This window comes from Plecotus auritus (genome assembly GCF_963455305.1).
Source record: "Plecotus auritus genome assembly, chromosome: 2".
NCBI classification, from domain to species: domain Eukaryota; kingdom Metazoa; phylum Chordata; class Mammalia; order Chiroptera; family Vespertilionidae; genus Plecotus; species Plecotus auritus.
In genome coordinates, this window is record NC_137771.1 from 24,246,919 (window position 1) to 24,318,511 (window position 71,593).

Below are 71,593 nucleotides of genomic sequence, written 5' to 3' on the forward strand. Positions count from 1 at the left end.
TAACAAAGAGCGAGGAGCAGCAGGGAAGCCGACTTCCGGGGCCTGACTGACACCCCTTGCAAATAAATGTGACAATGAAATATAGTCCTGGAATTGCTTTGGATGCTCCGTCAAGCAGGCGATGCAGAATAGGTGAAGTTGTAAATGTTCCCTGGGGAGCTGCAGCGGCTGAGTGACAGCTGCTCCCCTCCCACCTCTGCCAGGCTCTCCCTGCCAAGCACTGGGGCTGATGCCGCGCCTACTGACCCACAGATGGGGAGACTCGGGGTCCCCCTTGCCACGGCCTGCTTGAGGGGTGAAGGCAGGGTTGATCGGTCAGGGCTTCTTTGCTTCATGTTTGTCTTGTCACCCTTCTCAGAATGGAGAACCCCAAATAGGGCTATGTTCCCCCATGACATGCTCTTGGCTTGGGCTCCCTGAGGACAAGGTCGGCTCCCTTGAGGGTAGGGATGTTTTCTCTGAGATTGGGAGACCCTTCAGGTGAGTGGCAGTGGCCCTGGGCACGCCTCAGGCACCCTGCAGCTGCCGCAGTGTGCATGCATATGTGGTGGTAAGTGCATGGGTATCCATGCAGGACCTCGGCTTTCGAGTCCTGGGTTCAAATCCCACCCTTGGTAACTGACTAGCTATGCCCTCAATGAGGCCCCTTCCACTTCCTCCCTCAGGGAAAGAGTGGCGAGAGGAACAGCTTCCACAAAGTCGGGGTGCTGCTGCGGCTCTGGCCGAAGGGCTGAATGAGATGCCCTTTTAGTATCACCAACACGCCTCTGCCCACTAAGCTGTGTGCCCTCCCAGGCAGCACCGTTCTAATCCACCAGCCCAAGGGGGCGCCTTGTTAAAACTCACCCCAAACAGCAGCACCCCAAACAGCAGCACAGGCTGCAGTGAGTGTGCACCGAGGGCGCGGCGAGGACTATGAGACCCCCCTGGCTGCGGGAAGCGCTGCTCAGTGCCTGGCCCTTGGTGGGCACTGCGGGGGCCAAACACCACAATGAGGGTGGGGGCGTCTGTGGGTCTGAAAGCTGCGTGGGGGACCCTTTGGTTTCTTGGTCTCATCTATTTAATTTGGGGGATGCCATCTGTCCTTAGAGGCAGAGATGGTGTGTGTGTGTGTGTGTGTGTGTGTGTGTGTGTGTGAGAGAGAGATAGATAGATAGATAGATAGATAGATAGAGAGAGAGAGAGAGAGACAGAGAGAGACAGAGACAGAGAGACAGGGAGAGTCAGGGACAGGGTAGGGTGTGTGTGTAGGGGGGCATGACAGACTGACTCTTTCTTTTCCCTCAAGCTGGGTCCTCTCCTCTGTCGGAGACATATTTGGGGTGTCCATGGCCCTTTCTGGGACTGTTCCTGCGTCTCTCTGTGCACACGGGATTCCAGGCTGTGTGCTGAGGCCACAGCCCTGCCTCCCCAAAGCAAGACCTAAAGGGCCCGAGGCCTGGGACAGAGCCCATCTCTGCTCCTAAGCAGGCCATGGCTTGTCCTGGGGCAGGGGGTGTGCACTGTTTAGAGCCCGTGAGACTATGGATCCTGTGAGGACCTGGGCCACGGTCTCTTCACACTGACACCCTCAGCTCCTGGCACAGTTCAGGTGCGGCTCAGCAAATACTTGTTTCAGGTGTTTGTTGATACTGGGATCCACCCTCCCATAGTGGCGGCTTCCAGGATGGCGAATGGCATGGGAAAATCCAGACCGAGATTGCTTGGCTGCCAGCATGTTCTGGAATGTTCACCAGCGGCGGCACATTCCACAGGATGAACCAAAGCCTTGGGTCCAGCCTGGCTCAGAGAGAGAGGCTTTCACAGCCTTCATAAGCCTTAAAGGGACAAAACCCTCCATAGCTCCTACCAATGTCCTTTCCATCCAATCCCACATCCTGGCCTCCACAGAGAGACTGGTTGAGGCTGTGACTCTCTTTCTTCATCCGGGAGGTCTAAGCCCAACCTTCAGTCTTTTCAATAGGCCGTGAGGTGACCTTCTCCGTGCCCTCAGCCAAACCTGAATATCTCCAATTCGGGGCTGCATGCCAGACAGAGGGAGACAGGCCTTCCCACCTTTCCCCAGCCGCGTGCACAGGCAGCCGCAGCTGGACCCCATCTGAGCCTCTGGGATAAACGGTGTATCCTGGCCAGTGGAGTCGGTAGAAAAAGAACAAAAGAAAGCCATTATGTAGATGTATGGTTGTTTAAAACCACTCAGGCTCTCCGGAAGAGAATGGGGGAGGGAGCCAAGTTGGAAAGTGTCTGGGCACAGTTGCTGCTAATTTCATTTTAATATTAGGCCATTGTATGATGAATAATTCTATCCTTCCATCGAGCCAATGAAAGTGGAAGGTGTGCGCAGGAGGCATAGTGCAGAGGGTCAAAAGTGGGGGCGGGGGTTGGGGGAGAGAGGACGTTGGATTTTCTGCTTAACACCCGGGTGACCTCGGGTAAGTCACTTAGCCCTCCGTGCCGTGGTTTCCTTGTCTATGAGATAAGAATGGCCCTTACTTTTCAGGGTTTTTGGGAGCAGGAAAGCAGATTATGCATACAGAGTACTAAGTCTATTGTCCAGCAAAATGTTAGCTAGTATTATGTTGTATGTTCAGGTATCTGCATGTCTGTGTGTGTGACAGATACCCACACATGTGTATGTGTGTGTATGTTGTGATGGACACCTGTGTAGGTGTGCATATGTGACAGATACTTGTGTATATGTGATGGCACCTGTGTATGAGTGTGTTGTGATGGCATCTGTGTGTGTGTGTGTATGTGATGACACCTATGCGTGCTGAGATCTGGGCATGAAAGAGCAGAGTGCAAGGAGAAAACCCTTGGGTTGAAATTGGGTTCTCTGAATTCGGTTTCTATTTCCACTCTATACTTACTATGGACTAGAGGCCTGGTGCATGACATTCGTGCACTGGGGTGGGGGGTGTCCCTCAGCCTGGCCTGTGCCCTCTCGCAGTCCGGAACCCCTCGGGAGATGTCCGACTGCTGGGCTCCCCATCACTGCCGCTTCGCTTGCCAGCTGTGAGCCTGGCTTCTGGCTGAGCGGCGCTCCCTCTGTGGGAACGCACTGACCACCAAGGGGCAGCTCCTGCATTGAGCATCTGCCCCCTGGTGGTCAATGCGCATCATAGCGACTGGTTGTTCTGCCATTTGGTCAATTTGCATATTAGGGTTTTATTATATAGAATGACACCGAGCAGGCCATTCCCCCTGTTTCCTCACCTGTAAAATTGTGATACACATGATAATGAAGACCATAGCAGTGCTTCATGAGTGTTTACTATGTGCCAGGATAATAAGTGTGGTCCTGACTGCCCCACGGGGTTGGCGCCAACCAAAATGTCCTGGCACTCAGGAGGGGAGGGCACTGGGGGTGTACACACGTGCCTGCATGTGCACAGCGCAGTGGTTTTCTCGGAATCTGTTTCCAGGCTGGGCTGAATGAACACACACCTGTGTTCACACAGTCCTACCCAGCTGGCGTACACACACACACCCACACCCACACACACACCCATGTGGCCACACCTGTGGTTTCACACATGCACTCACACCTGCACACTTGAGTCAGTGCATGCTCACCGAGGTACCCCACAAAAGTGTAGGCACACACTCGCACACACGTTCCGGCACTGGCCTGTTCCATCCACACCTTCACTCACAACCGCTCCTTAGCCCGGGCTCACCCGCTGCAGCTGACGGAGGCTCAGCAACAGGCTATGCCCCGATGCCCATTTATAACTAACGGGTGTATTCTGCTAGGGCTGCTGTGATAACAGAGCACCACAGACTGGGGCTTCAACACAGAAATCCATTGTCTCAGTTCTAGAGGCTGGAAGTCCGAGGTCCAGGTGTCGGCAGGGCTGGTTCTTCTGAGATGGCCGGCTTGTCCCCGTGTCCTCACAGAGTCTTCCCTCTGTATGTGTCGGTGTCCTAATCTCCTCTTCTCATAAGGACACCAGTCAGATATATTGGGGGCCACCCATAGGACCTCATTTTACTCCCTGTACCTCTTTAAAGACCCCCTCTCCAAATGTAGTCACATTCTGAAGTACTGGGGGTTAGGACTTCAACATAGAAAATTTTGAGACATAATTCAGCCCATAACACTGGGTTCTCTGTAGACAACACCTTGCCCCAGCCCTGCTTTGTTTCCTCATCTGTGAAATGGGGTAATAACTGCACCTACCTCATAGAGTTGTAACCCATGGAAGTGCTTAGGGTGGTAACCAGCACGCAGTAGCTGTTCAATACACATTCGCCGTGTTGGTGATCATTGATTATTATATGTTATTGAGTTTTACATTTGCTACATTATAGGTGATGCTGCACCTGTAATGAATGGTGAGCAAGACCCAAACCTCTGAGGTGGGCTTTCTGCTTAGTACTGATTGGCTTAGAAGACTGTATCTACACCTGTCCCCAAGGAGATGACCTTGAACTCAGAGCTCCTAGCCAGGGGTCCTCAAACTTTTTAAACAGGGCGCCAGTTCACTGTCCCTCAGACCGTTGGAGGGCCGGACTATAGTTAAAAACAAACAAACAAACAAAAACTATGAACAAACTCCTATGCGCACTGCAGGCCCGGGACGAGTCGGCTGCTAAGCAGGACAGGCAGCGGCACCCGGCGGGCCGGATAAATGTCCTTGGCGGGCCGCATGTGGCCCGCGGGCCGTAGTTTGAGGACGCCTGTATATACAACTCCTTTGCTGAGCAGGAAGTTTCTCTGGAACCCCCTGACAAACATTCAGGGTTGTTTGCATACCTCCCGTGATGGGGAGCTCATTTCCTCTCAGAGCAACCCTGATAGAAAGTTCTCTCTGGCTGCTGCCCTGAGTGGCAGTATGTCATTCTGCCCGCGCTTCCTGCCTCTGTGGCCACGCAGCAAGCCCGCTCCCATTTCTGAAGAGTTTCCCTTGAACTGAAAGCCTCCTTTTTGTCACGTGAGTTGTGGCCCAGCGAGATCCTTAGCCTATCCAAGTGAGGCAGACTTTTAAAGCAAATGTTAATAGCTCTATTATTTTTCTTGATTTAAAAATGTAATACATGGCCATTAAAAACTCAGACAATACAGGAAAATATGAAGGAGAAAGGAAAACCACCCATCACCCCAGCAACCAGAGATAACCAGTGTTAACATATTTTAATTTAATTTTTGAATAGGCAATACATTCACAGGGTTCAACATTACAAATTATAAAAGGGTATTATTCAGGGAAAAACTTCCCTCCCACCCCACTGTCCTCTAGCTTAGTTTTCCTCCCCACAGACTAGGAAAAAAAGTTATTAATTTCTTATGTATATTTCCAGAGATGTTTTAAGATTTTAAGATTTTTTTTATTGTTTGAAGTATTACAAATAGTAGTACATATGTCTCCTTTTTTTCCCCATTGACCTCCCCAAGATTTTTAAAGACATTTAAGGCTATTTTAAAGGGTTTTAAAGGACACACACACACACACACACACACACTTTTTTCTCCCCACTCACCAGTTTACTTAGAGCTTTTTTGCTAAACAGTGCACAGTGGAATTCTTTTCCTATCAGCTTTCTTGTTGTGCTCTGTCTTCTTGGCCCGAATGCACGGTTTTGGTCTTTAGGGGTCACCTGAAATTCCTCTGGTGGCCCTTCCAGCTTCCTGACACCGTGTCAGCTACACATGTATTTGCAATGACCACCTCCAATGGCATGGCCTCCAGGGCATTTAATGGACCCTCAGCACGGCTCCGGTCACCACACGACAGCACCTTGGCCCACACTGCACACGAGTCCATGCGGCCCTCTCTGGTTCAGCTCATCGTCTCAGAAATGCCATTCCAGGTGGAGCCTAGAGGGACATCACTTTTTAAAGTGAACCGTTGTTAGCTCCTGGTGACTTCTCTATTCTTTCCCTTAATGTTAACAAATGACCATGTCCCCAAAGCAGCTAACATACTGAGAGCGCTGTCCACCTGCCAGCCATTCATACGTTTTATGGTTTACTCTGAACCCCAGGTAACCTTATAAGAAAGGTCCTATTGCCCTAGCTCCATGGTCGGCAAACTGCGGCTCGCGAGCCACATGCGGCTCTTTGGCCCCTTGAGTTTTTAGCAAAGGCCAGCTTAGGAGTACCCTAATTAAGTTAATAACAATGTACCTACCTATATAGTTTAAGTTTAAAAAATTTGGCTCTCAAAAGAAATTTCAATCGTTGTACTGTTGATATTTGGCTCCGTTGACTGATGAGTTTGCTGACCATTGCCCTAGCTGGTTTGGCTCAGTGGATAGAGTGTTGGCCTGTGGACTAAAAGGTCCTGAGTTCGATTCCGGTCAAGGGCACAAGCCCGGGTTGCGGGCTCAATCCCCAGTAGGGAGCACGCAGGAGGCACCCGATCCATGATTCTCTCTCATCATTGATGTTTCTATCTCTCTCTCTCCCTCTCCCTTCCTCTCTGAAATCAATAAAAATACATAAAAAAAGAGAAAAGTACTATTACCACCCCCAGTTTCCAGGTAAGGAAACAGAGAGGTGAAGTACCTTGCTTGAGGCCACACAGCTTGTAGAAAGCAGAGTAGTGCCTGGAGTCCTGGTCTGGAGGCTGCAGAGCCCGCCCTCTCCGCTTCCCCACTCTGCGTTCGGTGTTATCAGCTGGATAATGTGCCGTGGAGTTTTGCCAGGGATTGGCACCAAGATTCGGCCACCATTCTGTTAGGCCTGCTTGGCATGGTGAGCCAGGCTTCCTCATGGCGTCTCCTCTTTACCAGGCTTCATGGCCCGCCCTTCTGAATTGCCTTTATGCAGTTTTGTGGAAAGAGTTTTAATTCACAGCGATGACAGCAGCAGGTGTGAGCTGGCCATCCCACGGGCCACCAGGACTAAAGGGGCTTGGGCGCAGGGCAGGAAAGGGTAATGACGCAGACCACTTGAATTTCAGCGAGGTTTTAACCTCATTGCCATTGCCGTGTGACCTCAGACGAGTTACTTAACCTCTCTGGCCCTCAGTTTCCGTATCTGTGACGTGGGGAGAACAACTGAGAATATGTGTGGGAAACACTCGATGTCAAGGAGGCACTCACTATCAGCACATTGTGGCCACCCCAGCTTCAGTTGTCAGACTTCAGTTCCCTCAGTTTCCTCAGGAGTCCTTCTCCAGCGATGTGGTTCAGGTCCCAGGCTGGGCAGGCGGGCAGCGGCTACAGAGACCAACAGTCCTGGCCCCTCCCCTTGGGGCTCCCAGTGTGGGGTGCGTGGGGCAGCCAGGCCTGGAGTGAGGGAGCTTGGGATTGGCTGTCTTTGTTCTCTACCCCCCTCTGCCAGTCCCTTCGCCAGCATGTGGTTCTCCGGTCCCTCCTGTAGCTGTTCTTTCTGGGTTTCTCCTATGGACACACTGGCCTTGTGCCTGTGTCACTTCTTGGATTGGAAGCTCAGACTAGACTCCCCAAGGCCTTGGCCACATCTCCCCATTCTGACTGGGCCTCCAATGATGGCTGTGTGTCTTTCCCTTCCATTGAGCCCCTGCCCCCCACAAGAGGGAGGGGGCTACCTGCTCTGACTGCTGTCTCATGCCCCCCAGAATGGGGGTACCCAAAGAGAGAGGCTGTACCACCCCAGACCAGGGGTCCCCAGGGCAACTTTTTGGGGGTCAGAAATGTATCTCCCCTCTCACACTTGGAGATGCTCAAAGATAGAGGCTGTCTCTTTCCCTTCTCTCAGGGACAAGAGCTGTGACTTCCTGCTCAGAGTGGGCTCCCTGGGGGTCAAGTGTGTCTGCTTCCTCAGGCTGGGGCTCTCTGGCTGGGCATCTGTCATCCCTCCCTGCCACTGCCTGCCTGCCCCGCTCCCTTCCGCTGGTCAGGATTTCAGTGTCATGAGTAATTGAATTCCTGCACCAGTCAATCTCGGAGTCTTAATGAGTCCGGAGTAATCTCAGACATGCGTGTTAATTAAAGAGCTGTCCTGGTTCTATTCCACCGGAAGTTAATCATCGAGGAATTAGGAGGTGTCAGCTGGGAACTTCATTAAGGAGGTGAGGGTGGGGACTGGCCGAGGGAGAGAGGAGCCAGGGATGGAGTGGGGGGCGGGGTGCTTTACTAGACCGGCAGCCAAGATCCCCTTTGTATCCAGTTCCCCCAGGAGAACATGAGGTTCTGAGTAAAAAGTTCTCTGGATGGCTGGCTCCTTCACAAAATAGCAAATGGGGGTCACTGGAGAAGATGTGATCACACTTTTCTGAGTCCTCACAGTCTCTCTTTGATGGTCTGCCCTGGAGTCTGCTAGAGCTTTGCAGGATTAGCTTCTCTCTCTGCCGGGCTCCCTCGGGGCTCCCGGGAACATTCCTTCCTGCTTATTTTATTCTCTGCTCTTCTCCCATCAACTCTGAGGCCCCACCCCTGGCCCTGAGCTGGGAGAACGAGGTGACAGCTGGCTTACTCCAGTCGGGGATTCTTAGCTGAGCTCTGGTACCTGGATGTCTGGAGGGACCCTCTCTACTCCCAGCCAGATGGTGGAAGTGGGTGTTTTGCGGGACCAGCTCACTATCTCAAAAGCTTCTAAAGCCAAGCCCTCATTCTGTAGGATTTTCCCACTGGTCCTAGTCTACAACCTTGGCTGTAGTCTTGTTTGTTTTCTTGTCTTGGCTGACAGCCTCCAGGGCCATTAGCACTGCCTCTAGGTCCCTGTCACACGCCCCTGGTCTCTCCTCTCCCAAAGCCCCCAGCACGCTCTCCGCTCTCTGTCTGTGCAGGTCTGGGCCTAGCAAGGTGGTAAGTATGCAAAGGACTTGGTGATGCTGATGGATCTGAAGACCGTGAGCACCTGGCCTGCCGTTTCTAAGATCCATGTCCCACCCCTTGCTGCTGTGCTGTGGGCTGCATTGGAGTCGTTCTGCCTGTGGAAGGCAAGTGATGGCGACCTTGGGGTGGCAGGAGTGGGGGATTTGGGCAATGGTGCTGGCGAGCCGCCAGTGGGAAAGTTTGCCCTATGGCCTGGGTCTCTGCAGGCTGACAGGGACACAGCTGCTGGGCCCAGGAGGACCACCACTCCCCTGCCTTCTGGCTTTGAGGGTGTGCAGTGGCACTGGGTTTTGATGGCCCTTGTGTCTGTGTGTATCTATCTGTTCATGTCTGCATAGCCGTGAGAGGGCACATGGGCGGGTGAAGGGGGTTAGGTTTTTCCTCCTCCGCGAGAGCCTGTGTGAACATACTAGCAGCTCTTATTATGATGTGCTGGGTACTGTTCCAGGTGCTACTATACAAATGAACTCATTACTCCCCACAGCAGTCCATGGTGAGGAAACGGGGGAGGGGAGGCTCAGAGAGGAGGAGTCACCCAGCAGTGAGGGGCAGAGTGGGATTTAAAATGGCATCTGGCTTCAAGGCTTCTCTTTTCCCTAGCAGACTCGCTTGTCTCTAAGGGGTAAGTGTGTTTGTGTGAGCTTCTGGGGTGTGTGCAGATCAAAGAGAGCTGAGGGGAAGGGAAGGAACCCTTATTAGGAAACAGCCCCCTCCCCCACAGTCCCCAAGGGAACACTCCTAGGTCCCTCTCCATCTAGGTGTTGGGGAGGAGCAGACATTAGGAAATGCCCCTCCTCTTCCCTTGCCCAATATATTCCACAGCTTGCGGGGGTAGCGGGGGGGGTGGGGTGGGGGGGAGTGGTGCGGAGAAGATACTGTTCATATTACTTGGATGACCTTGAGCAAGGACACACAGCCTTGACTCCCATCAGGCCTGGTACTCTCTAAGTGACTAGAGAATGCCAGCCTCCTGGGCCCTTGGCTCCCTCCCCCAGACTATGGCTCTCCCTACCCTTCCTCTCTGCCCTCCAGTTTCCTCCTCTTCTTTCTTCCCCACCTCCACTCTCCTAAACAATGCAAAGGGAAAGGGGCACCTGGAGTTGCTGGCAACTTCCATCTTGCCCTGTGTCTGGGTTGATGTGTCTGGGGTGACTGAGCCCGCCTCCAATCTCTACACTGCTTGATCCCCATTGCAAATAGCGTTCAATGCCTGGAAGAGAGCTTGTTGTTTTCCTTCTGTCCTGGGGTTTACTTTAGGGGAGTGAGATTAAGAGGGACAGTATGGGGGTGGAGGTGATGTGTGTCACTTGTAAGCCCAGACATTTGAAAATCTGAGCGCTTACTCTTCCAGTGCTGGGGCAATAGTGCAGCTCCATCAGCCTGGGTCCCTGCATTTCACTGTGTAAGGCGGAGACCCTCTGCTGACCCAGGTTGACTGAGCCTGCAATGTGGGCCCAAAGTAAATCTTCAATGTGTTATGCCGCTGAGATTTGGGGGTTAATTTGTTACTGCAGCCTGGCCTAGCCTTTGCTGACTAATGCACCATTTCTGATCCACTTTGTAAATCTTTAATAGCAGTGGCCCATATCTTATTCACCACCGGTGGGAGCATAAATTGGCACAACCTTTCTTGGAGACAATTTGGCAGCATGTATATATGAAAAGCCCTAAATAAATGTATTGTCTTTGACTCAGAAATTTCACTTCTAGGAATTTATCCTAAGGAAATAATTGGACAAGTTCAGAAAGTTGTGTGGATAAGGAGGATATTCATCACATAAAACGTGAGAAATTGGATCAGCCTAAATATCCCACAACAGCAAATTGGCTAGATAAATTGTGACTCGGCTCTACGACCGAATACTAGCTGCTGCCGGTGGACGGATTTATTGACACAGAAGGAGAACCACACTGTTGTAGTGCAGTGTATGCATAATGCGAGCTCATCTTCGTTTAAAAAAAATATACATATGTTCATTTGCATAAAAAATCTACACAATAGTCTACAAACACTTAGCAATGGAGATTTCTGGGTGTGTAATCTCCGGTGGTTTTATCTTTACTGTTCTTATTTTGCCTCTCTTTGAAATTCTTTCTTCAGCGATTTTGTATCATGTATAATTCAAAATTAAAGGGGAGGAAAAAAATGATGGTGTGATCTTGGACATGTTAACCTCTAAGAGTCAGGATTTCCTTATCTGTGAAACAGGCATACGATACACTTCCTTGGATGGTTGTGAGGAGTCGGTTAGGTCATGTGGTATGAAGCACCTGGCACCTGCTAGACGCTCAAACCGATAGCCATTGTTATTAGTTTCCAGTGAACTAAAGAACCTGAGAGGTTGGTTGGTTCGTTAATTAATCCACCCTTCTATCCATTCTTCAATGAGCCGGCCCTGAAATCGACTATGTGCTGGATAAAGAGAACAATAATAATAGCAAAGACTTAAATGACGCTTAAAAGGCATGACTGCAAGCACTTCACATATAGCTAACTTAATCCATAGAGTAACCCTGTAAGGGGATACCATGCTTAGCCCCATTTCATAGATTATGAAATTGAAGCACAGAGAGGTCAAGTGACCTGCTTAAAGTCACAGAGCTGGAAGGAGGCAGAGCCAGGCAGTTGGGCTGCCGAGTCTTAATGCTCAGGAGACAGACAGAGTCTGGGAGCAGCAGGGTCAAGGTGGGAGAGGTCCGGCCGGGAGAGGAGCAGCAGCTGGGCTGGAGATGTCAGAGCTAACCCAGACACTAGAGAGGTGATTAGGAGGATTTCTATTATTTTAAAGTCCCGGTTGAGCTGAGGGATGGGCTTGTGACTGTGTTTGGGGAGGAAGCATCATGGGACCCTGCCCATCTCTGGCTTTATGAAACCAGGTTCATAAGAAACTCAACTGATTTGGTCGAGTGGGTGAGGGTCACCAGCCTCCCGGTGAGCTGAGGGGCGGGGGGTGGAGGGGGACAATACCTCAACAACAGCCCACAGTACTGTGTTCACCGTGGGCCAGGCACTGGGTGCAGCACATTCATGCATTACCTCATTTAATCCTCAGGACAACTCTGAAGTAGGTGCCATGTCACAGAGTAGGACACCGAGAACCTCAGGAGGGGAAGTGGCTGGCTCAGGTCTCACAGCTAGGAGGTGGGAAGCTTAGACCCAAACCAGGGTCCTGAGCCAGAGCCTTAACCACTCCGCAAACATCCCCTGAGGTGGGGCTCCCCATCTCCCACCCATCCTCACAGGGGTCCTGGAGACATTCAGAGCTGGGAGACCTCCTCTGTCAGGCACACCTTGCCAATGATTGTTGCCCCTGCAGCTGCCATGGGTTTGCTTGGCCCAGCCAGGGGATACTGTCACATCGGGGCAAAGGCAGGGGAAGAACTAGAGCCCCTGGGGCCAAATAGGGACCCAAGAGGGGAGTATCTAGGGGAGGAGGAGAGCCCCAGCCCCCAGGAACCACAGGGAGCAGGCTGAAGGGAAAGGACTCTCTGTGCCTGGATCAGTACGTGTGTTATCTCCTGTCATCCTCACTGCCATGCCAGGAGGATGGGATTACTCTCCCATTTAACAGAAGAGAAAATGGAGGCTGAGGGTGCTGATGGGACTTGACCAGGGTCCTACAGTGAGAGTAGAGCTCATACTTGAGCTCAGGCTGGAGACCTGCAGATCTGAAGTTGGAGTTTCTTCTCTCTCTCTCTCTTTAAAATTTTTTTCTTTTTTTAAAAAATAAATCTTTATTGTTCAGATGATTACAGTTGTTCCTCTTTTTTCCCCAATAGCTCCCCTCCACCCGGTTCCCACCCCACCCTCTGCCCTTACCCCCCACTCCCATTGTCCTCATCCATAGGTGTATGATTTTTGTCCAGTCTCTTCCTGCACCCCCAAACCCCCTCCCCCCCCGAGAATTGTCAGTCCACTCCCTTTCTATGCCTCTGATTCTATTATATTCACCAGTTTATTCTGTTCATCAGATTTTTTATTCACCTGATTTTTAGATTCACTTGTTGATAGATACGTATTTGTTGTTCATAATTTTTATCTTTACCTTTTTCTTCTTCTTCCTCTTCTTAAAGAATACCTTTCAGCATTTCATATAATACTGGTTTGGCGGTGATGAACTCCTTTAGCTTTTTCTTATCTGTGAAGCTCTTTATCTGCCCTTCGATTCTGAATGATAGCTTTGCTGGGTAGATTAATCTTGGTTGTAGGTTCTTGCTATTCATCACTTTGAATATTTCTTGCCACTCCCTTCTGGCCTGCATAGTTTCTGTTGAGAAATAAGCTGACAGTCATATGGGTGCTCCCTTGTAGGTAACTAACTGTTTTTCTCTTGTTGCTTTTAATATTCTCTCTTTGTCTTTTGCTCTTGGCATTTTAATTATGATGTGTCTTGGTGTGGTCCTCTTTGGATTCCTTTTGTTTGGGGTTCTCTGTGCTTCCTGGACTTGTAAGTCTATTTCTTTCACCAGGTGGGGGAAGTTTTCAGTCATTATTTCTTCAAATAGGTTTTCAGTATCTTGCTCTCTCTCTTCTTCTGGCACCCCCATAATTCTGATGTTGATACGCTTGAAGTTGTCCCAGAGGCTCCTTACACTATCTTCATATTTTTGGATTCTTTTTTCTTTATGCTTTTCTGGTTGGGTGTTTTTTGCTTCTTTGTATTTCAAATCTTTGACTTGATTCTTGCGATCCTCTAGTCTGCTGTTGGATCTCTGTATATTATTTTTTATTTCAGTCAGTGTATACTTAATTTCTAGTTGGTCCTTTTTCATATCCTCGAGGATCTCGCTAAATTTATCGGCCTTTTCTAGAAAATTCTTGAAAAACCTTATAACCGTGGTTTTGAACTCTATATCCAGTCGTTTGCTTTCCTCCATTTCTTTCATTTGTGATCTGTTTCTTTGTGTCCGCGTTTTGGCTGCTTCCCTGAGTTGATAGAGTGGCTTTGTGTGCTAGGTGTCCTATAGGGCCCAGTGGCTCAGCCTCCCCAGTTACCTGAGGTGGACACTCCTGGTGCACCCCTTTGTGGGCTGTGTGCACAGTCTTGTTGTAGTTAAGCCTTGATTGTTGTTGGTATCACTGGGAGGAATTGACCTCCAGTCCAATTGGCTGTGAGGATCATCTGTGTCTATGATGGGAGAACTTCTGTGCTAGAGACACCCTTATGAGGCAAGACTTGCTTCAGTGGGGCTTGGTGCTCACTGAGTCTGCCCCCTGAGTGTGTCCCTTATGGATGTGAGGAGTTGTAATCTGGATGGTCCCACTCTGACCCCTGGGTACACTGGCTCTTGGATCTCTAAGGAGGTGCTAATTTAGCCTCTTCCTGAGGCCACCCAGCAGGAGCAATAGAGAGATCTGCAGATTCCTCTTCTTTGTTTGGGTTTTGGAGGTGCCCAGATAAGGCCCAGCTGTGAAGCAATCCAAGCTGCTGTGGGGCCTTGGGACTTCTTTTGGATGTTCTGGGTCTCTCTAACTCAGCTGCAGTTTGTTAGGTAATTTTAGATTTCAAAGGACCAGGCCATTCATGTACAAAAGCCTCTGTGCACAGCTTGGATGGGGCAGAGCAAATAGCAATGGCTTCCTGTCAGCCCTACCCTAAGAGGCCCCCGGGTCTCAGTGTCCCTCGGTAATCGCTGCAAACACATCTGAGAGAAAGCTGCCCTCGAGTTCCGCCTGCTGCCAGACAGTCCAGTTTCTCCCCATATGAGTCTGGGTCCCCAGAGTCTCTCCCGGAACTGGAGTTCAGAGCAGTTGGGAGCTTGTGTCTCCCTCCGCATTGAAAAAGCCAGCCGTGTACTCAGTTGCTAGCCCTCCCCGCATGCGTGCGCCTCCGTACCTATGCACTTTACTTCTGCAGCTCCTCTGAGTCTCAGTGTGCTTTTCTCTTCCCTTCTATTTGTAGAATTTCCACTTAGCCAGCCTTCCTGTGGTTCTGGATGATGTCCGTTTTGTCTTTTAGTTGTAGTTTTGAAGTTGTTGTGCGAGGCAGCAAGTTCAGGTGTTTACCTATACCACCATCTTGGTTTCTCCTCTTTTTATCTAAATTTATTTTTCAATTACAGTAGACTTACAACATTATATTAGTTTCAGGCATATAGTGAGTAGACATTTATATGCCTGAGGAAGTGACCTGCATCAGTTGCCTCCACTAGGATTTAATTGTCTCTGAGGGAAAGTTCCTAAAGGAGGATCTACTGTTTCACTGAGGCTGGGAGGAGGGGGGGAGGTGGGGGACAGTGGCCCCTAAGCAGTGGTTGGGGACTGAGACTCTTCTGGGGCAGGGAAACATTTAACATCCCCAGGCCTTCTAATAGTTTCAGTCGCTGAGTGTGGCCCAAGCCCCAGGGAATCACTCTGGTCTGGGAATGGGGGCCTTGCGCTGTTCTCTGAGGCCTGTTGGTCTGACCTTCCACCAGGGTGTTCTTGGGGCAGGGGGCTCACCCTCACAGCTGCATTGCTATTGAATCACCCCCCTCGTTAAACAAACAAGTGGCAATTAATGCTGTTGTAAAAAAAAAAAAATCCCTTGACAGACACTGCCATGAGTATTTGTGAACATCAATTTTGCGATTTTTTCTTTTATAGATTGTGTTTTTGGTGTTGTGACTAAGAAATCTTTGTCTAATGCAAGGTTACAAAGATTTTTTTCCTACCTTATTCTCTAGAAGTTTTATCGTTTTAGGTTTTGCATTTAGGTCTATGATACATTTTGAGTCAATTTTTATATATTGTTTGAAATATAGATAATTTTATTTTGTATCTAGATATGCAAAAGACTAGTTTTTCTCTTAAAAAGACTGGACTTTCTCCACTAAATTGACTTTGAACATTTGTTGAAAATTTTATATATATATAACTCAAATAGCATATTAACCTTTTATTAGTATATATATATATATATACACTAATAAAAGGTTAATATGCTAATTAGATCAGATATCTTCCAGACATCCTTCCAGACAAAGCCACGATGGCAGGGGCCAAGGCAGAGGTGGTTAGAGAGGTGGTTAGGGGCAATCAGGCCAGGAGGGGAGCAGTTAGGGGGCAACCAAGCTGGCAGGGGAGCAGTTAGGGGCAATGAGGCAGGCAGGCAGGTGAGCAGTTAGGAGCCAGCAGTCCCGGATTGTGAGAACCGGCAGTCGGACATCCCCTGAGGGGTCCCAGATCGGAGAGGGTGCAGGCCGGGCTGAGGGACCCCCCCCCATGATGCATGAATTTTGTGCACCGGGCCTTTAGCATATATATCTATACTAAAAAAAAGAGTAATATGCTAATTAGACCAGGTCGACCGGCCATCTTCCAGACGTCCGACTTCTTTCCAGACAAAGCCATGGTGGTGGGGGCCGAGGCAGAGGCACTTAGGGGCGATCAGGCTGGCAGGGGAGGGCAGTTGGGGACAAGATCAGGCCAGCAGGGAAGGGCAGTTGGGGGTGACCAGGCTGGCAGGGGAGGGCAGTTGGGGGTGAAATCAGGTAGGCAGGGGAGGGCAGTTAGGGGCAATCAGGCAGGCAGGCAGAGGCAGTTAGGGGCGATCAGGCAGCAGGCAGAGAGGTTAAGGGCGATCAGGCAGGCAGGGATGATCAGGCTGGCAGGGGGCAAGGTAGGGGCGATTAGGCCAGCAGGCAGAGAGGTTAGGAGTGATCAGGCAGGCAGGCAGAGGGGTTAGGGGCAATCAGGCAGGTAGGCAGGCGAGTGGTTGCCTGTGGGATCGGGCCTAAACCGGCAGTTGGACATCCCCCAAAGGGTCCCAGATTGGAGAGGGTGCAGACTGAGCTGAGGAACCCCCCTCTGTGCACAAATTTTGTGCACCGGGCCTCTAGTGTGTATACACACACACACACACACACACACACACACACACACTGAGTGGCTAGATTATTATGATCTCTGAATGCATAATAATCTGGCCACTCAGTGTGTGTGTGTGTGTGTGTGTGTGTGTGTGTGTATTCATCTATATTTATGCAGGATATTGGTATATATATTTCTGAACTCTATTCTGTTCTATAAGTCTATATATTTATCTTTAATCCATACTGTCTTAATTACTGTAGCTTTATAACCAATCTTGAAATCAGTATTACTCCTCCAACTTTGTTCTTTTTAATTATTCTAGGTCTTTTGTATCTCCCATATAAATTTTAGAATCAATTTTTCAAGTTCTACAAAGAAGTCCTGCTGGGATTTTCATTGTGAGTATATTGAATATATAGATCAATTTGAGGAGAATTGCCATCATAACAATATTGAATCTTCCAACCCTTGAACAAGGTATATTGATATATTTAAGCTCTCATTAATTTTTCTCAGTAATATTTTGTATTTTCATGGTACAGGTTTTACCTTTTGTCAAATTTATTTCTAAGTATATAATAATTTAAAAATGTTATTGTAAGTGATATTGATATTTGTTTCTCTTTTTTTAAAGCATTTTTAAAAAATAGATTTTTATTGACTTCAGAGAGGAAGGGAGAGGGAGAGAGAGATAGAAATATCAATGATGAGAGAGAATCATTGATTGGCTGCCTACTGCAGGCCCCCTACTGGGGATCGAGCCCACAAACCAGGTATATGCCCTTGACTGGAATTGAACCCAGGACCTTTCAGTCTGCAGGCTGACGCTCTGTCCACTGAACAAAACTGTCTAGGGCTGGTATCAATATTTGAATTTTAGTTTCCAATAGTTAATTGCTAGTATGTAAAAATATAATTGATTTTCATGTATTTACTAGAGGCCCAGTGCATGAAATTCATGCACAGGTGGGGTCCCTAGGCCACCATGTGGTTCCCCCCTTGCCCCCTCCTCCTTCCCTCACCGCCGCACCACCACTGTGGTGGGCAGGCAGCAGGCCAATCGGGACCTGCTAGATGGGGGGAGGGATGGGGCATGGGAGGTTGGCCACCAGCCAATGGACCCCCTGGGAAAGGGGCCACGTCCACTGCCACCCACCCTGGTTCCCTGTCCCAGCCTGGGGCCCGGCCCCGATCGGGGGTGATCAGGGCCTGCTGGCCCGGGGAAGGACCATGGGAGGTTGGCTGGCCAGGGGAGGTTGGCTGTGGGAGTGCACTGACCACCAGGGGGCAGCTCTTGCATTGAGCATGTGCCCCCTGGTGGTCAGTGCACGTCATAGCAACTGGTCCTTCTGGTCATTCTGGTCATTCAGTCATCACAGTCACTTAGGCTTTTATATATATAGATTTTGTAACATTGCTAAACCCAATCATTCTAGTAGCCTTTTTTGGGTAGATCCATTGGACTTTTTATATACATAATCATATCATCTGTGAATAAAGACAATTTTATTTATTTCTTTTCACTCTGAATACTTTTATTTCTATTTCTTCTTTTATTGCACTGGCTAGAATCTCTAGTATAATGCTAATTTGAAGTGAGTGTAGACATGGTTACCTAGTTCCCAATTTTAGGGAAAAAGTATTCAACTTTGAAAACCATTTTTTCATATATTTTATATGTTTTATTTTGGTTATTTTAGGTTGAAGAGTCAATTTGTTCTCTGTTTCTTCATTTTGGATGGAAATAGAAGTCTCTTTATGCCTTTAAATAGCATTTATATGCTAATGACTCCCACATTCCCCTCTGAACTTCAGGCTCTTATATCCAACTGGGAATACTCATGGCTAGCATCTCAAGCTCACCACATCCAAAATGCAACTCTTGATCTCCCCCTTCTTCCCCTGCTAAATATCTCCTTACCTAAAGATAATTCACCATATGTTCAGGCAAAAAGCCTTCATTTCATCCTCTTTCTCTCTTCTCCTCACTTCCTATATCAGTACCTCAGCAACTCCTTTTGACTTGACATCCAAAATGTATCTCAAATCTGAGACCCTTTCATCCCCCCACAAGCCACCATCATCGTTCATCTGGATCTTCGTAGCCTCCTAACTCCAAACTTTCACTCCTGTTCCCCTACAGTCTCTTTTTCCTTTAGCAGCCAGGGAGCCCTTACAGATGTTAGTTCCACCATGATGCTTCACAGCCCTCCAACAACTTCCTAACACAACTTAGAATAAGGTCCAAGATTCATACAAGGGGAATAGGACTCTATATGATACAGCCTTCCTACCTCTCTCACCTCATCTTCTCCCCTTTCTTCTTGCTCACTCCACTCCGGCCACCCAGGCCTTCTCTCTGTTACTGGAACATGCCAGGACGCCTCTGATTCAGGGAATACATCCTCTTTCCATTGTCTGGATGCTTCCCTAGGTATTTCCCTATCTCCTCATTGGGCCTCAGCCCAAATGCCATCTCTTCAGAAAGCCCTTCCATGACTAAGCGACCTAGAGAGCCCCCGGATTCTTCTCTCCTTACTCTGCTTTATTTCCCATTATACAAGTTATCCCTACCTGACACCCTGAATATTTGTTTGCTCATGTGCTTATCATCCCTTTCCCTCAGTATAATGCAGGCTTCACAGGGTAGGAACTTTTGCTGGGTCACTCTTGGGTTCCCTATGCCTAGAATAGTGCCTGGCATACCATAGATGCTGAAGAAAGCAGGTTGAATGAATGAGTGAATGAATGAATGAATGAATGAAAGAGAGCTCTTCATGACTACTAGGTACGATCCACGTGCTGTGTGACTGTGAACATATCCCGTGTCATCTCAGGGCATGTCCTTTTTCTAGTGAGCGCTGCCTGAAAGTCAGAGCACCCCCTGCCCCGAACATAGAACTGTGCTGGGTGAGCCTGGGCTTTGCTCTTCACTTCCTCATCTGGCAGGGCTGGGCCAGAGGTTCTCCACCCAGTTTGATGGTTCCAGGCTTTGGATTGTCATGATTACCACCAGGGGGCGCTTGATGCTTAGATTCTGGACCAGAGGTGCTGTGCCCTAGCTTCTCTCCGGGTGGGTAGAAGTCGCTGTGCTTCATTGTTATTCGGACTCCTGTATGCAGGTGGTGTAAATGTGTGTGGAGAATGTGAAGGCAGTTCTAGGAGTCCTGACTCTGGGGCTCAAGGGGGGGCTCTCAACTCTTGCTGCTTATCCTTCCGTGGCTCAACCTCCGGAAATGATTCACCTGTGTCTCCCTGGGGAAGGGAAGAGGTAGGCCCACTGAGATGGAAAGTGCTCAGTGGCTTCCCACATGGCCTAGACCAGTGGTCGGCAAACTCATTAGTCAACAGAGCCAAATATCAACAGTACAGTGATTGAAATTTCTTTTGAGAGCCAATTTTTTTAAACTTAAACTTCTTCTAACGCCACTTCTTCAAAATAGACTCGCCCAGGCCGTGGTATTTTGTGGAAGAGCCACACTCAAGGGGCCAAAGAGCCGCAGTTTGCCGACCACTGGCATAGACCCCCAAATCACCTGTGCCTTTGGACAAGAAAACCTTTGGCATCACTAAGCAGGGTGACCCTATTATCCTTGGGGTCTCTCCAAGGAGCCGGAAAACTGGCCAACCTGTCCCAGCCCTTGGTCTTCCTTCGGGGCTGGGCCCTTCACTGCCTTCCTTAGGTCAGGGAAGGCTCCCACCCTGGACTTCAGTTTGCCCCTCAGTCTCCCAAAGCCCTAGCAGGGCAAGCTCAGAAATGGGGTGACTCAGATACACACAAGCTCATTTCATTCTCTCAGTAAGTTTGAATGTTTTTGCTATTGACTCATACACAGATGGGGAAACGGAGGCCCAGAGAGGTCATAGACGGGCATCTGGTATGCTTGCTTCCACTGTACCCTCTGTTGTGGGTGTGCCCAGTGCCCCGTGGGCCATCATTCCCTTTCCACAGAGTGACCTCCTTCAGCTCAGACAGCCTCTGAGCCTTTGCACTTGCTGTTTCCTCTGCCTGGAACATCTTTCCCGCAGATCTTCACGTGGCTGGTTTCTTCCTGTCATTCGGTGACAGGCCAGATGTCATTTCCTCAGAGAAGACCCCTGACCACCCTCTCTTTCTCACTAGCTTATAGAATTTCTCCTAGAGCAGAAGAAATTATCGCCATCTGAAATTAGCCAGTTTCCTGCTTTATGGTTTATGCTCCGTCTCCCTTGTTAGAATGAAAGTGTCACTAAAGCAGGGACCTTGCCTGCCGTGTTCCCCAATGGACCACGTCTCCCACATGGCACACAGTAGGAGGGCTCGCTGAGAGAAGTGGGTATTATTGAGTAAGTGAATGAGGGGGGTGGAGAGCTCCCTGTCACTCACACAGGGACCTCCCTGCAGGCCCCAGGCTCCGGGACACTCTGGGGCGGACGTACCGGTTCCTCTCTGGGCTCCTTGCTTCCTCATCTGTTCCCCATGAGTGCGCATGGAGTGTTTGATTTAAGAACCAAAGCCAAGATATGGGAGGAAGAAAGAGGGGAGCAGTGGGCCCTGAGGGTGGGGTTCAGCGCCTGGTGGTGTCTGGGGAGGGGGCCCACAGAGGTAATGGGTGCCTTTGCTTTTCCAAACGCAGGCTGTGTGTGTGGGTGGGTTTCTGACCACGAGGACTGCCCTGTGTGAGCACTGAGGTCCCTGTCAGTGCACCAGTCCTGTCAGGAGGTGTGGCGTGCACCGGCCCCGCACTGTGTGGAGTGCCAAGGGCTCCGGAGACCCTCCCAGCCCACGAGAGCCGACTTGCAGGATGGCCTGGTGACTGGGCGGAGAGCAGCCCATGCAGGAGGAGGTTCGTCTTGCTTTGGGCCAAGGAGATCTGAATTAGAATCCTGGCTCAGTCGCTTCCATGCTGTGTGACCTTGGGCAAGTGGCTTCTCTCTGAGCTAAGAAGAAGTGAGCTCTGCTTCCTGGGACTGGCTCTGGAACTCTGCCCTCCAGGCCGAACCTTTTCTGTCTGGGGTTCCTGGACAGAAAATGCCCAGCATAAAGGGTATCTCCTCTGGGTAACCCCCTCCCACCCCACCTGGGGGGTGAGGTTCCTCCCCTGTTGGCCTATACAGCATGATGGCAGTGTCTGTTTAGATGTCTGCCCCCTCCTACCAGGCCAGAGTCCTTTGCAGGCAGACCTGGAGTTTTATTCACGTCTGCATCCCTCATGCCCAGCGTGGGCACAGGCACACCACAGATATGGTGGTGATACCGATGAATTGGGTCCAGAACTGGGTTGATTTCTATTCTCAAAGATCCCTCAGGACAAAGTTGCCATCCATATCACTCCAATCTGATGCCCATCCAGCATCCCCTGCCCTCCTCTACCTCATCCTAGGGCTGCCCAGAGTGAGATCACATAGTCATTGACAGCAGCACTTAGACATGGTGCTAAGTACCCACATACATTATATCTCATTTAATCCTCACTATGATATGATATCATATTCTCATTTCTATATTTATATTTATACCCATTTTAGACATGAAAAAACTGAGGCTAAGAGAGATCAAGTGACTTGCCTGAGGTCACAGAGCTCTCAAATGGCAAAGCTGGCAGCGTGCTGCTCAGTGTTTAACAGCCAGCTCTCCAAACAAAAAGCCTCCATTTGTGGTGTTTGCCAATTTCTGTGGTGTAAATACTGCCATGGAACTTCAAGACACCAACATGACAATACTGAACTTGACGTTGGGAAGAGATGCTCACAATTGGCTTTTGTGAGCAGGTGTGAGTCAGCTTCTGCACATCATGGGGCAAAGCTGAGATTCAAACCCAGGCCTGTGCGATGCCGACCAACTGGCATTCTAATCTAGCTCCCTGGGACCTGGTATTGAGTGAACAAAGCAAGGTACCTAAGGGTGTATAGCAAAGTGGAGAAAGAATATTCATACATACAAAGGATACATATGTATGTATATATTTGCTGTGTCTGTGAATCTTGAAGGACTTGCCAGAAACTGGTAACATCACTATGAAAAAGGTATTTTTTATTGATTTCAGAGATGAGGGGAGAGAGAGAGAGAGAGAGAGAGAGAGAGAGAGAGAGGAGAGAAACACCAATGATGAGAGAGAATCACTGATTGACTGCCTCCTACACGCCCTACACTGGGGATTGAGCCCACAACCTGGGCATGTGCCCTGACTAGGAATCGAACCGTGACCTTCTGGTTCATAGGTCAAAACTCAACCACTGCCCTAACCGGTTTGGCTCAGTGGATAGAGCGTCGGCCTGCGGACTGAAAGGTCCCAGGTTCGATTCCGGTCAAGGGCATGTACCTTGGTTGTGGGCACATCCCCAGTAGGAGGTGTGCAGGAGGCAGCTGATCGATGTTTCTCTCTCATCGATGTTTCTAACTCTCTATCCCTCTCCCTTCCTCTCCGTAAAAAATCAATAAAATATGTTAAAACAACAACAACAACAACAAAAAACAAAAAACAAAAAAACTCAACCACTGAGCCATGCCAGCCAGGCTATTATTATTATTTTTTTTTTCGCAAAAGGGAACCAGGTGGCTGTGAGACACAGGGTGGAAGAGAGATTTACTGTGGATATCCTTCATGCTCTTTAAATTTTTGAACTATGTGGGTGTATTAGCTTTTCAAAAAAAACCAACAACAAATAAAGGAACAAACAAACAACAAATCCAGACAACCAACCAACCGCAAATGGACACTGAGCCTGCTGCCCTTTGCCAGGCTGGTCTGCGGGCCTGGAGCTGGGCAGGTGGTGCTGAGTGGGCTGGGTTGGGGCTACCCACTGAACCTCGCTGCCTTTTGGCAGCCCGTGGCCTGTGCAGCCAGTCTGGCGGGCGGTGGGGAGAGGTGAGGAGGCCACCGCCTTCCCAGAGCGTGAGGGATGGGTTCACTTGTTTTAATTCTCGTTTGTGCGGCTTGGTCACTGAGTGGCACTGCACTCTAAACTCAATTAGAAATTTAACAAACCTTATAAATCCTCCCAGCCCGAGCCTTGTAAATCTCCAGAGCGGGCCGGTTTAGCACTTATCCATCTCTGGCTTAATGACCTCCGCAGCCCAGCCCGGGAATGATTCAGGGCCCTTGACAGGTCTAATTAGGAAGCGCGGTGCACCCGGGCAAGGTGAGGAGAGCGGTGGAGGCTGGTCCCTGCCCCCGTGATAGGGAGGCAGTCCTGGCCCTTGTGCAGTCTGGGCTCTGATCATGGGAGGAGGGGAGGAGGGGGGGAGGGGAGGAGGGCGTGGCAGGAGCCTGATTGACTTTCATTGTTAATGCAGCCCTGTGGGTGTGGTGTCTCACCAGGTCGCTGTTTGTATGGCTGCTGTCTGGCGTGCCACTTGTAACATTACTGCGCCGAGGGCCATGTGGGACCCAGGCGGCCCCCTGGTGGGGCAGCAAGTTTGTGGACAGATTTGAGGCTGTGCTGATGATAGCCTGGGTGCTGGGTACTGAGGGTGGGTTCTGCTCTCCCAGTGCCTGAGGTGATTGTGTTTCACAGCGACACCCCTGAAATCAAAGGGGGTCCAGAGAGCCCTCTTTTTAAGGGTGTAGGGTTCAGGTTTAATGAGAACACGGATTTTCAGCCAAGCTGACTATCCTTGTGAGGCCGTGAGCTTCCCGTCAGGATCCTCTCCCGTTAATGGAGCCCCAGCTGTGCGCCAGGCCCTTTACACATCATCTGATGTGATCTTCAGGCCCCCATTTTACAGATGAGGAAACTGATGTGCAGAGTGGTTCCGGAACACGTCCCAGGTCGGTGAGAGCCGGTGTTTGGTGCTGGCCTGCCTGGCTTCTGCACCTGTGGCCACCCCGCCACGCCTCCCCTCTCTGCCGAGGATGTGCCCTTCCGGCTGCTCCTCACCTAAGAGGACACTGGTGATGATTCTGGGCACAAGTGATTAAAGGCCCCAGAGCCAACAGCTGCAATCTCCTTGGCAACATCCGCTGCCTCTGACAGGCAGTTCCACCATGTTCCGTGCTGGGGTGGGAGGATGTGGACCCTCTCTCTCCCTTCTCTCTTTGGCTCCTTCTCTGGTCTCATTTTCCTGTCCCTTCCCAGCCTTCTCTGGCCTCCCTCTCTGGCCCTGATTCCCAACTCCCACTGAGTTATTTGCCAGGAAGTTGGGGGTGGGGTGGGTCTGAGTCCTCACCTTTTCCTCCCACCCCCAGTGCTTAGATATGGGAGGCGGAGCTGACACGGTTGCCTGGGTGACAGGTGCTCATTGTGCCCCCACCAGCCCCTCTGACCTCCTCCCTGCCCCTGACCTGGGAGCAGTCCCCGGACGAGGCTGGGTAATTGGTTCCATCCAAGGCTCATCCTCAGTGGCACAAAAGGGAACGTTATACATATTTTTATCTATAACTCATGACGAATAAAAATTTAATTACACTGAAAAATTTAAATTTCATAAGAAATAAATATTAATCCTGGAGAGTGACTTTTGTGGGAAGTTAACTTTCAAATGTCGTTCATCTGGAGGCGCTTGGGGTCTGCGAGGGAGGGGAAGCCTCCAGTTCCAGCGTCTGGCATGGAGTGGGGTCTCTACTCCTGAGACTGAGGGCGCAAGGACTCCGATCTCCACCCAGGGCAGAGCCCTTCCCCTCCGCCCCCCTTCTCTTTAGTGATAATTGATTACCTACCATGTCCAGGTACTGCTGGGGGTACTGCAGGGAGGGAGACAGACATTGTTCCTGCATAAGGTCAAGGTACTAATGACCATCAATACCCCTGCCCACTTGGTACCCTTCTACCGGGTACAAGCCCCCTCCCATGCTTAGTTTCATTTGATAATTATTGTTATTTACTTTTGAAAATTTAAGAATAACACACATCCAGAAAAAGGCACAAAACACAAGCATGCATCTCAATGAATGATGACCATGTACAGGAAGGCACGTGCCCAGGCCAGGGAATCTGTGTCAGCCCCCATGCTGGGCGGGTGGGGGAGGGGAAGGCCCTGCCTTGAGGACCTTTGAAGGCTGCTTGATGGATGACCTTGCTGCCTGACCAGGGAGAGAATGATTTGGGGTAGGGTGGACTAATATTAGTAACAACATCTCAATACATACTGATCATTTATCATGTGCCAGGCCGGATTCTAGGTGCTTTATGGGTATTAGCTCATTTAACCCTAACACAATCCCGCTAGTAAGTGCCGTTATTACTTCATTTTATTGATGAAAAAACAGAAACACAGAGAGGTTAAGTAATGAGTCCAAAGTCACAGAGTGAGTGGGAGGCATAGCCAGGTTGATCCGGAGTCCCCTGGGTTAGAGCCCCCAGGCTCCTCTGAGCTGGGAGGGCCCCTGGTCTTGGTCCTAGGAGGCCTGGATTCCAGTGCCCTCTGGAACCTCTGCAGAACTTTTGATGTTTCACACATGCTGTGTGGCCTCAGGCAAGTCTCTCAACCTTTCTGAGCTTCAGGTTCCTCTTTTGAGAAACAGGATAAAAATCACTACTCCGTGCCTCCCAGGTTTTGTATGGTGCTGGGAAGAGGTGGCAGAAGTGGCTGTTGTAACCCTGATCACAGCGGTAAAGCTAGTCCTAAGGGTGAGCTGCTCTGGCCCGTGTGCTGAGGGGGCACACTGAGTGTACTACGTACATGTCCCATCCATCCTCAGGGCAAGCCACCTGCCTGGGAGGCAAGCCCTGTTGCAATTTCCAACTGATGGGGGAGGACACTGACCTCTTGGGAGGAGTCTGAGGAGGGGAGGGGTGGAGGTGGTGAGGTTGCTCTGGGCATGGACTTGAGAGCAGTATTTGGACCTGCATCCCAGGAAGGGTCCCACAGGAGCAGAGGTGGAGAGGTTAATGTGTGCATGTTGTGTTGGGGTGCTGGGAAGGCAGGCTGGGTTCTGAGCTGCCCACCTCCACTGTTCCCCATTCCACAGATGCTAGCGCTGAGGCCATCCTGGGCTGGGGCTGCAGAGCCTGGGTCTGGGGCTGTGCTACACCTTGGACTTGAGCCTGGCAAGCAAAGTCCTTGTCTCTTGAGCCTGAAGTGGGGTGGAGGGGAGAGGGGAGGCAGGCTGGGCCTAAGTGCCATCTTGGGAGTGGGGTGGTGTCCAGAGGGTCTTGTCCTGCATCTGTCAGTGATGTGGCTGGCTGGGACGACCATGGCCTACGTGTGGCAGGGAGAGCCCAGAGGAGGCTGGGCCCCACGGGTCTAATTCCCCCTTTATGACCTCCATGGAGGTGGTGGCAGAGACCTACAATTCTCCGGGGGCTAAATGGACCAGGCCCCTTCGTTGACTAGCCCAGGATGCTGAATGGGGATACTTTAGGCAGCAGGTGGGAAATCTACCTTCTGTAGCAAAAACACAGGGATGTCCACTCTTCCCCCAGATGCAGACACACATATACACACATATACATATTCAGAAGTGGACATGTGTGCTGAGATGTGTGTGCACATGGACATGTGAGCTCCTACAGACACATGTCACACGCAGATGCTGGTGCACAGAGGCACCCGCACAACCATAGATAGATTCCCAGGTATTCAAGTGTCCCTGGCACCCACCCTCGCGCCAGCATTCAGCTGATGGAATGCTGTAATTTTTTTCTATTAAATGTTGCATTTGTTGTGCCTTTTATTAGCTCCCCTCATTAAAAATGATATTATCCCCATAAATAAGCCGGTGCCTGAGATGAGTGCCTGACTCCATTTCTCTTCCTAATTGAGACACTTAGTTTTGATTTGCACATAAGCACGCACCGAGTGGATTAATTTTCAATTAATGCTCCTGGGCGGGCGGCTATAGGCAGTGTGGGCTTGCAGCCCAGTGGCCTGGGAGCAGCGACTGGGTGGGGACCAGGAGGGCCCAGCCAGGATGTCTGTGTGCTTCCTGGCTATGTGAAACGGAGCACTGGGGACTGCCTGGAACTCTGTGGTTTTGTTCTTTGTGGGAAAGTGGACCCTGAGGACCTCTGCTGTGGGAAGCACCCGCCTCCCATCCCAGGCGCCGTGGACTGAAGGTTTGCATCCTCCCAAAATTCTCATGTTGAAGCCCTATCCCCCTGTGATGGTGTTTGGAGATGGGGCTTTGGGAGGTAATTAGGTCATGAGGAGGGGGCCCTCATGCTGGGATTCGTGCCCTTGTTTGAAGAGGCCTGAGAGAGTGTGCCTCCTTTTTCTGTTCTCCACCACGGGCTGCCATTTGCAAACCCGTAAGGGGGCCCTCACCAGACACAGGGCGTGTAGCACTTTGATCTTAAGTGTCCCAGCCTCCAGAACAGTGAGGACCAAGTGCTTGTGGAAGCCAGCGGGTCTGTGGTTAGAGCAGCCTGAGGTGACGAAGACACCAGGAAAGGGCCCCAAACTCCGCTAAGAGTTTGCAAGCAGGCAGGCCTAGAATCACAGTCCTGTTGGACCACTCCCTGGGACCCTTCATACTTATCGTTTCAAGACTTAGTTTCCTCATCTGCGCAGTGGGGGCAATAAGAGTAAGGGCCCGAAAAAGAAAGGGTTGTAGGGATTAAATGAGATGATGCAAGCCGTGCCCGGTGCTCAGTGACGTCAGCTTCTCCCTCCCTCTCGTCCTCTTCTTCCTCCAAGTCTGTTCATCCGGCTGGTTTCCCACCTGTATCCTGCTCCTCTGTCTGCTCAGACCCTTTGCCTTAGACCTGCACCTGCGAACAGGGGCCTCCCCGCCCACCCGGGGCCAGGTGTCCTGTGGTATTTCCAGCAGCCACTTGTTTTCTGTATCAATGGCCTCTTTTCCTTGCCTCTGGGTCTTTGGTGGCTCAGAGTATAGGACGTACTTGTTGGCAGCCGGGGGGACCCTCCACTCCAAGTGGAATGGGCAGGACATGGTCTCCCCTGCTCGACCAGGTTGGGCAGCTACCTCCTGGCCCTGGCCCTTGGCCGGCAGTTCCCTGGGCCTCAGCCGCCTGTGGGTTTGGCCTCCCTGGGGGACCTGTATAAAGCCAAGCAGCTGCATGGCTCATCTTCTGCCTGTTGTCACAGTCAGAGACATAACAGTCTGGGGGTTCCCCCAAATGGAAAAACCACTTGAATGTTTACTCAAGTCCTTTGAGGAACACAAAGGCAAAGTCTGTTCACAACAAGCAGCATTGCATCTTAAAAGCCTCACTTCTGCTCCCTATGTATGCATCTCTCATCATTATCCATCTCCCTGCCAAGCATGCTGCTCTCCCTCGAACCTCTCTCAGGACTCCCCGAACTCTCCCCTAAACCCAGCCTGTGCTAGGCAGATGGTAGCTCTGGGGGTAAGTGGGCAGACTCAGGATAGTGGTTGACCTGGCTTCAAATCCTGGTTCTTCTGCTTAGCGCCGTGGCCTGATTCTGTCTCCCCAAGCCTCAGTTTCCTCTGTAAAACAAGGATGGTAAATAACAGTGTGTATTTCATAGGGTGTTGTGCCAATTACACGTGGTAAAGCATTTAGCACCTTGATACTCAAAGTATGGCAGCAGTGCTACCTCCTGGGTGCATACGAGAAATGCAGACTCTCGGGCCCCGGCCTGCTGAACACGAAGCTACATGTCAGCAAGATGCCAGGGGTTCCTCGTGCAAGTCCAGTTTGAGAAGCTCTGATTTAGCATACTTCTTGGCACAAGGTAGGCACTCAAAGGTGGGAGCTGTCATGATTTAGTCCAAAGGCATCCTTTAACGTCAGGCAGATTCTGGTGCTGCGGGGAAGATGGGGCCCCAATACTGGCTCTGCCAATTAGCCCTGTGTGCCCACCTCAGCCTGGTTCCCTGCCTCATGGTCCCCATCGGTAAAACAGAGGTCACAATGCCATCTCCTGGAGCTGATTGGAGAGTTAAACAAGACAAAGTGGCCCGGCCGGTGTGGCTCAGTGGTTGAGTGTTGACCTATGAACCAGAAGGTCACAGTTCCATTCCCGGTCAGGGCACATGCCTGGGTTGCAAGCCTGATCCCCGGTGTGGGGGGTGCAGGAGGTTTCTATCTCTCTCCCCCTCTCCCTTTGTCTCCAAAATCAATAAAAATATATTTTAAATAAATGAAGCTGAAAGTGCTATGGCATGTACTTCCTGCTATTGTTCCCATTTTAAACATGAGAAATTGAGGCATTTCAAAACCAAGTGATTAGTCCAAGCTCATTTAGTGAAATCAGCAACTGCACTGGGTCTAGTCCTGGGACCCGAGGTCATGAGCAGTGCAGGACCCCAGATCAGGCCAAAGGGACCCCTTAGACCCTCTCATATGTCCCTCTTACCACTGAACCCCCCTGCAGTGCCTCTGGCTGTGCTGTGTTGCTGGCTGATTCTTCTGTTTTGTGTGTTGGGGTGAAGGTGGCTGCAGATTAGAGAGGGCGTGGGGACAGGAAGGACGGGGCAGCTCCAAGATTTGATGCTTAATTAAAATGTCCTCACAGGTGATCAATCCCCGGTGAATGGCTTGAATCCTCAATGACCCAGTCCCCTCTGGCTCAGCAGAAGGCCCGGCTGCCTTCCTCCCGGTCCTTGAAGGCCCAGCACGGGGCCTTGATGTTGATGCTGCCTCCAAAAATTCCCATCTTGTTTCCATAATAGCTTCTGTCACCGCTCTTGACAGGCCAGCCATTAAGTCTTTGGCAAAATTGTAAGAATTATTAACATATGAGGTTTTATATTATTTGACAGCTGTCGGCTCCTTTGGAATCCATTTCACCCCATCTCCTCCCTTCCTCCCATCCTCCCTCTCTGAGTCCCCCCTCCCTGCCCCAGGAGGGTGGGAGGGGCCTCCCTGTCACTGGGGAACCAGGAGGAGACAGGCCCATGTCAAGCTTCACCCTTGTCCCTCCTGCACATCTGTGGGATATTCCCTGAGGCCCCCCACACCCCATCTCTGGATCCTTTTGTAACGTGGACCTATCTCACCACATCCTGGCTTCCGTGACGATTCCTAATCTCCATTTACTTCCCAGCTCTGCCCAGACACACCCACCTGCCTCCAGGAAAGCTCCTCTCTGATGCTCCAAGGACCCCACCCAGGCTCTTCCTCTTGAGTTGTCCATTGAGTCACCTTGCCCATCGTCCATCTGTCTCCGAGGCCAGAAATCCGAGGGTGGCCTAGTTTGCGCTCCCTTCCATCCCCTCTCAGTTTCTGGCTCCCAAGCTCTGCCTATTCTGCTTCCCCAAAGCCTCTTGACTCTCCCCTTTATCCCGTTCCCATGACCTCTGCCCTTATCTGGGTCTTGTCCTCTCTTACTGGGCCACCACATCTATGTCCCCACTGGTTGGTGTGAGGCCCAGATCCATGAGGTACACACCGGCCCTACTTCCAAATGCCTGGAATGTCTCTGGGGCTGCAGCCTGCTCCATGCACTCAGCAGGAAGTGCTGCAGAGGCGATGGCCTGCCCTGCTTCTCCGAGGGAGTTGGTGTATACATGCCCCAGCTCTTCCCCCCGTGGACAGGATAACTGAGACCCACAGGTCCCAGTGGAATAAAGCTCCAATTCCCCATGGTGGCTTGATAAAGGTACACTTATCTGCTTCCTCCCTTCCTCCCTTCCTCCCTTCCCTGCCTCATGCCCCACGCCCCTGCTGGGGTTTCCAGCCATCGCCTCCCTAAGATGAGGCTTGCACTAAAGTCCTTGTCTCAGAGTCGGCTTCTAGGAGCCCAATCAGGACCGGACTGTGGTCTGTCCATCTTGCACACCCAAGAGTGAGCCTTGGGATATGAAGGTCTGATTCCTTCACTCCCCTGCGGATGCAAGGCGGGTGGGTGTGTCCTCAGGGCCTCCACTGGGTTCCATGGGCTGCTACAGCCAGGGGACTGCTTCCTGGTGCCTGGGGATCTGGACCCACAAAACCTGAACATATGTACAGTATTAGGAACCGCTGCTTACATTTCAAAAGCAGTCACCATAGGCTTCAGTTAGTATGCTTTTCTGGAACCTTCATTAGATAAAGTTGTGCATTTACACAGCTATTAAATAAGACCGATACCAGGCCATCGATGTTAAAGAGAGACCTTTCCAGTTATCAAAATATACCACCGAGCTTTCTAAATAAACTTGATTGGTTAGCGCAAGAATTAATAACTGAGCAGAGATGTCCAAAATAGGACCCCAATAAATGATGAACGTGGCATTTCAAATTCGTGTAGCAAGGGCAGGTTAGTCGTGAACTGGAGATGGATAATTAGTTAACCATTTGGAAGAAATAAAGAGACTTGCCTCATGCAAATTCCAGGTGGGTAAAAAGGTGAATATAAAGAATGAAATCACAGAGAACTAGAAGAATCGAAGGTGATAATCTCAGGATGAGGTGGGCCTTCCCAAGGAAACAAAGGAAGACACTACAGACAAGACTGTGAGAACTGACAACATGAAAAGAACCTCAAAGTTAAAGGCAGAGCAACTGGGAAAATGCATGGGTAGCATGTACCACAGAAAAAAAGAACTCGAGCAGGGCTTCACTGAATCAATTCCATTTCAGTTTGCACCTGGCACCTAGTATTAATAAAGTCATCAAGAGCTAGCACAAATCCTGAAAACGAGAACATCGGTGTTTGCTTGTCAAAGTGCTCACCCTCACGATCCGGAAGTTCTTCATAGTGTCCAACCTGCATCCTTCTTGCTGCAGTCTCTCCTCTCCTTCAGTCCTTAGGGAATGGGAGGGTCTTTCCTTGGGGTGACATCACACACTATACAGGGCTCCTGGGGGTCTTTTCATCCACATGTAAGGTCCAGGAGAGGTAAGGCTTCTTAGGGGTTCGAGGGATCTTCAGCCTGGACACAGGGCCCTCATCTTGTGCTGGCCTCATCCTGGTCCCGTCTCCATCCTGAGCCCACCCTCATCCTGCCTGGACCGTGTCCTGCGCCCCATTCTGAACCCCACCTGGATCCCAGTCTTGAGCCATCTCTGACCCGCACTCCACGCATCCCAGGCCTTGGCGGGACCCGCAGCCAGGTCCTGTCCCTGCTGCCACTGAGCCGGGCCAGCTGTGTGGGGAACAGATGGGCTTCCTGCGGACGCGGCAGCAGCACAGAAGCCAATCCACTTTTATCTCGTTATGGTGACAGCCACCCTGTTAAATGGAATGGACTATCGATTCAGGGCTCACTTCCAGCCCGAGGATTCTCCATCACAGGCCTGAGTAGAATAGGAGAGAAGCAGCACATTAACTCGGGTGCCAGTCAGGGAGAGGCTGGGGTGGGGGCAGCGGCTGGGGGGATACAGGTGCCAGGTCTGGCAAGCCAGGCCCCAGGGGCACTAGGGGTCCAGGCTCAGATGCAGGGGTGAGAGAGCCCTCCTGACCTCCTGCCTCAAGGTGGATGGGGTGGGGGTGAGGGAGCAGAGATGCACGTGCACGCACTGGTGTGCAGGTGAGTTCAGTGCCGACACATACATAGTCCCAACATTGACACAAACACAGCACTGACACACAAGTGCACCAGAAGATGACACATCTACACACATATCCAACACTGAAACATGTATGCACATTGTCACAGGCACACTGAAACATGTATGCACATTGTCACAGGCACAGTGACATATATACCCCCCCCAATACTGACACATATATAAATCCATTACACACACACACACACACCACAGCATACTGGCATACATGCATGCCCATGGCTGATGCAGACACACACAAATGACAAACTGAAACACATACACTCATCACTGATGCACATATGAACCCATTATTGACCCACATCTACACAAAATTCAACACTGAAATACACACTCATTGTAGACACACATATACCCCAAATGCTGCCAACACACACATACACACACACACACATACACACACCCTGGCACACACTCTCATGCGATACAAACACATACACTGACATTACATACACACATGCTGATGCATTCCTGCTCATGGTGCTGACACACTCACAACACTGATGCACATACAAACACACATTCACTGACCCACATTCTATAGATACACTCTGCACCTACCAGCAGCCACATCTGAGTGACAGCGACTTGCCACACTAAGCCTCATGCTGCCAGGTGCAAAAACAGCAGTGATGCTGGCGGTCCAGCACTGACACAAGAGTGAATGATACATGTGTATATAACATGTGCACGCCTACACACACACACACACACACACACACACACACGTGAGTTGTCCTCTCACCTCAGCCCAGCTGTTCCCTCATCTCAGCCCAGCTGTCCCCCACTCAGCCCAGCTGTTCCCTCACCTCAGCCCAGCTGTTCCCTCACCTCAGCCCAGCTGTTCCCTCACCTCAGCCCAGCTGTTCCCTCATCTCAGCCGAGCTGTCCCCCAACCTCAGCCCAGCTGTCCCCTCATCTCAGCCCAGCTGTCCCCCAACCGCAGCCCAGCTGTCCCCTCATCTCAGCCCAGCTGTCCCCTCAGCCCAGCTGTCCCCTCATCTCAGCCCAGCTGTCCCCCAACCTCAGCCCAGCTGTCCCCCAACCTCAGCCCATCTGTTCCCTCATCTCAGCCCAGCTGTTCCCTTACCTCAGCCCAGCTGTCCCCTCATCTCAGCCCAGCTGTCCCCCAACCGCAGCCCAGCTGTCCCCTCATCTCAGCCGAGCTGTCCCCCAACCTCAGCCCAGCTGTTCCCTCATCTCAGCCGAGCTGTCCCCCAACCGCAGCCCAGCTGTCCCCTCATCTCAGCCCAGCTGTCCCCCAACCGCAGCCCAGCTGTCCCCTCATCTCAGCCCAGCTGTCCCCCAACCGCAGCCCAGCTGTCCCCTCATCTCAGCCCAGCTGTCCCCCAACCGCAGCCCAGCTGTCCCCTCATCTCAGCCCAGCTGTCCCCCAACCGCAGCCCAGCTGTCCCCTCATCTCAGCCCAGCTGTCCCCCAACCGCAGCCCAGCTGTCCCCTCATCTCAGCCCAGCTGTCCCCCAACCGCAGCCCAGCTGTCCCCTCATCTCAGCCGAGCTGTCCCCCAACCTCAGCCCAGCTGTTCCCTCATCTCAGCCGAGCTGTCCCCCAACCGCAGCCCAGCTGTCCCCCACTCAGCCCAGCTGTCCCCCAACCGCAGCCCAGCTGTCCCCTCACCTCAGCCCAGCTGTCCCCCAACCGCAGCCCAGCTGTCCCCTCATCTCAGCCCAGCTGTCCCCCAACCTCAGCCCAGCTGTCCCCCACTCAGCCCAGCTGTCCCCAACCTCAGGCCAGCTGTCCCCCAACCGCAGCCCAGCTGTCCCCTCATCTCAGCCCAGCTGTCCCCCAACCTCAGCCCAGCTGTCCCCTCATCTCAGCCCAGCTGTCCCCCAACCTCAGCCCAGCTGTCCCCTCATCTCAGCCCAGCTGTCCCCTCATCTCAGCCCAGCTGTCCCCCAACCTCAGCCCAGCTGTCCCCTCATCTCAGCCCAGCTGTCCCCCAACCTCAGCCCAGCTGTCCCCTCATCTCAGCCGAGCTGTCCCCCAACCTCAGCCCAGCTGTTCCCTCATCTCAGCCGAGCTGTCCCCCAACCGCAGCCCAGCTGTCCCCTCATCTCAGCCCAGCTGTCCCCCAACCGCAGCCCAGCTGTCCCCTCATCTCAGCCCAGCTGTCCCCCAACCGCAGCCCAGCTGTCCCCTCATCTCAGCCCAGCTGTCCCCCAACCGCAGCCCAGCTGTCCCCTCATCTCAGCCCAGCTGTCCCCCAACCGCAGCCCAGCTGTCCCCTCATCTCAGCCCAGCTGTCCCCCAACCGCAGCCCAGCTGTCCCCTCATCTCAGCCCAGCTGTCCCCCAACCGCAGCCCAGCTGTCCCCTCATCTCAGCCGAGCTGTCCCCCAACCTCAGCCCAGCTGTTCCCTCATCTCAGCCGAGCTGTCCCCCAACCGCAGCCCAGCTGTCCCCCACTCAGCCCAGCTGTCCCCCAACCGCAGCCCAGCTGTCCCCTCACCTCAGCCCAGCTGTCCCCCAACCGCAGCCCAGCTGTCCCCTCATCTCAGCCCAGCTGTCCCCCAACCTCAGCCCAGCTGTCCCCCACTCAGCCCAGCTGTCCCCAACCTCAGGCCAGCTGTCCCCCAACCGCAGCCCAGCTGTCCCCTCATCTCAGCCCAGCTGTCCCCCAACCTCAGCCCAGCTGTCCCCTCATCTCAGCCCAGCTGTCCCCCAACCTCAGCCCAGCTGTCCCCTCATCTCAGCCCAGCTGTCCCCTCATCTCAGCCCAGCTGTCCCCCAACCTCAGCCCAGCTGTCCCCTCATCTCAGCCCAGCTGTCCCCCAACCTCAGCCCAGCTGTCCCCTCATCTCAGCCGAGCTGTCCCCCAACCTCAGCCCAGCTGTTCCCTCATCTCAGCCGAGCTGTCCCCCAACCGCAGCCCAGCTGTCCCCTCATCTCAGCCCAGCTGTCCCCTCAGCCCAGCTGTCCCCTCATCTCAGCCCAGCTGTCCCCCAACCTCAGCCCAGCTGTTCCCTCATCTCAGCCGAGCTGTCCCCCAACCGCAGCCCAGCTGTCCCCTCATCTCAGCCCAGCTGTCCCCCAACCGCAGCCCAGCTGTCCCCTCATCTCAGCCCAGCTGTCCCCCAACCTCAGCCCAGCTGTCCCCCACTCAGCCCAGCTGTCCCCAACCTCAGGCCAGCTGTCCCCCAACCGCAGCCCAGCTGTCCCCTCATCTCAGCCCAGCTGTCCCCCCACTCAGCCCAGCTGTTCCCTCACCTCAGCCCAGCTGTTTCCTCACCTCAGCTCAGCTGTTCTCTCACCTCAGCTCAGCTGTTCCCTCATCTCAGCCCAGCTGTCCCCCAACCGCAGCCCAGCTGTTCCCTCACCTCAGCCGAGCTGTCCCCCAACCTCAGCCCAGCTGTTCCCTCCCCTCAGCCCAGCTGTCCCCTCATCTCAGCCCAGCTGTTCCCTCACCTCAGCCCAGCTGTCCCCCAACCTCAGCCCAGCTGTTCCCTCATCTCAGCCCAGCTGTCCCCCAACCTCAGCCCAGCTGTTCCCTCATCTCAACCCAGCTGCCCCCCAATCTCAGCCCAGCTGTCATCTCATCTCAGCCCAGCTGTCCCCCAATCTCAGCCCAGCTGTCCCCTCATCTCAGCCCAGCTGTCCCCCAACCTCAGCCCAGCTGTCCCCCAACCTCAGCCCAGCTGTTCCCTCATCTCAGCACAGCTGTTCCCCACTTCAACCAACTACATTTCCAGTAGAAGCTTGTCTGTTCCCAACATTGGTCAAGATGACCTTCCCCTGTGAGCCCAGGGCTTCCCAGCACCAGCTTAGTCATTCTCTCACCTCTCCCAGTTTCTTACAGTCAGATGTTCCCATGTCACCCGCTTTCAACCTTGTTAGACCAGTGGTTGTGCCCTCACTTCAGGCCAGGTGTCCCACCCCATCTGCTCAGATGTTCTCCCCAAACACCAGCCCAGCCATTGCTCCTCAGGTCAACCCAGCCGTTCTTCTCCACAGCAGTTTGGCATCTGTCCCCCATCATATCAACCCTGTTGCCCGCCCCCATCAGCTGGCTCTTTTCTCCTTATATTGGTCAGCGCTTCTCTTTTCTGAGCCTTCTCAGGGAGAGGAAGGGATAGATTGGATTCTCCCAGGTGGCTTCTCTGGCATTGCTAGAGGGTCCCCCCCTACTCTGTTCCAACTTCCTCCTCCATGTGGGAAGCAGGGACATGGCTTGTGATCGCTAATCCTAAGGTCATACCCGGCTCTTCTCTGAGAGGGCAGGGCAGGGAGAGGGAAGCACCGAGACTGGAAGAAGCTGGAGAGAATTCAGGCATCCCCAGCCCCCCAGACAGGAAGGACCACGGCATCCTTTCCAGCCTCTTCCAGAGCAAAGAGAGCACCTGGCATTGCCCCACCCCGAGGGGCAGGAGGAACCCCAGGCAGACAGGAGAGACACCCCCTCCTCATCCTCTTCCCCACACAGACAGGAACAACCCCTGAAATCATCGTCTCCACCCTAATCTGAACCCCAGAGGAGAAAAGACAGATTCTGATTAAATATGCAAATTCAAGCAGATGGCGGAGCACGGTGATGGACGGGCTGTCAGGAGAGCATGTCACCCTGTGATGTGTGAGCCTGTGTGTGTGTGTCTGTGTGGTTAGCGTGGGGGACACTGCGTGGGGGAGGGAGGAGCATGGGCGGATGGGGCTGGACTGTGCGGGTGGGGAGTCTGTGGGAGGGGTGGGGGGAGGGTCTGACAGTCCACAGTGGCCAGCTCTCCAGGTCTCTCCAAGCCAGGGCTAATTCCACCAGATCAGGGCTGGGGCGGGAGGGGATTCATTAGTATAATCTGTACCTGTATCTCTGCTCTTGCCATCGGCCAAACAATAAAAGACACAATATTTACACAACTTACCAGGGGAAGCAATATTGGGCCATTGATTTTGTGTCCCTTGGATTTTCACGGTCTAAACCTTAATGGTTTTTAATCATAAAATATAAGCGCTGCAGGGCACTTAGCGTGGACACCTTGCTGGTGAGGCATGGCCCTCCGCCCCCTCCGCGGCTCCCAGGGGAGTGCCCCGTGGAGGAGGGGCCAATATCCCCTCCACACACACCTGTGCAGACCTGCAGCGCTGCCAGGAGTCTGCTGTGGAATTGGCCCAGGCCTAGGTGCAGTTGGGGGCGTCCCCGGAGAACAGAGCATCCTAGGATCAGTGCCTCCCCCGCCCCCAGTTCTAGAGGCAGAGCAGGAGTAAGGAAATCAACGCATCCTCAAAAATGGAGATTTGCCTTCATCCAGGGAGTTTACAATAAAAGCCTTTGCCTTTGTCTTTTCCTCTTCCAGATACATCCTTCACCCTTGCTCGGTTTGGGGACTGCGACCCACCTGTCCAGGCTCCTAGATGGGGCGTCCATAAGGACAGGATGAGGTGGCAGCATTTCTGTATCTTTAGCCCCTGGCCCAGCGCCTGGAGCCTCACTGGCGCTCAGTGTTGGCTGAATGAATGAGTGAGCGAATGTGCTAGACTCAACGCAGGTTTCAAAGAGAAGCTTTTCATTCATTTATTCAGCAAGTATTTACTGATCGCCTATGTGCCTGGTGTCACAGGTGAATCTGACCCAGGCGTGGCTGTCACCACGGTAAGTACAGTGGCCAGGGAGGCGACCCCCCACGCCCGCCACCTGGCCCGCATGTTCTGGGGATGGGCTCAGAGAAGGGAGCCTGGAGAGTGAGAGGGAAAGGGGGTTTGAGACGCCTGAAGGAAGCGCAGCCTCCTAAGGGACCACTTTGAAGAACCAAACTTGTGAGATGTTGAGATCTGAACACATCACATCTCAGCTCCTTGTCTCAGTTAGGGATGGCTTCTGGATGGGGCTTCTTTGGAGAATGAGGTTTGGCCTTTTGTGTGTGTGTGTGTGTGTGTGTGTGTGTGCGCGCGCGCGCGTGCAGGAAGCCTTGCCAACTGCCAGGGCTGGTCACTCTGGCGCAGAGGAGAAGGGGGTGGTGGGTAGCTGTTGCTGTTGTTTATTTTTTCTGAAAATGAACACACTGCCCACCCCACCCTACAACTCCCCTCCCCAGCGCCTGCGGGGAAGTCAATAGCAATGGATTAAACAGCAAGGAGAAGGCTGAGAGCACAATTGGAAGAAAGATAAAGATAATTAAAACTAATTCCAACTGTTCCCAGAGAAATCAATTTCATAACTTTAGTGCGTCCCTACACTTGTTCCTGAGGCTCTGCAGCGCTGGCAGAGGGCGTGTGTGGGAGAGGGCGTGTGCGGTGTGTGGACGCAGGTGTGTGTATGTGGGCGCTTGTACACACATATGTGCATGCTTTGTGTATGTGGGGGATACACACATGTGCATCGGCAGCAATTCCTTTGAATCGCCATGGACACTAGCTCATGGCCTCACCTTTGACCCTGGGTGAAAGGGGCAAGAGAGTCAGGGTGCTGGGTGGGCTCAGGCCTCCTCTCCTATACCAAGGCCCTTCCTCGTGCTTTAGAGGCTTCCTGGCTAGTCCAGCTCCCCTTCCTGGCTAGTCCAGCTCCCCTTCACGGGACACTGAGGCCCAGAGAGGGGAGTCTTGCCATGGCTCAGACAGCAAGTGAGAAGCAGACCTGGACTAGAACCTAGGTTTCCTCTCCCCTAGGGCTTCACTGGCCACCTGGGTGAGGGCAGCCAGGAGTGGAGGGGGAGGTAGATCTGACCGGATATGGCTGGGGGCTCCCATGTGAACAGCCCCAAATCCACTCACTCACTCATTTTTCAAACAGGCTTAGAACCTACTGTGTGTCAGGCTCTGGGTTCTCAGAGGAGGTGATGTGTATGAAGTGCCCAGCACACGATTTTCTCTTGGGGGCTCTGGGTTTCCTGGAGGGGGTCACCCAGTGAGCCAGGAGCCAGGAGCCAGGAAATGGCTCGTGGCCACATGGCTGCCTGGAATTGGGCATGGATGAGATGTCTCCCAGAACCTGCAGGGAAGGAGTCTGGGCTTGCGTTTCATCCTCCCATGTGGGCCCGGGACCGACCCCTGGAGCTCCAGAGCCAGGCATCAATCCCTGCAGTGCCCCATCTCCCCTCTAGATGGCAGCATTGGCAAGCAGGAGTCTAGGAGGAGGTGCCCGGAGGGGGCTGGGCTGGTCAGGGCCCTCTGGTCCTCAAGCCCCTGCCCCTCCCCAGGGACTGAGAGCTTCTGGGGTGGGGGAGAGGGGTGGGGCATGGAGGAGGTACCTCAGGAATTCCTCTGCTGGGGAGGAAGGCTTGTTCCTTCTCTTCTTGAGGTGGGTCCTCTGGGGGTTAAAGATTTCCAGCTGCTGGGTCTAGGGGTCCGGGCAAGACAGGAAGTGGCTGCAACCTCCTCTCTCAAAAACCCTCTCACCCTTGGGAGGTGAGTGTGAGAGGAAGTCTCTGGCAGCAGGGCAAGGGGCTCCCATGGGGGCCAGAGATGCCCAGCAGCCCCAGCCTGAGGGCCCAGGGCTGAGCGTTGAAAGCCCACCGCCCTCTCTCTGCTCAGCCCAACTTTCTCGGCGTCCTTTCCTCTCTCTCCCTTCCTCCAGGGAGCCAGGCAGGAGCAGATGGGGCCTGTCAGCAGCCCAGCAGCTCCTTAGGGTTACAGATGAGGGGCTGGAGTAGGGGGGCAGGAAGGGAGCCGGAGGGGGGCAGAGTTCTGGGCCAGGCCCCCTGTGGAGCCGCAGGCACCGGGGCTACGGATGGCCCCGCATTCCCTTCTCTCAGTTCCTCTCTGGGGAGTTGCACCTGAAGGAAACATGGGGGTGAGGATGGGGTGAGCAGCCACAGGCCTCGTGACCTCCCGGAGATGTCTGGACGGGATGCCCCTCCTCACTCCTGTCATCCCAGCACCTCTCTGAACTTCCTGGGTGGTGGTGGGGGCTGGGAGGCATCCCCAGGTCACGGGGGGCGGGGGGCGGGAGACTGAGGGCCATCCTCAGTCTGTGGGTGTTGAGCGGGGGCAGAGGGTGAGTGTAGACTGTGGGGCTCTGAGTTGCTTGCTGTGCCCCAGGGCGCTGAGGAGGCAGCTGCTTAGAGATGGAGAATGTTCAAGGATAGATCAGCCAGCGTTCTGGCCACGAAGCAGTGAAGCAGCTGGGCAGCGGGCAGTGCCGAGGGCCAGGACACAGGAGGCCCGAGCATGGGCATCTGTCTGGCTTGCTTCTGATTCCTCGTGACCTTGAGCAAGTCACTTTCTCTCAGTCTTAATTTCATTTCCTGGTAAATAACAATAAAACAACAACACGAATGAAAATAATGGCTCCCTTCCATTGAGCATCGAAGGAGGACACAGCATTTTACATGCAATTTTATTTCATGCTTGTAACCAGCCTATGGAGACTCGGAGCGGGTGAGTGACTCGGCCAAAATAAGACACCAGGGAGCAAGAGCTCAGACCCAGAGCTGTCTGAGGTCAAGGCCTAGGACTCCCCAGTCATTTCGCTGGGTCATCAGCTCTTTTTCTGGTAGGGTGGAGGGGGCTGACACTTCTTATCTGGTGTTTCCTAGGAGGTTTAGAAGTGGATGAGCGGGAGGGGGGTGTCATTGTAGGGTTCCAGACTTAGCTGCTAAAAGTATAAGATGCTCCCTCGCTGGTTTGGCTCAGTGGGTAGAGCGTCAGCCTGTGGACTGAAGGGTTCCGGGTTCGATTCCCATCAGGGGCACATGCCCAGGTTGCAGGCTTGATCCCCAGTGGGGGACGTGCAGGAGGCAGCTGATCGATGATTCTCTCTCATCATTGATATTTCTGTTTCTCTCTCTCTCCCTTCCTCTCTGAAACCAATAAAAATATATATATAAAAAGAAAAAAGTAAAAGATGCTTTGTTAAATTCAATATGAAACTATAAAATGTTAAGTGTAAGTATATCCCATACACTTGGGGACATACCTACACGAGGACATTTATCTGGCAGCCTTGGTCAGTCGAATGCACTTTATTGTGCACTTACTAACTGCCAGCCGTGGGAGTGTAGGTCATGCCCAGGTTTCACGAGCTGCTAGGGGCGCCTCTTTGGGCTGTTTCTTTATCTGTAAAATGGGGAAGAAGAACCCCTTCCTCCTTCCTCCTGAGGGGGATGGGAGCATCCAGGGCCCAAGGGGGTGTGGGTGGCTTTGAAGAATCCAGAGAACTTTGCCAAGACAAGCCCTGATGCGGTTAGTAGTGGATGTCAGCCTGTCCCAGCTCCCTCCCCATCTCTTGGTACTCACCAGCGAGCCTCCCTACCCTTCCCCACTCCCAACTCCATAGAAGCCCACGAGGACAGGGCTCAGCCACGCTTCACAGGGAGGCAGTGAGATGGGCCTGAGAGGCGTGTTGGCAGCATAATGCTTCCCAAACCCCGCATCTCTCAGAGCCTCAGTGTCCACATCAGTGGCGGGGATAGAAGGGTCCCTAGGTCACAGGTTGTTGGGAGACTGCAAAGAAATGCCAGAGAGTGATGCTCCGAAGGACTGGCAGGGACCCACCCCACCTCTGTCGTGTTGCCAGAGCTCGGGCCATGTCACAGCCCGGGCCAGCTCACTTATGCAGAGGAGCCGGCCACCACCATCATCACTGCCCTCTGCCGTAGGGGGATGATTGAGTGGAGAACTGTGGTTCCCCATGGTCTGGGTTGAGACCTGCCTGCAAGGGGGTAAGTGACAGGGACACTCATCTGTCCCTACCAACACTTGGACACAAACTCTCTCTCTCTCTCTCTCTCTCTCTCTCTCTCTCTCTCTCTCACACACACACACACACACACACACACACACACACACGCACACACAGGAGGTTTGCCTGGGTCCACCCTTTCCTCTGTGAAACGCACAGCCTGCCGTGCACCCTGCACAGACCTCGCCCATCAGCAAGGCTTCTCTCTCATATTCTGGTCCATTGGCTTCTGCTCCCACAGGCGGGGCTATGAGCTTACAAAGGGCCAGCTGCCCTTGTTTCCAAACCTGTTTATGCCAGTGGCACTTGTCATTGAAATTGTGTAATTTACGTAAGTAATGAGTCAACCCCAATATTGTGAACACACAAAGAGTTCTCGCTTCTATAAAACAAAATCGAGGTCTTTAGAAAGACTCTATTAAGGTGAATTGCTAAAAAAATTGCTGTCAAATTAGATGTGGATAAGCAACTGTAAGCCAAGATTGGAAACAATATTGCAAAACTCTAGATTCGCCGCTCACCTTGCTTGATAAGAGTGTTTTAAGTTCATGCTCCACTTTAGAGAAATTGAAATAGGAAACGGGGAATGATGTCTTCTGGGTTTAGTTTACCCAAGAAAGATGACCCAGCTGCCATCAGCAGCCCCGTAGGCAGAGGGGAGACTGCACCGAAGAAAACAAAAAGGCCTAACAACTTGCTCAGCTGGCATGGCTCAGTGGTTGAGCATCGACCTATGAACCAGGAGGTCATGGTTCGATTCCCGGTCAGGGCACATGCTTGGGTTGCGGGCTCAATGCCCAGTGTGCAGCGTGCAGGAGGCAGATGATCAATGATTCTCATCACTGATGTTTCTACCTCTCTCTCCCTCTTCCTTCCTCTCTGACATCAAATAAAAAATATTTTTTAAAAAGGCAAACAACTTAGATGCGGAAAGTTGAAAAAAAAGGTGGAGCTGTGAAGGTGTGTGATTTTGTTAATGATGTCTCCCAGAACCAGCCTTTGTGACTAACCCACTACCCCAAACTAATGGTGTTAGCTTAACCAGAGGCTTTTCCTGCACTAAGAACACACTCACTGTCACATACCCTCCTAACTGGATCCGTGTACACACACACACACACACGCACGCACGCACACACACCCCCCCAAACACACATATACACACATACTTACACTTAAGCAAACCTTGTACTTCCACAGAGACATATGGCTGTATACACTCTCACACCCCAGGCTCCAATGGACACACAGGTGCTCACAGAAACCTATTCGCAGCCCCCTCCCCAATCAGTAACCCCCCCACACATGCCTGAGCACACACGTGTACACTTTCCCTTTCTCCTGAGCACACAGGTGTGCACTTTCCCTTTCTCCTGAGCACACATGTGTACACTTTCCCTTTCTCCCGAGCACACATGTGTACACTTTCCCTTTCTCCTGAGCACACAGGTGTGCACTTTCCCTTTCTCCTGCAAGAACAGCCAAGGCAATAAGCAGAGGTTGGTTTTTAATCGGAAATTCAAACCTTGGTGTTTTTCTCCCCTTGCTCCTGTGGGGGGTTGGGGAGGACAGTGAGGGGAGGGATGGGGAGATGGCCAGGGACCCTGTGGAAGGAGTCAGGCCTCCAGGCACCTGGGTGGGGAGATGTGTGGCCATGCAGATGAGCTGGGATTGGATGCATTATTGAGTGCCCTGTTCTGCTTTCATCTAAAACGTAGCCAGGATTGCCTGAGGTGGCTGTTCCAGGGCTCCAGAAGGGGGAGAACGAGGGGCAGTGGGCTCTGTGGGGATCCATGTCTGGGCTTGGCCTATTCAGCACAGTCTACCCCTTGCCAGACTTGGGGAGATCCATCGGGGCTTCCCAAACCTGGCCTCAGGTGCGCCATTTCAGACCTCCCGCATCTGAATCACGGGGCATCTGGCTAAGGAATCTGCATTTTTAAAGTTCCCCAGGTGATTCTGATGAGCAGCAAGGTTGGGAACCCCTGACGGAGAACATCCCACTGCCCTAGAAAGACTCCCTTTGGGGATCCCCAGAAGTGTGTCCTCTCCTGGGAGGCTCCTCTCTTTAGGACCCTGGGTGATTTGGGCTGGGGTAGGGAGATTTCTAACACAAGGAATAGAGAGAGGCCTGGAATTCTGGGGGCTGGAAGGAACCTAATGCATGGGTCCTGTATTTTTATTTATTTATTTATTTTTTAATTTAATAAATCTTTATTGTTTAGATTATTACAATTGTTCCTCTTTTTTCCCCAATAGCTCCCCTCCACCCGGTTCCCACCCCACCCTCTTCCCTTACCCCTTCCCATTGTCCTCATCCATAGGTGTACGATTTTTGTCCAGTCTCTTCCCGCACCCCCCACACTCCTTTCCCCCCGAGAATTGTCAGTCCACTCCCTTTCTATGCCTCTGATTCTATTATATTCACCAGTTTATTCTGTTCATCAGATTTTTTTATTCACTTGATTTTTAGATTCACTTGTTGATAGATATGTATTTGTTGTTCATAATTTTTATCTTTACCTTTTTCTTCTTCTTCCTCTTCTTAAAGAATACCTTTTAGCATTTCATATAATACTGGTTTGGTGGTGATGAACTCTTTTAGCTTTTTCTTATCTGTGAAGCTCTTTATCTGACCTTCAATTCTGAATGATAGCTTTGCTGGGTAGAGTAATCTTGGTTGTAGGTTCTTGCTATTCATCACTTTGAATATTTCTTGCCACTCCCGTCTGGCCTGCATAGTTTCTGTTGAGAAATCAGCTGACAGTCGAATGGCTGCTCCCTTGTAGGTAACTGTTTTTCTCTTGCTGCTTTTAATATTCTCTCTTTGTCTTTTGCTCTTGGCATTTTAATTATGATGTGTCTTGGTGTGGTCCTCTTTGGATTCCTTTTGTTTGGGGTTTTGTGCGCTTCCTGGACTTGTAAGTCTGTTTCTTTCACCAGGTGGGGGAAGTTTTCGGTCATTATTTCTTCAAATAGGTTTTCAGTATCTTGCTCTCTCTCTTCTTCTGGCACCCCATAATTCGGATGTTGGTACGCTTGAAGTTGTCCCAGAGGCTCCTTACACTATCTTCATATTTTTGGATTTTTTCATTTTGCTTTTCCAGTTGGGTGTTTTTTGCTTCTTTGTATTTCAAATCTTTGACTTGATTTTTGTGTTCCTCTAGTCTGTTGTTGGATCTCTGTATATTATTTTTTATTTCAGTCAGTGTATGTTTAATTTCTAGTTGGTCCTTTTTCATATCCTCGTGGGTCTCGCTAAATTTATCGGCCTTTTCTAGAAAATTCTTGAAAAACCTTATAACTGTGGTTTTGAACTCTATATCCAGTCGTTTGCTTTCCTCCATTTCTTTCATTTGTGATCTGTTTCTTTGTCTCTGCATTTTGGCTGCTTCCCTGAGTTGATAGAGTGGCTTTGTGTGCTAGGTGTCCTATAGGGCCCAGTGGCTCAGCCTCCCCATTTACCTGAGGTGGATACTCTGGGTGCACCCCTTTGTGGGCTGTGTGCACAGTCTTGTTGTAGTTAAGCCTTGATTGTTGTTGGTATCACTGGGAGGAATTGACCTCCAGGCCAGCTGGCTGTGAAAATCAGCTGTGTCCACGCTGGGACAACTTCTGTGCTGGAGACACCCTTATGAGACAAGACCTGCAAAAGCCTCTGTGCTCAGCTTGGATGGGGCGGAGTCTCAGGGCGGAGCAGACAGCATTGGTTTTCCGTCAGCCCTGCCCTATGAGGCATCTGTGTCTCAGTGTCCCGTGGTAATCGCTGCAAGCACCTCTGAGAGAAAGCCGCCCTCGAGTTCCGCCCACTGCCAGACAGTCCAGTTTCTCCCCGAATGAGTCTGGGTCCCCAGAGTCTGGCCTGGAACTGGAGTTCAGTTCAGTCGGGAGCTTTTGTCTCCCTCCCACTTGAGAAAGCCAGCTGTGCACTCAGTTGCCCGCCCTCTCCACGCGCGCGCCTCAGTACCTCTACCTTCCGCAGTTCCTCTGAGTCTCAGTATGCTTTTCTCTTTACTGATAGTCCAGTTTCTCCCTGTATGAGTCTGGGTCCCCAGAGACTGGCCCGGAACTGGAGTTCAGTGCAGTCGGGAGCTTTTGTCTCCCTCCCACTTGAGAAAGCCAGCCGTGCACTCAGTTGCCAGTCCTCTCCGCCCGCGCATCTCAGTACCTCTGCCTCCTGCAGCTCCTCTGAGTCTCAGTGTGCTTTTCTCTTTCCTTTTAGTTGTAGAATTTCCACTCAGCCAGCCTTCCTGTGGTTCTGGATGATGTCCATTTTGTCTTTTAGTTGTAGTTTTGAAATTGTTGTGCGAGGCAGCAGTTTAGGTGTTTACCTATGCTGCCATCTTGGTTTCCTTCAGTCCTGTATTTTTATAAAAGGGGAGGCAGAGAATCATGGGGAAAAGGACTTGCCTAAGGCCATTCAGAGAATCAGTGGTGTTGGTAGGATTTGAACCTGGGCCATCTGGTTCCAAAGCTCCTATTTTGTGTATCAGTCAGCATAGGTCAGGTTGTGCAGCCATAACATACACTCCCCAGGCCTCAGTGGCTAACGAGGGTCAGCAGCACCTCTGTTCACCATGTCACTCCATCCATCTTAGTCACCTGGCTGACAGAGCAGCTGCCACCTTGGATTTTGCCAATTGCTGGGCAGAGGGAAAGAGCGCTCTGAAGGTGCCGTGGCACTTATGTGCTCTGGCCCAGCAGTGAGCACACCACAACTGGTGGGGGGAACTAGTCTCATGCCTCACTTCCAACAACAGGAAGTGCAACTACCCTTGCCAGGAAGGGGAAGAATTGGAAACTTTTAGTGAATCTTTTCTATTCTCTGCTAATTGCATGAGACAGGGAACCCCAACAAGGGCCCTCTAGAATGCCAACCTGGGCAGCCCTTCTTCCCCTCTCCAACCCAGTCTCCCCAGCTCTGTTTCTGCAACTCTGGGTCTCCCCACCTGTTCCTTCCCTATCCTCATCTTCTCTTAGGCCCACCATCTCCTTATCCTCAAGGTCCAATCCAGGGGCTTTAGGTTCTAGTCCTGGCGTTGCTCCTAACCCCCTGTGCTGGGTGATCCGGAGTTCACCTCCCTCCCCCAGTAGGCCTCAGTTTGCCCATCTGTACACTGGAACTCTGCCTCTGAATCTTGGCCCCCACTGCCTCTTGTGGGAAGTGTTTCTGGCGGCCTCTGTGTGTTGAGACAACAGACCTGGGGGAACAGACTTTATTTTGCCTCCTTCTCTATCCCTGTTTTAGAAGATCCCACATATGTTGGGCCTGAAGGCATCCCACGCGTCCTGGGAGCTGAAGGGGCTGATGCTTCTGCAGGAAAATCCCTCCTTGGAGGTGAAGCGCTCTCCCCAGCGTGGGGCCGGGCCACGCCGCTCCACCTCCTCTTCCCTCCCATGGGGCTGGGGGCCTGTCGGCCGGTGCATCAGGCTGTGGCTGGGCAGAGGTCCTGCCAGCTCTTCTCCCTCTCACCTGGAGACAGCCATGGAGTGAGCTCTGTATCTCCAGGGATTCAGGCCTGATGCTGGGAAGGACTTCCTGGCAAGGGCAGTTCCTGGATGGGAGAAAGGAGGATGGGAAAATCTCTGAGACTGATTTAATTTTTAATTAGGTGCAATGCTTAAACATTTCTCACATTAAAAAAGGAATCCTGACCTGAGGATATTATTTTCTTTGCTTTTTTCAGAGAGAATGAAAGGGAGGGAGGGAGGGGAAGAGAGAGAGAGAGAGAGAGAGAGAGAGAGACATCGCAGGGAGAGAGACACATTGATTGGTTGCCTCCCAAACACTCCTTGACCGGGTGCAGGGACTGAATCCATAACCCAGGTATGTGCCCTTGGCCGAGAATGAAACCTGAGACCCTTCAGTGCGAGGGCTGATGCTCTACCCACTGAGCACACTGACCAGGGCCGTTTCTCACATTTGAAAAGTCATTAATATCACAAAAGTAATGCAACAAATACAGAAGTTTACGGAGTGGAGTGCACATCCTTCCCTCCTCCAGGCCCACTGACCAGGGCAGCCCCAGTCGGCGGCTCAGTGTGTGTTCTTCCAGGCCTCTCCCCGGATACATGCAAATAAGACTGGAAGGTTTTAGGATTTTCCTTTATGGAAACGGGATCACATTCTAGTTATAAATACGGTGTTGCCACTCACTCTCCAGGCCCATACTGAGCCTCTGCTCTGTGTCTGGCTCCGTGTTGGGCCTCGGGCGCCTGCATGGCCCTCCCTTTGTGAATGCCCTAATGGGGCTGGGGCGGGGAGGCCACCCCAGACGCTCAGAGAGGCTGGTGTCTCTGGAGAAGGCCACTTGTCCATGGGATTGGTGGGCAGTGGCCTCACCAGGCAGTTTCTGAAGCAGAGATGGGGTGGGGGGGGGAAGAGGTTGTGCTGGCCTCATCAAGGGCAGGGAGGTGGTGCCGGTGTCTCCTCGGATGGCCCGGAGGTGTGTGCAGGGAACAGAGTCCAGGCCAGACGGGGTCTGGGGCAGCCACGATGGTCTCTTCTCTAGCCAGGCAGGATAGTGCTCACTTCATGGACTCATGAAGCCAGCCGTCCTGGGCTGCTGGGTTGGGGGAGTGGGGTCACAACATTTATTGAGTGTCCACTGTGTGCAGATTTTTTATTACATGTTAATGAATCCTCGAGGCAGCCTTTGCCCATTCTAGAGCTATTGGATAAACACCACCCCCTCGTGGGAGCCGCCCCTGGGCGTGGCTTTGTGGGTGTCTTTCTCTTGCTGCTAGGATCCCTTGTGATTTTTTCACTTTCTTTGCAACCCTTCAGCGCCATGGCCTGTGTGTGGGTTCTGTCCCACACTGCTAGGCTGTAAACAGCTCCTTGGGGAACAAAGACTGTAGTCAGGTTTAAGGCTGTACCCACCATGTCTAGCACATGGAAGACACTGGTTCCAAACATGACTGCGGCTTCCCGATGACCCCACACAGATACAAGACTTTGGGTGGGACCTGGGGCAGAGCTGTTCTTCTCCAAGCCTTTCCTTTCCTCTCTCTAGAATGGGGGCAACTGTCCCTGCTCTCCCCCACGCTCCATGCTGCCCCCACCATCAGATTCTGCATAAGTGGACTCAGAACCTTGCCAGAGAGAACAACAAGTCTCTGTACACCCTTGTCACAACTTGAACACCTTCTTTGACGGGGAACTCACTAGCACTCACAGAGCCCCTTCCTGTCACCTGAGAAGTCCTTATTTGCAAGGAAAAGAGGTGCTTGCAAGTCTCTGAGATGGAAAATCATAGCCAGTCAGCCCAAGATCGGCCCTGGGCACCAGCCAACCAACTCAACCCATCTTTTACAAATGAAGGCACTGCTTCCAGAGAGGTTAAGCGACTTGCTCAAAGTCACACAGCAAGTGAACAGAGCATTGGAACCCTTGCTCCTGACTCCTGGTCCAGTGCTCCCCCAGGCAAGGGTCCTGGTTCTGCCCTCTGGGCCTCAGTGATCTAGGGCGCTTCCTCTGTCCCAGGGAGTCATTGGCAGCTTCCCCAGGCGGCCCACCCCTCCCCTCCCCAGGCTGCCTGTGTTGGTCCCTGAGACAGAGCTGAGTGGGCCTGGAAAGGCTGCAGTTCACCCCCGCCCCTTCCCTTGCCTCCTCCCTCTCCAGCTCCTCTCATTTTTCCTCTGAAAGGAAAAAATTAATAGAAAATGTAAGTGAGCAATCTGGGGACGAGGCGGGTTTTCATTATTTGTGGCTGGGGAAGGCAGGCTGGGGCGAGGATCCCAGTGAGGCATGGACTCTGCCAGGAGCCTCGGGAGATAATTGAGCGGCAGCGGCAGAGGCTGCTGCACGGGCGGGTGCGGGTGCGGGAGCTGTATTATCATTAGAATTTACATGACACATTAGCCAGAAGTGGCAGCGTTCATCTTTCTAACCAAATCCCATTTACCAAATGAGCAGCCGACACTTGTTTCATCAGCTGGCTCTGTTCTCCATGTGCCTTTCTGCTCAGAGCGCTCGCGTGGGCTGCCGGCCCTTGGGGCAGGGGAAGGAGAGGCCGCTGACATTTATTCATTGCCCACTGTGTGCCAGACGCCTCTTACATGTTCCTGAATCCTTCCAATACCCCTATGGGCACCCAGTGTAATTACACCCATTTTCTGGACAGGGAAACTGAGGCGTAGAGAGGTAAGGCAATGCTTCCGTTTTGCATTGTTCTAGCAATAATAGTAGTAAACTTAAGAGGATGGGTGGGCTCTGAAGGCAGACTTCCTAGGTTGGAATCTTAGTTCCTCTACTTGCCAGCTCTGTGGTCTTGGGCAAGTTACTTAACTTCGCTGGCTCCCCCTTTCCCTACCTGCAAAATGGTATTAGTGATAGTACCGATGTCAGGGCTGCTGTGGAGACAAGCACACACTGAAAGGTAGCTCACATGGAGTGAGCTCCTGATAGCCGTTGGTTATCACTATTGTTATTTTCAATGCTAGCAATGATCGTGTCCAGGTGTGTGCTAGGCTCTCTCCATCCATGATAACATGTGATCTCCCCAACAACGCTGTTTTTATTGATGAGAGACCTGAGGCCCAGAGAGGTGAATCGGCTTGCCCAAGGTCACCCAGCTCCCGAGTGGTACAGACATTTGCTGGAATCAGGTCTTTTTGAGACCAAGAACCGTGTCCTTCTGGCTACACAAACTGCTTTCCTGCCCAAAAGGAGTTTTCCCTCAGGGCAGGATGGTAAGTCCCTGTTGAACCACTCCTCCCAGCCACCCCTCTGTGACTTGCCTCTTCTCTGCTTATCCTTTCTGCCCAAAGGGACCTATGAGGGTGGAGAATCGGGGGAGGTATCTGCCCAACCCCACTGCTTCTGCCCCGATCACTCACCCGGAGAGGTAGTGAGGGCTAATGATGGGGAACCCCTGATTGAGCACCTACTATGCGCAGGGCCCTGGGGTGAGACAGAGATGAATGAGGTGCAGCTTCCAATGACAACACAAAGGGTACCACTGACAGAACATGATTAATTGCAGAAAGCACTACACAGCAGCCCGGCTAGAGTTTGTAGGTGGGAGGGCCCCACTCTGAACAGAGCCAGAATCTCAGATGCTGTGATGAAGGGCTTGTTTGTTTATTCATTGGGCAGATATTTATTGAACACCTACTATGTGGCAGGCACTGGTCTCTGTGCTTGGGGCTATCTCTGGGGACAGCCAGACAAGGGCTCTGCTCCCATGGAGTTTAAAATTCTAAGCAGATGACGAAGAATAATGGCATAAAGCCATGATAAGCCAATTTCAGATGGTAAATGCTCTGAAGACAATGAAAAAGGCTGATGGAGCAGAGGGAGGCGATGTTAGACACTGAGGGCAGAAGATGCCTCCCCAGGGAGGTGGCATTTGAATGATGACCTGCATTAGGAGGAGGAGCATCCATCCAAGGAGCTGGGGGAAGAGTGTTCCAGGCAGGGGAGACATGGGGGTGGGGGAAGGTCTGGAGAGGGAATTAGCTTGGCAGGTTGTACAAACAGACCAAAGGAAGGTGAGTGTGTGCAAGGAGAGGGTGCAAGGAGATGAGGTGGGAATTCAGGCCCAGCCCCTGGTTGGGAGAGAGGAGGGAAGGGGACATTCACAATCTTCCGGGTCTCCACAGTGACTCTCTCTTCTCTGAGTGGCTTATTTCCTCTCAGGTTGGCCTCTTTGCCTATCTTTGTCCCACCATCGATGTCCCTGCCTCCTTCAAGGCCCTCTGGGCACACCTCAGGGTCACAGGTAGCTCCTGGAGCCAGGGGACGCCCTAATCCCTCCCATCCCTGCCCTTTCCTCGCACCCCCCCACCCCCAGCATCTCCTGCTACCCCAGGGCTTTATACTCTACACTTCAGGTTCTCTCACACCCCTGGGCCTTTGCCCATGCTGTGTCCTCCACTTGGAGTTCCTTTCTCTGTCTCAGCTTGGCAAGGGAAGGCTGGCATCTCCTCCTCTGAGTCCCTCAGTTCCCAGGCTCCCTGTCTTAGAGCACAGGACACATTTCATTAGAATCGCCTGCTTCCCGCTGCAGGGGGCTTATTTGTAAACTAGAGGCCCGGTGCACAAAATTCGTGCACGGGTGTGGTCACTAGGCCTGGCCGGCAATCACAGCATGAGCGTCTGATGTGGGAGGGCAGGTCCCAGCTGACCTCTGGGCCCTGGGCAGCACCTGGGCACCTGAGCCCCCACGTGCCCCCCTCCACCTGTGCCTGGTAGCTGGCGCTGCCCTCTCACCTGCCCCACCATCCTGCTGCAGTCTCGCTCTCATCGGGGCCCATCGGGGCTGGCAGTGCCTCCACTGCCGCCTGCTGCCAGAGCCACACTATCTCCTGGTGGTCAGCACACATCATAGCGAGTGGGAGAGCTCCCAGTCATGGGGGCAATTTGCATATTAGGCTTTTATTATATAGGATGTCTGAAAAATCAAAGAACACACTCATTTTTTCTTTGGCTTTGTAATCTTTGGGGACTCCTGGCTGGGACTGCAGCTATTGGCCTCTGAGACTCCCTTCTGAGGACTTCTGAGGTGGGAAGGAGATCCAAGGGGATTTCCCATCTTTATTCCCTCCCCTCTCCCACGGGGGTATCCAACCTAGAGCCCTAGCGGGGCAGAACAGCCCCCTGGGCTTAGGAGTCTGTACTTGTATGAGCCAGGAAATGACTTCGAGGTGCTCTGTCAAGCACAAGATATAAATTGCAGGCATGTTTTTAAACATTTGGAGAGATTGCTTTTTGAGTGGCAACCTGCATCTGTGAGTATCAGGAGGGGGTGGGGCAGAGAATAATTTCCTTTATTCTCTCTCCTTCTTGAGGCTCAGTCACTTCTAGGCTGAGCAGGACCCCAGCCCAGGCCTGGAGTAAGAGGTAGAGAGGTCTGGACACAGTGGGGATTGACCGGGTTCAGCCTGTGACCTCTTGCTGCTGGGAGCTGGGTGAGGTGGGCAGGCGCTGGCCAGGGGGTTGGCGGACAGGCTGGCAGACTGCGTAACAGGCCTGCCTGTTGGTGGGCAGAGCTCCTATGCCCTTTCCTGCCCCAGACGAGAGAGGCTGGGGTCCTGGCATCAATACTTTTCTGCTAGACTGACTTTCGGGGCATTGGTTTGATGGCATTTTCTTCCAACTCAGCCACACTTGTCAAATCCATGGAGGCCCCAGCTCAGCATAGGGGTCCCCATCTTCTAGACCTTCCGGGGCCACAGTCTGGGACTTTGTATTCCAGCTGTGGGGCTGCTGGCAGGTTGGGCTGATGGGAGATAATCTGTCAACTGCTGATCCCAGAAGCAATTCTTCATTTGTTTCTTTGATCATTCATTCATACAAGAAAAAATGTCTGAGTGTTTCCTTGATACTGGGAATGGTTTTGGAGCCTGAGCATACAGGAATGAATTAAACAGGGACACATCTGCCTTCATGAAGTTTATGTAGCATTTGCTCCCGAACCTCAGCTTCAGCGCTCTCACTGTTTACGATGACATGATTGTGTTCACTGCATAGGGAGGTTTGAGGAATCAATGAGGCTAAGGCTGTAAACACCCCGAAGGCTCAGGCAGGATCTCATCGATGGGGAGTGGACCCCGAGGTTTGCTGCTCTTTTACTTGGCTGCTGGTCTTGGTGAGGGAGGAGCTCATGAGGGGGTTCCCACCGCTCCGATGTCCAGGACCTGTGACTGGCCTGGAGAGGTGGACACGGGACAGCAGCCAGGGCCATGAGGGCCCCAGGGAGCTAGTTGCTAGGGGACTCCTCGTTTCCCCCACGGGAGGAGGAGGGGCTCCTGGGCAGGGGTCAAGGACTTGTGATCAAACCCACAGGGAATCTGTTTAATGGGAGCTTGAGGGCTGCTCTCAGCCACAGTAAGGCGACGGCTCCGGGCCATCTTGTGCTGCCTGCCTGAGTGGCCCTGCAGCCATTTATCCTCCTGGTGGCCCTGCAAGGAGGACTCAGCTGGCAGTAGGGTGGGGTCTCTGAGGGATAGCTGGCTCCTGGACACACATAAGGCTGGGTTGGGGCTGCTGCCAGGCGACTCCTACTCCCAGGCTGGAAACCGGGCTGCCAGCTCCTCCAGGGCCGGCAGGAGGGCTCCCCGAGGACCTGGCCTCCTGCGGGCGGAGAGCTGGTTACAGTGTGAGTTAATGCTCCTTAGAAGGAGCCAATGGGTCCCTTCGGGGCCTTTCAGGAGATTACAGATCACATTCAAACCAATCCACCCTGGAGTGGAGAGGGAGGCAGTGCACTAAATCAGCCCTCTGAGCCCAGGAAGCCGGGGAAGAGGGCGAGGGTTGGAGTCAGGCTAGCGAGGCATTGTTCCGTCACCTCAGTCGCTTCACCATGCAGGACCTGGCAGGTAGGTTCTATTACCACGCCTGTATGAAGGGAGGAGAGTGACAGCAGAGGGTGTAAGTCACTTGCGTAAGGTCACAGGGCTAGGTGGTAGGTCAGAGATTTGAACCCGGCAGCCTGGCTCTAGGCCTGCTGCGACAGCAGGAGCTGGAGCTACAGTGGCCGTCAACCTGCAGCTGGTGCTGAGGTGGAGCGGGGCTGCCCGGGCAGCTGGGAGTGGCTGGAGCTCATGCCCAGAGAGAACAGTCTCGGTTCTTCTTTGTGTCCAACAGGCCCATGTGGGAGATGCCAGGCTCACCCGTGGAGTCTCCAGGGATATGGGCTCTGGGAGATGCGCCACCTCTCCTGGTTCACCCTGGCCTGCCTCGAGGTCCAGAGACTGTCTTGGGCGTTTGGGAGATGCTCAGGTCAGGGCGTTGGTTCTGTTCTGGGCTGGGAGGTCTCAGAGGCTGACGCAGCGAGGGCGGCTGCATCAGAATAGCATGTTTGAGGTCCTGGACATCTCTGTGTCCTGTTCCTGTGGGAAGTTACAAAAGCATGTAACCTGCAGCCAGAGGGTGAATGGGTGGGTGTGGCCCAGGAGCAGCCAGAAGCCATTCCTGAGAGACCAAGGCCCCCTCTCCAGCCCACTTGTTCCCCAGGGCCCCAGGCAAGACCCAGGCTACCTTCTTGCTTAAACACTTTCAATGACTTTATAGTTGCCTGGTGTAGGCTTTATATAAATTCCAAAGTTCTTCTGACTCAGCCCCTAGGGCTTGTGAGAGGTCAGAGGTCTCCAGGAGAGACCCAGACTGGGGCCGGGACCGGGCCGGGCAGCGCCACGGGCCCTCTGACAGTGTTGCTGTTGAAATGGTTGGTATTGATGTTGTTACTTCTCCTCTCACACACTGGCTCAGGGCCTGGGCCAGAGAGTCTGGCTAAACTGCAGGGTTCCATTAGAGGATAAATCCGGCCTTACTTTTGCTCTGGGCTGGACTTCAGAATCTCTCCCTCTGTACTTTTGGCTGCTCATCCCACAGAATCGTGGACTTGGCAGGTATAACTGATGCATTGAAAAAATTTAAATGGCAATTTATGGGATGGAAACAAAATGCGATCTTATTTGTGTCTCCCATTGTCCTTTTAAATATTCTCCCCATGGCATATTGGCTCCCTTTTGGGTAACGGGTCCATTTAAAAGAGCTACTTTCAGGTATGAAACAGGTTTCTATTACAAAATTAGAATGTCTAGTTCCAGATAATAATTCTCATTTCAAATTTGAGTCAGTGTCAAATCTCTTCCTTCCTTCAGCCAGAGCAGCTTTCGGGTTGTAGGGGACAGAAACGGGGCTGCTGCCACTGACCCCTCCAGGGCTGGGGAAGCGGGTGCAGGTCTGAATGAGGCTCGGCTGGTGGATGACCCCTGACTCTGCTCAGCTCCCGTCTCCATGGGCCTCTCCACAAAATCCTGCTGTTGAGTCCCTGCTCTTCCCGGTAGGACGTGACGTGGCCCCAAGCTCTTCTCTGTCGCTTGGCTCTGCAGTAAACACTGGCGCAGCCTCTGGCCCCACACACCCTGGACACGCAGGCCACCTCCAGGCAGCTGCTTCCTCTCCGCTTCAGTCTTCGGCCAGTTCTCAATGGGACTTAGACCCCAGGATGGAGTCTTGGTCAGGCCCCTCACTTGGGCAGGCAGCGTGTGTTGTATTGCAATGTTTCTGTGAAGCTTCTTTTTTAGCTCCCCGTTATATGAGTAAGAGGGCTGTTCTGTCTCCTGCCTGTCACCAAGCGAGTCAGCAACATGCCCAGCTGCTCATGGGCCCCAGTTCAGCCCTTCCCCACCCAGGGGCCGTCAGACAGACAGGAAATAGTCAATCTGGCTGAACTACAGAATACTAAATCCCGCTCTATTCCTAAGTAGGTGTGTGACTTCCTGCAGCTGAGTGAAGTTCTTCCTGCTTCAGTTTTGTCACCTGTAAAATGGGATAGTAGTACTTACCCCGATTGTTGAAGAAATGAGGTAAAAACACTTAGAGCAGTGTGCCTGGCACCCAGTAACCACTCAATAAATATTATTATTATCCTATATAATAAAAGGGTAATATGCAAATTGACCGAATGGCTGAACGACGGGTCACTATGATGCACACTGACCACCAGGGGGCAGATGCTCAACGCAGGAGCTGCCCCCTGGTGGTCAGTGCGCTCCCACAGGGGGAGTGCCGCTCAGCCAGAAGCCGCCTCATGGCTGGCGAGCGCAGCGGTAGTGGCGGGAACCTCTCCCACCTCTGCAGCACCACTAAGCATGTCTGACTCACAGCTTAGGCCCGCTCTCCACAGGGAGTGGGCCTAAACCGGCAGGCAGACATTCCCTGAGGACTCCTGGACTGCGAGAGGGCACAGGCCAGCCTGAGGGACCCTCCCCACCCCCAGAGTGTACAAACCTCATGCACCAGGCCTCTAGTTAATCTATAAACTCTGAAACTTGGGAGAAAACAGGGGAATGGTTAAAAGCATAGGCTGTGGAATTTGGGGTGAGGATCTGGTTAGAATCTGGCTCAAATTTTGTGACTTTAAGCAATTTACTAATCTTCTCTGAGCCTCAGTTTCCACAGGTGTAAAATGAAGCTCTCACTCTCCCCATTTTGCTTCAGGGCTGTTGTGGGGGATTTATTAGATAAAATCCCTAGTGCTCTGAGCTCACGGTTTAACTTAGAGTAGGCAATTGATGAAGGGCGGCCACTGTGTTCTGTTGGTGATGGAGATAGGTTTCTCTGGAGGTCTCAGAAGTGCCAATCCTCACCAATGCCCCTTCACATCGGCACCCGGCCCTCCCTTACTTGTGCTGCTTTAATCACCAAGGAAACAGTGATGGGACCCAGATAGTACCAAGAAGCCCTTGATCTATAATTACTGTACCTCACAGGCAGTAATCATTCCTCCATCACCCTCATCCTGGTCCTGCATGCTGGAATGCAGCTCCCCATTGTCAAGAGCGGGGAACTTCAGCCTCAAATTAAATGCAAACAGATGAATCTCTCTCATCTGTGTTTTATCCTGAGTCTCCCAGCCAGGCTGGAGAGCAGGGGAGTGAGGGAGACATCTCCGCTGCCTAGCTAATGAGCAGGCTCATTTTTCCTGTCCTCCTCCCGCCATAAGGAGAAAAGAATTGCTTTTCTGTTTGGCAAGCCAGTATCAATATTTTCAGAGAGATCCGAGGAAGAAAACAATGCCGGGCTTTATTAGGCCTCTGGTGGCTTCGGCAAGATAGACAGCAAGGATTGCTGGGGGTGTGGCGCCCCTCCCACTTGATCTCATCCCACCCACAGAGCAGCCCAGGGAGTCCAGGTGGACTTGACCCACAGGAGGAAGTACCCCTGGGACACAAACTCCCTCTGTACACTTAGAGGAAGGGCTGTGCCCAGGTTCACAGCCCAGAGCTGGGGCTGAAACCAGTCTTTCTGGCTCCCCACTCCATGCCTTTCCTGCTAAATGGGATCTTCCAACTTTAAGAAAGCTGGAGTTGTTCAGAAAGTGAAATCTCACAGGGAAACCCAACATAAAACAGATAAAGTGATTTTCTGGGGGGATGGAGGAGTAGGAGCCCAATTTACTGACCTCCTATACCCTGGTTGACCCTTACAACTCTGGTAAGGAACCCTAGGGTTTTGTGGCACCCAATTGAAAACCCCTACAGTAAAATCTGTTGTCTTGATTTTCAGCATCTTCATCAGGAAGGAAACTTGGAGCTTTGGACTCTAGGTGTTTTGAAACTGACCAGGGATTTGGGATGCTGCTCATTGCCTCTCCTCCCAGTGTCTGGGCATTGACTAAGAATGGACAGGGCAGCTGTCCTGTTTCACAAGATGTGGTCAAGAAGAGACCAAGCTTCTGAGTGGGTGGACATCCACTCTGGTAGGCACCTTCTCTCTAGCTGGGCATGGTCAGGGTCTCCCCTTGGTGAGACACTGGTGAAAGCTGGTCCATGAGACACTGTCACCCCTCCCTTCTGGGCCCTGGAAGGGAAAGGACTCAGGGTCTCTGTCCAGGGCTCCTGAGGGCAGTTGTGTCTCTGTTGTCAAGGTAATGAACTGCTCTGAGCTAAGTCTCCTCACCTGTAACATAGGGACAATAACCTAACCTGGCTTTTTTGTGAAATCGAATCCAATCTTTTTTTAAAGCAAGAAACTTCAAAAAAGAAGCAATAACAATGGAGTTCTTACTATGTATTAATGCCCGACAGTCCTGTGATTCTATTCTTAGGCCCATTTTGCAGCTGAAGCACTAAGACGGGAGGTTAAATAAGTGGGTGACGTCACAGAGCTGACATGAAATTCCAATACATGGAGAAGATGTAGATGGGCCTTGAAGAAGCTGGGGCTCTGGTTCCTCCCTGCCACACAGTCCCAGCCCATAATTCAAACACATGGATGCAGTTCAGCCCTCACCTTTGATGAAAAGGGAAACTGAAGCCCTGAGAGGTGTAGACTTGATCAAGGTCATGCAGCTAGCTAGTGGCAGAGTTGGTACCTAGACTCGGGGTTCTGGACTCTCAGCTCAGGGCCTTGTCCTTGGCTGCGTCAGGCAACACAGAGCATCATTCTGGCTACGTGAGATGATGTCCTTCAGGAGCATCCTGATTCCTAGCGCCCCCTTCGGCGGGGCAGGTCTGGGCTGGGCTGATCTGGGCTGGTCTCTCTTATTTGGGATATTGAGCAGAACCCCCCTTGAAGGGAGAAATGGAACCTCAGGCAGCCCCCAGTTCAGCCTTCTTTTCTTTTCCCTTTGAACTTCCCCAAGTTACAAACTGCACAATTAAGGGCTCGCTAATAAGCCATCCTTCTTGTCCCACAAAGAGAGCACTGCAGGCCTCCCGCCGGCTTCTCCTCCTCTGGGAGGGGATCAATGCCTTATCTCAGCCGGGCCTGTGTGGAGCGAAAGGAGGAAAATGAAAGCACTTAATTAAGGTGCACAGGAGCGGAAAGGGAACACTGCGTCCTCCCTGGCTCTTGGCTCCCCCTTCGCCTCCCCCAACACCCCTCCCAGGGCAGCAGCAGAGTCCCCTGGACCCCACTGTGCTCAGACAGCAGAGGAGGAGGAGTTAAAGATGAAAAAGACTCTAGGGGATCCCGCTGTCTGGGTCTGAGCTAGAATTTGCCCCAAGCAGAAATGCCCATTCTTCACTGTCCACCAACACCCATCCCAAGCAAGCCTGGCCCTGGCCGTGGGCAGTGGGGAGGGTGGTAAGCAGGAGGAACAGCCTGAAAACACACTTCCTGGGTCTGAATTTCTACCATTAAACCAAGGAAAGTCTTCCTGGCTCAAAATCCCCTATGATGGGAAGTGCTTACGGAAGGGAGACCCTCTCCCGGGCTCCAGGAGGAAGAGCTGAGCCCTGTAGCCCCAGCTTTCCCTGCTCTCGGCCCTGGGCAGGGCCGAAAGCCAGTGCTCGGTGCGGCTGGAAAGGCGAGCGCCACATGTGAAAGCAGGCCCAGGAACTGGAGAAACATTGCCACAGCTCAGTTCCCCTGGGCCACACAGCTCTGTGGTCAGCCTCCATGGGGCGTGGTGGGAATGATGACGAGAGATGAGGTCATGGTCAGCAACGCTCTGGGGAAGAGAAGAGAAGTGGTCATGGCACTTAGCAGTGCCAGGCCGACTCTCCGAGAGGACCCCGCTGGACTCCCAGGGGTTGGTACTGTGAGGAATACTCCACAATAGGTGCTCCCAAGGGAGACTCTCAACTCATATTCCAGCTCCTGAACTCAGAAGAGGACGACACACATGAGGTGGCCTCCCTTCCCTTCATCGGGGGGGTCTTCAGCCCCTGGCAGACTGGCACACTTTTGCAAAGCCCACTGGGAGGCCCTGGAAAGGAGAACCGCAGACGGAGGTTCTGAGGCCGTTTCCCGCTGCTTCTCTTTGAAAAGGGCCATGTGAGCTCCAAGTGCGCGTGCACGCTGGGCCCCCCCTCCCCCCCCTGCCCCGCCGCATGTGCCTGCCACGCGGGATTCCTCTGCTCCAGCTCCCAGACCTGCAGGGTTAACGCTCCACTCAGAAGGCTGAGCAGGGCAGCCTCTCCACTTGGGTAATTGAAATCAATTTCTCAGCCTTATCTTTAGGAAACCTATATGGTCTAGACTGTAATCTGAAAGCTAGGGCTCAGGCAACTTCTAAATGAAATTCCCTCCGCGAGGGGGGAGAGGGAGAGAAGAACAAGTGGCTCACCTCGTGGCACAATTCCTCAGAGAGCTTATGAGTGTGTAGGTGACATCTCTCTTTTCCCTGGGTATTGGCTTCTGAGTATGTGAGAATGTGTTTGAAGATGGATGAGCATATGTGTGTGAGAGGATGTGAGTGTGTGATGGTGTGGAATGTGTTAGCGAGTATGTGCAAGGATGGGGGAAGGGGTGTGTATATGTGAGTGTGTGTGTGAGAAGGGACACATGGAATGGCCTTTTTGTGTTATATTTTTGTCTCTGAGCGTGTGAGTGCATGGATGTAGGAGACAAGCGAGAGCATGTTCACAAGAGAAAATATGTGTGTGCAGGTGCCCCGAGGAAATGCATGGGATCAGAGGATGTGTATTTGTGTCTCATTTCAGAAGGCATTTCCCGGTGGGCCTCACCTCTGAATTCCTTTGGTTCCTGGAACAGTTTCTTTTAATGCCTTGAGTAGCTTTACTGAATTGCCACTCATCCTTCCAAGCCTTCATCCTAACTCTCCAGGGAGGAGAGGCCTCGATTTGTGTGCTCTGGGGAGGGTCTTCAGCATCGCTCTCCTTCCCCAAGCCTGTCCAGGTTCTCTCATGACGGCTCCTCTCTGAGGGCGGATGTGACTGTGGGCAGGGGGCTTGGCTGGTCACATTTCAGGTGAGGCCTCCACGTACCGACCCAGTTAGATGGTAGATGCTTTCTGGCCGAAGCTGTGGTTCTCTAGACACAGACTCCATGCAGGTGAGGGTGGCTTTCTCCACGCCCCTCCCCCTAGCAAAGGGTCCCCCGCCTCCTTCAAATCCCCATGGATTTCTCATTTGAAGTCAACCAGCCTTGAAATCCCTGCCAGTGCCTGCAGGGTAATTATGGGGCTGGTGATCAATGCCAGACCCTCGGCTGCCCAGGGTGGGGGTGGCAGAGGCCAGCTTTCCCTGGGCTCCAGGAAAGCCTGGAAATGGTACTAACAGTCGGGATCAGGAGGGCCGGGCTTCCAACTCAGATAAGGAGAAGCTGGGAGGGAGAAAATTTGGGGGTTCATGCCTCCAATTCATAGAAGAGGAGTTGGGAGGAAGAGAGTTTTGGGGTTCAGGCCTCCAACTCAGATAGAGGAGGAGTCTGGAGGGAAGGAAGTTGGTATTTGAGCCATTGTCTCCCAGAAAGGCTCAGAGGCAGAGGGTGGCAGTGGCCCCAGAAAGGACAGGTATTTTATTAACTTGAGGACATAGAGAAAGCCAAGGGGACTGTGGGAAAGTGTTGAGAATGGATATGAGGGAAGCACAGGAGTGGGCTAATTAATCTTGGGTCAGTGACAAATTAGCACCAGCTTACAAAGTGTTTGCTTTCCTAATTTAGTCCGGTTCCCAGTTAAGATATCTGGAGGCTGGCCAGGTGGGCATCCAGCTGCCCGGGGAGGCCTGTTCCGCCTGCCACTCTGCAGATGGGTCCCCTCTGGTGGCCACACTGCGCAGGCCGAGCCCTCCAGGAGCTGGACGTCAGCACAGACTCAGTGCTCATGACGTTTCCGGGGGTGGGTGGGTGGGGGGGGTGGAGTGCCCACCTGGTGTCTGCACTCCTCTGTCCAGCGGGTCAACCCACCACCGCCCCCCTTCCCCCAGACTAGTTTGAGGACCCTGGGGCTGCAGGCAGGACCTGGGGGACTAGTGATAGGCTGGGGTCTGGGCTCAGTAGGTCCCTGGAGCTGCAGGGGAGTGCTGAGGGTGCTGTGTGCTGAATGGGGCTCCAGGGGATGAGAGGTGCTGCCACGAAAGTGGGGTGGCATCAGGGACTTGCACCAGGAGGCACCGGGGCACAGCCACGTCTCACAGAGCAAATGCAGGAAGTCAGCTTTTTTTTTTGCTCACAGAGCAAATGCAGGAAGTCAGCAAATGCAGGAACCGCTAGCAGGGTCGCCTAAGACCATCAGAAAACACAGATATTTACATTTCGATTCATAACAGTAGCAAAATTACAGTTATGAAGTAGCAACGAAAATAATTTTATGTTTGGGGGTCACCACAACATGAAGAACTGTATTAAAGGGTTGCGGCATTAGAAAGGTTGAGAACCACTGCCCTAGATGTTTCATTGCAGGCGCTCACAGGGAGATCCATACCTGTGTCTGTGCCTCGGCCCTGTCTCCCAATCTCCCAGGGGCTCCTCAGGGGGGAAAAAAGATATCTGGAGGCTAAGTGCTTAATAAGAGCTTTGGTGGTAATGGTGGTGGTGGTGGTGGATATAGTAAGAATGGCAATGATGATGAGGTGAATTGTGGTGTTGGGAATTTGCTATTATCTATTATGAAAATATGCTATTATTAGAGGTGATATGAGGAAAGTGAGGTGGTGATGGTTATAGTGAAATCAGAGATAATGATGTTGATGGTTTTGGGGGATTGTGATGAGAGTGATGATTTTGTTGGTGGCAATGGTTAAGTTGATGGTGGTGGTGGTGGTGATGTGAGAGGGGTGATAGTAATTACCGTGTGATCGTGATGAATAGTGTAATGAAGGATGGTGATAACTTTTGAAAAAGTAATCAGAAGTAGGTGTGTGGACATAGGACTGAATGAGACCCACAAGAATGGGGTCCAGATCGAGACCCACAAGAATGGGGTCTAGATTGAGAAGCCAAGAGGTAGATGTGAGAAGCCTCACAGAGAGGTGACTGGCAGAGTAGAATAAACACTGGTCTGGTAACCAGACAGACCTGAGTGTGAATCTTGATTCTGCCACTTATTAGTAATATGACCTTGGCAAATTACCCTGAGATTCATTTTCCTTCTACATTGACTGGAAATAGTAATACCTACCTTGAAAGGATATTGAAGGGGTCACATAAGGTAATATGTGTCAAGACACAAAATAAGTACCCAACAGAGGTGACTTATCCTGAATTCCTTCAAGGCAATCCTCCTTCATAAATGCCCTAAAATCTATCCAGTGGGGGAAAGAGGGTCTTCTATGAGACCTAAAATGCAGGTAGGTAGGCAGGAGCCAAGGGACAGACTCTGACTCTTGTTCCTGGGAAGAGCTGGCAAGAAGAGTCCCAAGTCAGCAAAATCAACAGGGGCCCATCCTCACAGCCATGAGCAAGATGTCAGCCTGAGAACGAAGTGAAAATGCCCCCTGGGCTTGCCATATATAGGGCTTGGCATCTCCTATAGCCGGTACTCTGGTGCTCTGAGCTTTTCCAACCCTTTTCACCCTTTGCTCCTCTAGAGAAGTTTGGAGTCAAGGTCAGATCAATGATCAAGTACCTGGGGCCTATTTCCAGCTCAAACAGACTCAGAAGCCCGTGTTGTAGAGGAGGCTGAGGGTGCTGCCCAGTCTCTGTGAAAGCGCCAGACTCTGCCAAGTAGGGCGGCTTGGGCTTACACCTGCTTTCCCTTTTGTGGTATTGTCCTGTGGCTAAGAGCTCACAGACAAGGGTTCAAGTTCTAGACCTGTCAGTTTCCACTTGGGTGACCTTGGGCAATGTTTCCTTTCCTATACAATGGGGGCAGTGTTCCGACATCACAAGTTGCTGTGAAGATTGCACAGCAGACACTCACTAAGGTGCCCACATAACTTCGTGCCCTCTGAGACTTTATGCCCTCACATAAACTCCTCCCCTTGAGTGTGGGCAGAACCTCCGACTTCTAATCACCATAACCATCTTATGTAATGTAATCACAGAAGCAACCTCCTGTCACTGTTGCTGTATTTTATTGGTTAGAAGCAACCCTTGCTTCGTCAAAGCTTAGCAAGGGAGAGAAGGTTTCAGAGTCAGATGGGAGGGGGTTGAGGAAGGGCAGGAGGAAGAGAAGAAGGTGTGGTATGGGGTCAGTGTGGGTTTATCTATGATGCCAGGTGGCTTCCCCCAGAGCCCCATTGCTCCTCTGCCCCCATGCATGGCCCAAACCTGGGTGTTTGGTGGTTTCTCCAACCTGCCACAGCCCTCCTGAGACTCTCCACAGGCCACTGTATCCAGAAATGAGGCCTCTGTGTGACCCTAGGACAAGCCTCAGTGCCCACACTCAGAATCAGCACTTTGGGGGCCAGTGTCAGGCTTAGGGTGACTCTGTAAATCAGAGCATTTGATGCATAAAATCTGGAAACACGAGTCTATGAATCGTAATCGAGCATGACGAAATCTCATCAACAGAAGTAAATATAAAATGTGAGATGACAGGGAGATGCACAGATGTGTTCCTGCGTTCCCGACCCCATACCCCCGGCTCTGGTGTACAGCTCCACCCCCAGATTTATTCTCTGCACACAACAGATTAACCCTAAGTGCCCCTGAGGGCTCAGCTCGGCTGCCGCACACCTCCCTTCACCTTTCTGTGCCACCAGAAGCCAGATGTTTCTCTGCCTTTGTCTTCGTGACAGAAGCCATCTCACCTTTGCTTTTCTTAAGGGCATAGTCTATTGGTTGGAAAAAGAATCTAAAGCAGCCAATTTCTCCAGCAAATGCAGGTACTAAGTTCTTTATATAGATTAAACCAGTTGATCAATAACTATATAGACAAATGGGAGCACACACGATACATGCGTACAGACCTACCTCTCCCCAATGTGCTATAAAATACTATACACCATGCACTGCAGGACACAGGTGAAGACGTTCTCAGCTGGAGCGATTTTTCAGGAAGGTTCTGGTGGAGTGTTTCCCCTCTCCTCCCAGTGCCTAGCAAGTAGATAAGTTAGTCACCTTTGCTCCTTTTTTCTTTCCAAGAAGGGCCCAAAAGCCATCCCGCGCTGACTTCAGTCTTTCCATTAGGTGGTGCTAGACCAGCATCTTTGGGTTTGATGGGCAGATTCCTGGCTAGCTCTGGGGAGCAGAGCTTACATTTTTGGTGAGGGGAGACAGACATGAGAAAGAAAAGACTTATTTGGCTACAACATACTCTCCATCTGCTCCCTTTCTATCCAACATCATTCAACGTGTTCTTGGATCTGCAGGACCATTGGTGCCCTCTTCAGCTGGGAGCCAAGGCTCAGTCCATGGCTCCCAGTTGTCTAGTCCATGGCCTCATTTGACATTTCCTTGAGGACATCCAGACATCTGAGCCCCTGGTCACCTTTCATCTCAAGACTTTATTCATTTATGGAAGAAACCCTATGCACCATTTACTATGACCTAGCCACCATCCTAAGTTCTTACAATATTCACTCATGTAATCTTTATAACAAGCCTAAGAGGTAGGGATTGTTGCCACCTACAGATGAGGAAACCAGGACACAGAGAAGTCAGGAAACTTGCCCAAGCTCACATGGCTAGTAAATGGTGAGAAGCAAGGAGAGAGGGCAAGGAATCTTCACTCTATTTTAAAGGCGGGGAAACTGTGTAGCCCAGACCCAAGGCCAGGGAGTCACTGGAGGAGAGTAGCCTTGAACTCAGAACTCAAGCTGGGGGCTGGGCTTTTCTTCTTGACCCTGAGATGCATACAGCTGAGTAGGAAGTTGTAACAGGAGCAGAAGACACTCTCCTTTGCATGCTCTGATGTCCCTTCACTAGGGTGTGGAGTCCAGGAAGCAAGTGGGGCTAAGTGGGGCTCTCTTTGGGACTTTCATGTGGATTTTGCATAAAGGCATAAAAGGTAGGGTCAGTTCGCAGCTGGTGCTCAGCTGTGGGCGAGTCTATAGACTCAGATGCCAGAATGGGCCTTTCACAAGATACACAACCCATTCTACACTCAATTGTGTCCCATAAATCAGGTTAACCTTTTCAATGTGGCTCAGAGAAAATTAATTACTCATATCGGAGCACATGACCTTTTCCCAGGCAGGATGAGCTGAGCTGCTCCTAAAAGCTGGACTCCCTGTTCTCTGCACTGCGGCAGCTCAGTGGCCCACACATTCAACCCAGGACAGCCAGTTACCTATGTGCTTCCCAGGGTGACCATGCTGGGCTCCTGAGTGCCCCTCCCAGGGACCAGGTCCTTCTCATGGCACCATCTGGGGCTAATGATGGGGAAGGAGACCACCTTGGTCCTCCTTGCAAGCCTTGGCTTGGTTGGGCAGGGGAGGGAAGGAAGGAAGGGACAAGCATTTGAGGATTCTATATTTCCTCCTGGGAGTGTTTTTCTGGCCCCAAGGAAATTCCTGTGGGATAAAATGGTAAGTTTCCCATTCAGAGACGACCCCTGGCCTCATTCCATATGCTGATATCATCCAACCAGCTTATTGACATTTGACTAATTGACCATCTCACCATCCAAGCAACTGACTAACAGTCCAAGCAAACAGCCCACGCACCACCCACCTAACCAACCAGTAGACATTGCACTGATTCCTTACTCTGTGCAGCAGGGCAAATGTGGGTGATGAAAGAACACAGGGCCTGTCCCCCAAAGGCTTACAGTTTAGTTGGGGACATAGAACTTGAAGCAGAGAACAAGACAGTACAGAAATATTGAGTACATGAGAACAGATTGGATAATCTCAGAACTTTTTGTTCTTTTTTGAAAATTTAAATTCTTTATTGTTTAAAGTATTACATAAGTCTCCTTTCCTCCCCCCACCCCCAAAATGACCTTCCCCGGCTGCCCCCAACCCCCAGCACATGCCCTCACCCCCCTACTGTCTGTGTCCATTGGTGATGCTCATATGCATGCATACAAGTCCTTTGATTGATCAGAACTGTTTGTTCTTGTTGGGGTTGGTTAGCTTTTGTCTGTCCAATACCTATAGTTGTCAGCTGCTAGCAACAGAGGGCAGGCCCTTCAGTCACATGCCTTGACCATTGTCCCAACCATATGTGCATGCTGTTGTGGTGAGGACAGGGCACAGAAGTTGAGAGTTCTGGTTTGGAAGTTGAACAGACTTTCTATTTGAATCCTGGCTCTGCTACTAATTAGCTGAGGGTCATTGGGCAAGTTACCTAACCTTTGAGCCTTCATTTTCTTATAGAAAATAGATCTAAGACGACTTATCTTATAAGGAGGCTGTGAGAATTCAGTGAGATGGTGCCTGCAGAGTGCTTAGCACAGTACTTGGCACATAGTAAGTGCTCATTAAATGTCAGCTATAGTACTTATTTTTGTCAGTTGCCAAGATGATTCCTAGCAAACCAGCAAACTTAGTTCTTAATCTGAGGCTGAAGAGATCATGTGCTTTGAAATGACTGCTCTCAGGGATACACTGAAAGTGTGCCGTCAGCCAGCTTGTTTTTAGAGATTCTGAGGCAGAGAGGTCTTTGTTGTGTCTTGAAGTAAAAATAACAGAGGAACTGGGATTGATGTGTTTGTGCTCCTGACCACAAATGGGACCAGAGTCTCTCATTGTTCTTGCTTCATCTAAAGAAAAGACGTCTAAGGACTGGATCTATGAATGCAAGAAGCCCTTCTTCCTATTCTTGCTTGGTTTGGATCCCATTAACAGGTTCACCTGCCTAGGAGGGCAACCGACTTATATGAGCACCACTATCTGTGGCCCTCAATCTGGGGAATTTCTTAAATGGTGATGTACAGGAGTGTGGGGCCAGGATAGGTGGAGGTGAGACCAAGGCCAGGAAGAGGTGACATGGCGTGCGGGGGCTGGCTGGCACACTGTAGAGGGAGGGTGGGAGGTGTATGCCTAGAAGGTGGACAGAGGAGGGTGGTGCTACTGGGGCAGGGTCCAAGGCTGCCACTGAGCTGAGGTTCCATGGGCTGTGGAGGGTGCAGATCCAATCAGAAACAGGGTGCTCTTGAAGACTAGGCTCCAAATGTGATAACCGGGTCCCATCCTCAGCCCATGATCTCATGGGCCCTTGTAGTGTCAACCTCACTTATATTTTGGTGGCTCCTAAATGGACAAACCCACTGTATTAGTCAGCTCAGGCTGCCATAACACAATATCACAGATTGTGTGGCTTAAATGACAGAAATTTTTCTCATAGTTCTGGAGGCTGGAAGTCCAAGATCAAGGTTCTGGCCAATTTGGATTCTGGTGAGTTCTTTCTTACTGGGTTGCAGATGGTTGCCTTCTTGCTGTGTTGTCACATGGAGAGAGAGAGAGAGAGAGAGAGAGAGAGAGAGAGAGAGAGAGAGAGAGAGAGAGAGAGAGCTCTCTGATATCTCTTCTTATAGGAACACCAATCCTGTCAGATTAGAGTCCCACACTTAAAACCTCATTTCACCTTAATTGCCTTCCTTAAAGGCCCTACTTCCAAATATAGCCACACTGGGAGGGTCAAGGCTTCAACATATGAATTTGGGGGGAACACAATTTAGCCCACAGCACCCACTATTATCTATGCTCTTGACTTCCAGGCCTGTACATCCAGGTGTCCGCAGGACTTCTTACCTGGCTGACCCTGGGCAACTCATCACCTGGCCTAGCACAAAGCCTCTTGCCTTAGAGGTTTTGTCAGAGAACTGCTGGGCATACCATGTTTGTGTGACTCCGCCCCCAGCCAATGTGATTGGACCAGAGGGGAACACATGATTCAAGTGTGGCCACTCAGATTTTTTCAAAAGTTGTGAAGCTGATTCACGCTGGTCAGTCTGGGTGATCTTTGAAACAGAGACACTTTGGTTAGTCATGTGCATGGAGAGGCTGAAAGAGAAGAAGGAAGGGGACATAGAGAGAAGACAACAAAGAGGGAAGGTGCTGGGCTCCCAACAATTTTACAGTTGTTTTGAGGTTGAGCTCTGGTTTTGCCCTTGAGTTTCACAAGACATCTCTGTATTCTTATAACATCCTGCTTTACAAATATTCTATGCTTGTCCATTGGGTTCTATTACTAGCAATCCAAAACCTTCACTACAGCTGTTAGGACAAGGATCTTGCTCTTGCCAACATTGGGAGGGAAAGGAGGATGAGCAGATGGAGAAAGAAAGAATAATGGAGCCCCAGTGAAATATATATGTCAAATATTTCATAAGGAGTGTTCATAGGACAGAGACCCATGGTCTATGGGTCAATTTTGTGAGATGTGGACACACACACACACACACACACACACACACACACACACACACACACAACACACTGCCAGGGAAAGACTGAATGAGAGAGAAGCATAGTTGATCAATGACACACACATATGTGTAGAGAAGGAGAATGAGAGTGAAGAGGAGGAGGCCCTGTGAGAGGGGCAGCAAGAAGATCACAAAAGGTGTGGGGGCTTGCAGAGAGCAATGTGCGAGGGTTCCCTGGTGCCCACTGGCCAGGTGGGGTTCAGGGGTCTCAGAGACACAGACCCACCCCCATGCGTTCTGCATCTGTGGCCACACTGCACAGCTGGCAGAGGCCCACTTCTGGTCTGTGCAGCTCCCTTCTCTCCAGCTGCCCCCTTCCCACCTACCTGGCAGTTCAGCTGGGTCCAGGTGGAGTCAGAGCTGGAGAAACCAGTGACCAGGCCTGCCACTGACCTACCACCTGCCTTGGCCCCAGCTCCCAACCCCCACTGACATGTTCTTACACACACACACACACACACACACACACACACACACAAACACACAGGCATACATAAGTACAAAGCACAGAGATACACTGACATACACAGCTTTGCAGATTCACATAAATATATAAGAACACGCACAGACACAAGGGCACACAATGGTCTAGAAACACACAAGCACAGATATATAAGCACACAGACACACTCACAAATGCAGAGAACAGATATACATCTAGAGTCACAGACCCACAGATTCGCAGATATATACAGATAGATATGCAGACACTTGCTGACATGCAAAGGCAGACACGGCAACACAGACACACAAACATAAGCACACAAGTGCAGATAGACCCAAGCACACAGACACACAGCCCCACAGCTCCACTCAGACAGGACCTGAGGGGAGCTGGGCTGTGGTAGCAGAAAGGGTCCACCCTGGCTGGGCACTTGATGTTGTTCTCCAGGAAACCCACTCCCTTATGATTGGGAAAAGAATTACTTACGGAGGGAGGTGACTGTCCCCTGTTCACCTGTCTCTAAGCATGGGGTTTGTGGTAAGCAGGGTCCTGGGAGCAGAGAGGGTCACTGTTCACATCGGGCTGCCTGAGAGGGAGGGGCTGGGTCAGACCTGGGGAGGAACAGGGCAGGGGCAGGAGGGGAGAAGCAGAACCTGTGTCCCCACGGGAGGGGAGGGAAGCTGGCCTCCCACTTCAGGTTGTAGGTCAGGCTTGGCTTCCCCTGACCTGAATCGGGTACAGAGAGCAGGAGTGACAGGGGCTTCCCTGTAGTTGTGACCTTCCCAAACTCTGGCTCAGAACTGGGAGCCCTTGGCCCAATCCTGGTGATAGACCACAATTGTGTATGTGTGCAAGGCTGTGTATCTAAGCGTGCTTATTTGTGGGCACATGTGTACCTATGCATGTAAGCATGTCCACACATGTATGGGTTCATAGGTGTGCATGCACGTATATGAACACATGGTGTACATAGACACACACATTCTATGTTTGTGTATGTGGACACTCATGTATGCCGATGTGTGTGCCTGTGTGTAGACAATCTGTGGATGTCAGTGGATGTGTGGATGTGCAGGCCATGAGAGTGCTGTATTCTGAGCTGTCACCGCTGCCACTGCTGCTCTGCGTGCCTCAGCCTGGGGCGGTGCCAGATGTTGT